Consider the following 72089-nt stretch of genomic DNA (forward strand, 5'->3'; position numbering starts at 1 on the left):
GCAAATATGTGTACACAACCAATAAACGTTGATTTGATTTAAAATGTTGGATTACAAAATTTAAAAAGTTTGACTGCAGAATGTATTATCCCGTATTGATGCAATAGTGCTGTCAGTCTGATCGAGGCGTGAGCAGGAGCTGCGTAGGCAGCAGAGTGGGCAGTAGCTACATAAAACAAATATAATAATAATACACCTTTTTTAAAAGTGAATGCGCAGAAATTATTTTTCCGACTAGCACGTGAACGCTGCAAAATGCCGCATTCAAAACAACTGGGAACTCGAAAATCTGCGACTTCCGACCTCAGTGTATTCATAACAACTGGGAACTCGGAAAAAAAACGAGTGCCGACTGGGGAAATTATATTTTAACGGTCATCCAACTCGGAATTCCAACTCGGGAACTCAGGCTTCTTTCTAGAGCTCCGACTTTTCGATTTGAAGATCACTGACGTCATGATTTGATCTCGTATTTTTCCGAGTTCCCAGTTGTTTTGAACGCGGCATTAGGCACGGCAAATGGGTTTCCAGTAAATCCGGAACCTGAAATAAATACGCCACGAGAAGGAGGCGTGAACGCATGGTCCAGTCCCGAAGACGCTACAGAGAAAGCTTCGTCAGGTAAGAACAACCCTGATCAATAGGTTATTTTTTAAACATTGGCATGATTAAAGTTTCATACCCGTTGATATTTTTGGTAGACAGTTGTAATTTAAGCACCTATTTGTCAAACTCTCATAGGATAATGCTGCTTGTACAGTAGCCTACCTCTTGTTGGGCGTGCGAGATCAAATGCCCCTATGCGTGGTCTCAATTAAATAGACTGTCGGCTATATGCATAGACTATATGGCAGAGAAGCACGGCGCAGTTGTCTTTAGCTTCCTATATGATAGGCTATGGAAATGAATATTGATAACATGTATTTTACTCTGCTTACAAATTGGCCTGCTCCTAAAAGTTATGCAAAATGTAGCTCAAGTAAGTGTCGACTCTATATTATGCCCCAACTGCACTTTCAAACTGTCAACCCTATTGGCTGATATCGCTCAATATTACTGATAGCCAATATAATGGGTCACGTGAGAATCTCTGGAATTCTTAGGCCATTTGTGTGCATTTTGATCTTAACTAGGGTGGCAAAATTGCTGGGAACGGGGTACCCCTTGCTCATGACGCTCAGTTCCATTACATTACACATACAGTGAGGGGAAAAAAGTATTTGATCCCCTGCTGATTTTGTACGTTTGCCCACTGACAAAGACATGATCAGTCTATTTTAATGGTAGGTTTATTTGAACAGTGAGAGACAGAATATCAACAAAAAAATCCAGAAAAACGCATGTCAAAAATGTTATAAATTGATTTGCATTTTAATGAGGGAAATAAGTATTTGACCCCTCTGCAAAACATGACTTAGTACTTGGTGGCAAAACCCTTGTTGGCAATCACAGAGGTCAGACGTTTCTTGTAGTTGGCCACCAGGTTTGCACACATCTCAGGAGGGATTTTGTCCCACTCCTCTTTGCAGATCTTCTCCAAGTCATTAAGGTTTCGAGCCTGACGTTTGGCAACTCGAACCTTCAGCTCCCGCCACAGATTTTCTATGGGATTAAGGTCTGGAGACTGGCTAGGCCACTCCAGGACCTTAATGTGCTTCTTCTTGAGCCACTCCTTTGTTGCCTTGGCCGTGTGTTTTGGGTCATTGTCATGCTGGAATACCCATCCTTTGTTGCCTTGGCCGTGTGTTTTGGGTCATTGTCATGCTGGAATACCCATCCACGACCCATTTTCAATGCCCTGGCTGAGGGAAGGAGGTTCTCACCCAAGATCTGACGGTACATGGCACCGTCCATCATCCCTTTGATACGGTGAAGTTGTCCTGTCCCCTTAGAAGAAAAACACCCCCAAAGCGTAATGTTTCCACCTCCATGTTTGACGGTGGGAATGGTGTTCTTGGGGTCATAGGCAGCATTCCTCCTCCTCCAAACACGGCGAGTTGAGTTGATGCCAAAGAGCTCGATTTTGGTCTCATCTGACCACAACACTTTCACCCAGTTCTCCTCTGAATCATTCAGATGTTCATTGGCAAACTTCAGACGGGCCTGTATATGTGCTTTCTTGAGCAGGGGGACCTTGCGGGTGCTGCGGGATTTCAGTCCTTCACGGCGTAGTGTGCCGCCTTGAGATCATTGACAAGATCCTCCCGTGTAGTTCTGGGCTGATTCCTCACCATTCTCATGATCATTGCAACTCCATGAGGTAAGATCTTACATGGAGCCCCAGGCCGAGGGAGATTGACAGGTCTTTTGTGTTTCTTCCATTTGCGAATAATCGCACCAACTGTTGTCACCTTCTCACCAAGCTGCTTGGCGATGGTCTTGTAGCCCATTCCAGCCTTGTGTAGGTCTACAATCTTGTCCCTGACATCCTTGGAGAGCTCTTTGGTCTTGGCCATGGTGGAGAGTTTGGAATCGGATTGATTGATTGCTTCTGTGGACAGGTGTCTTTTATACAGGTAACAAGCTGAGATTAGGAGCACTCCCTTTAAGAGTGTGCTCCTAATATCAGTTCGTTACCTGTATAAAAGACACCTGGGAGCCAGAAATCTTTGATTGAGAGGGGGTCAAATACTTATTTCCCTCATTAAAATGCAAATCAATTTATAACATTTTTGACATGCGTTTTTCTGGATTTTTAAAATTATTATTCTGTCTCTCACTGTTCAAATAAACCTACCATAAAAATTATAGACTGATAATTTCTTTGTCAGTGGGCAAATGTACAAAATCAGCAGGGGATCAAATACTTTTTTCCCTCACTGTAAGTCATTGGACGGCAGGTAGCTTAGTGGTTAAGAGCGTTGTGCCAGTAACCGAAAGGTCGCTGGTTCTAATCCCCGAGCCGACTAGGTGAAAAATCTGTCGATGTGCCCTTGAGCAAGGCACTTAACCCTAATTGCTCCTGTAAGTCGCTCTGGATAAGAGCGTCTGCTAAATGACTAAAATGTAAATGTGATTGGAAGAAGGCATCTTCTATGCAGGGGAGTTTTGTTAAGAGCCCTGATGCTCAAATCTGAACGCTGCTTGCAGTACGGTTTTGGAAGCATAAGGACCTCCTTAGCTTTCATATCAGCGAGAAATGATAATAAAAATAAAAAGATACACACCATGTTAGGGTTAATGTTCCCACATGGCCATATCTCAAAGTGCTAATTAGTTAACTAACATGCGCCGAACACCTGTGTGTAAGCTTTAAATCAGGAAGTGTAGCAGAAATGTAGTTTCGTAGGATGGAGCACCCATAGCTGTATGGATCTGTGCAACACTTACTGTAGCAGTTTCTTTCTTATTTGAATAATTATTTCTAGTTGATGAAAGATATGGGCCAAACGTTAACACATTGTTGAGATTGTAGTTCACATGAGGTAGTCGTGGGCAAAGCTAATGGCTGAAAACTGTAGGGAGAAGGTAGAATGCCGCGTAGAGTTTGAGAGTAGAACTGTGTTGTTATTGCAACTCCCTTGCTGTTAGCTATCTTTGAAAATAACTTGTGTGTGTGAAACATTTGTTGCATTTAAACTTTAGATCACTGGTTACTTTGCTGGACGGGAACATTATGTTTGCAATGAGAAGTAATAGTTGTACATTTCGATTGGGAAGTGCTTAGCCTAATGGTTGTGTTTTTGTAATATAATGTGTTTTTGTAATATAATGTGTTTTTGTAATATAATGATTTGGAACCTACTGGCTTATGTCCAGGTCAATAGGCTGCTTATCCTTTAACACCATGGTGTGTGTGTGACTGCTGACTTTCTATCGGCTCTATTCAGTTGGGTGCATTAAGGAATGCCATGTTTCTGTAATAACAGTATAGTCGTTTAGAACAGTTCCCAAGGCTTTTCCTGTCCCAGACTGTTTGTGCTATAGTGTTGGTGTAGAGGGGAAAGATGTAGCCTGTGACACAACCTGGCTGGTCCCACTGGTTCTTTAGCCTTGAATATCCTGAGCAGACCTCTGTAGTCTGCCATAGCCAATTAGTGGTCTACGAGGATCAGAGCCACAGGTGTGTGAGTGTGTGTGTGTTTGCAAATGTGTTGTGTGTCAGTTTGGGCAGGCAGAAGTCCTAGCAGGAAAGCATTCCCTGTTGATGCAGTGGGATGTCCAATCCAAATGGACACTTAGCCTTCTAGGCAGTGGAGAGGTGTGAGCAACACGGTATCAGTGCACCCCTCTTCCCTAAAGGTCTGAATGTTTCCTGCATGTACGGCATGGCCTGTTATCCACAGAGAAAGGTGTGTGCAGCCTTGTGTCAACTGATAAAAGCCATTTATGCTTGATCCGAAAATGTGGTCTGAGGCGCCGTATGGAGGGTGTGACGCAATTGCGTAGCCTCCGGAGGCATGCAGAGGCCAGATTGAGCTCCGTGCCTTACGGCGGCAAAATTTGGTAACAATGCGGAGGGCTCCGTATCGCTCCGCATTGACATGATTGGTTGACGGTGGGAGCGGGTGGTCCAGTATAAACACAAACTGACTTCCTTGGCAACTTCCTTCACAACAGCTCTGTCCTGCTCAGCGACGTGCAAGAAGTATAAATGCCCTGACTTCTGCAGAGGCCATATCGCAGTAATGCTGTATGGCCACTGCAGACGTCGGATTGACCATGCAGAGCCTTTGTGTCAGTCAGTCTGATAAGCTTTTGCAAAAAGATATGCATTAGGAGACGTGACGCATAAGTCAATACTTTGCATGCAATGCTAAAAGATAAGCGTCAAGGTATTGTCTGTCTGAGTCTTTCAACAATTTACCCATTGCAGCTTTATCACCACCTTTTTTGCTGGGTGTCCGTCCGTCCTGGGATGGAAAATGTCAGGGTCTTATTTTAGGAGGGCTGATAGTAGGGTGCTTGCTGAATGCTGCATTGTGTGTGAGGGGTCGGGGCACACTGCTATAGAAGGGTGGGGCAAGTGGAGAAGTATGTATGTTTGCCTGTTGGTTGGGAGCCAGGCGGCTACACGTGACACTGGAGTAGTTCATACAGTAGACATGCATGCGTGCACACCTCCCATCCCATTCAAAGAGTTAGAGCCGCATCAAGGGTAGGCACTTTGCTATAGATATAATGCTTTGAAATGTGATGTCTACTTTGACTTTTAAAATGTATTCTGCAGTGTCGCTGGCACAAAAAAGGCTTGCTGAATGTGTTTTTAGTGGCAAGATATAATTTGTCTAGATTTTTGCCAGATCTAGTCATATGTTGTAGAAATTAAAAGGTGCTCATAAAGGGTTCTTACTGCCAGTTATATGACAACTGTTCTGCACTATATGTTAATCTGACGTTGTCAGCTGTTGTAGATGCAAATCTGATCATATAACAACACTTTCTGATGTAAATGCACGATAAAGTCCATTCTGAAAAGCATCCATCAGTATTTTATATCTTCAGTGAGGAAGTACCCACTCATTCAAATGTGACATGCACATTTAGTCATTGCGCTATGACTGGACATGAGTGCACTATGACCACTCACAAGTCTCTGACAAAGGTTTGTTGACCAAAACCACTAAAATATTGTGGGGCATACAAGGACACCAGTGTGCTGTATTTTGTTTTTCACACTCACAAGTCTAAATTGTCCCAGGCTGGGCCAGTGAGTGAATTTTAACAGACCTAGAAACAAGCCCCCCCTCCTTGTCCACAACCCCACCTGAGGCCTCACACCACTACAAAATCCCCAAACGGTTCACCAGCCCTCCATATACATGCTCCAGTGTCAGCCGAGCCCTCCCCAGCAGCTCAGCTCTGGGGCCCGTACACTCCACCCCCTGCATCTCATGTTTCCTGGTCTTCCACATTGCCATTTTTGCCTGCCCTAACAGGTAATTTACTAGGCAGTCCCTTCACCTGTTGACTAAGCTTTACCTAGGCCCTCCAACATATAGGTCCAGAGTCAGCCCCAACCCTAGGCCTGTACACCACCCACCCAGGACAGAAAACAACCCTAACAGCCTAGAACAAGAAGAAAACAGATGCTGCACTCTCTTCCCAACAGGACAGACACCCCCACCACACAGTAGCTCTCTGAACAAGCCTGGTAGTGCAGCACAGACCCGCTCCACCACCTGCTGCAGCCGCTTCGTTGACTTTATGGAGGAAGCCTCCGCCATGTTGATGGCAGATTTCCACCCAGCCAATTCTTGCAGGTCACCCTACTTAGTGAACCCCACTCACAAGCCTGGCACGCAAGCTAGCAGAGATCAGTACAGGTCTGGATGAGTGGGTTGTGAAAGAGTGGCTCCTCCATTATCCATGCTCCTGCCTTTGAAACATCTCTGTGAACAGTCTTTTTCCACACCTCAAAGCACAGCGCGGTAGAACAATGTAATAGCTGACATATCGACCTGCTCCAGATCCAACAGGAGCAAGTGCCTGTTGTACCCAAGGTCCCCTGCTCTCCTCAGAACAGCCCAAACAGTGTCTCTCCAGCACACCACCTGCTGTACAGAAGTCTCTGTGCAGCTTGTGGACGGAAAGCTTTCACTCTGGACTCAGTGTCCACCAGCCCTTGGCCCCTCTCATGCAAAGGGAGGTATAACACTGCTGCACATATCCAGTGTTGGCCAGACCAAAATAAATCCACCAGTAACCTCTGCAGTGGCTTGACGAGACTGTCCAACACCATCAGCCTGTGCCAGAGCATTGACGCGGCCAAGTTGTTAGCGACCAGGACCCTTTTCCTGAAAGACATCAGTGGCAACAAGTATTTGAGTCTTCAGATCTCAGGCAAAGTTCCTCAAAGTGTATCCCCCTCGGCATAATAACCTGAAATATGAAATATTCAAAAGATTAACAATAGATGGCAAAGTCAAGGATATGCTGGTGGTTCCATCAGTGGCGATGTTGTCCCTAAATCAATGCTTATGACAAATCCAGCTCCAGAACCAAAAGGGCCAGCTGATCTTTTGAATATTTCTGGTTATTACCTGCCGAGGGGGATAACCTTTGAGGAACTTTGCCTGGTGATGGTGGCGGATGGAAGGCACGACAATGGGCCTCAGGATCTCATCCCGGTATCTCTGTGCATTAAAATTGCCATCGATAAAATGCAATTGTGTTCGTTGTCCGTAGCTTATGCCTGCCCATACCATAACCCCACCGCCACCATGGGGCACTCTGTTCACAACGTTGACACACTTCTCAGCGTGCCAGTGGCCATTGAAGGTGAGCATTTGCCCACTGAAGTCGGTTACGAAGCCAAACTGCAGTTAGATCAAGTCCCTGGTGAGGACGACGAGCACGCAGATGAACTTCCCTGAGGCACTTTTTGACAGTTTGTACAGAAATTCCTTGGTTGTGCAAACCCACAGGTTCATCAGCTGTCTGGGTGGCTGGTCTCAGACGATCTCGCAGGTGAAGAAGCCAGATGTGGAGGTCCTGGGCTAGCGTAGTTACACATGGTCTGCAGTTGGACGCACTGCCAAATTCTCTAAAACGATGTTGGAGGCGACTTATGGTAGAGAAATGAACATTCAATTCTCTGGCAACAGCTCTGGTGGACTTTCCTGCAGTCAGCATGACAATGGCACTCTCCCTCAACTTGAGACATCTGTGGCATTGTGTTGTGTGACCAAACTGCACATTTTAGTGTCCTTTTGTCCGCAGCACCAGGTGCATCTGTGAAATAATCATGCTGTTTAATTAGCTTCTTGATATGCCACACCTGTCAGGTGGATGGATTGTCTTGGCAAAGGAGAAATGCTCACTAACAGGGATGTAATCAAATTTGTGCACCAAATTTGAGAGTAATTAGCTTTTTGTGTGTATGGAAAATGTATGGGATCTTTTATTTCAGCTCATGAAACATGGGACCAACACTTTGCATGTTGCCTTTATATTTTTGTTCAGTGTATTTTGTAATGGACACAGTGCCACCTTTTGATAGGTAAGCTGCTTGCAAACTGCGGTACAGCAAAGTCAAGTCAGCCAATGCTAATGGTTCTCACAAGGATAGTGAAATGATAGGCTACAAATCAAATCACATTTTATTTGTCACATACACGTGTTTAGCAGATGTTATAGTGGGTGTAGCGAAATGCTTGTGCTTCTAGCTCCGACAGTGCAGTAATATCTTAACAAGTAATATCTAACAATTTCACAACATATACACACAACTAGTAAAGAATGGGATTTAAGAATGCATATATGGACAAGCAATGACAGAGCGGAATGGACTAAGATACAGTAGAATATTATAGAATGCAGTATATACATATGAGATGAGTAGTGCAAGATATGTAAACATTATTAAAGTGACTAGTGTTCCATTTCTTAAAGTGGACAGTGTTTCAATAGGCAGCAGCAGCCTCTAATGTACTAGTGATGGCAATTTAACAGTCTGATGGCCTTGAGATAGAAGCTGTTTTTCATTCTCTCGGTCCCAGCTTTGATGCACCTGTACTGACCTCGCCTTCTGGATGATAGCGGGGTGAACAGGCAGTGGCTCTGGTGGTTGATGTCTTTGATGATCTTTTTGGCCTTCCTGTGACATCGGGTGTTGTATGTGTCTTGGAGGGTGGGTAGTTTGCCCCCGGTAATGCGTTCGGCAGACTGCACCACCCTCTGGAGAGCCCTGCGGTTGTGGGCGGTGCAGTTGCCGTACCAGGCGGCGATACAGCCCGACAGGATGCTCTCAATTGTGCATCTGTAAAAGTTTGAGGGTTTTAGGTGCCAGGCCGAATTTCTCAGGAGGCTGAAGAGGTTCGGTTGCGCCTTCTTCACCACACTATCTGCGTGGGTGGACCATTTTAGTTTGTCGGTGATGTGTACGCCAAGGAACTTGAAGATTTCCTCCTTCTCCACTGCGGTCCCGTCGATGTGGATAGAGACCGCTGTTTCCTGATGTCCACGATCATCTCCTTTGTTTTGTTGATGTTGAGTGAGAGGTAATTTTCCTGGCACCACACTCCCAGAACAATGACTTTGCTCATGTGCTTGCACGCCGCAAATGACATGCAACTAAGTTCCTTGAATATTATTTTGTGGGTGCCTTTTCATTATCTGGATTGACACTTGTGTTTCTAGCTAACCTCATGGAGTATATGGGCGATATACAGTGAGGGGAAAAAAGTATTTGATCCCCTGCTGATTTTGTACGTTTGCCCACTGACAAAGACATGATCAGTCTATAAATTTAATGGTAGGTTTATTTGAACAGTGAGAGACAGAATAACAACAACAAAATCCAGAAAATCTCATGTCTATTTATTTTATTTTATTGATTTGCATTTTAATGAGGGAAATAAGTATTTGACCCCTCTGCAAAACATTACTTAGTACTTGGTGGCAAAACCCTTGTTGGCAATCACAGAGGTCAGATGTTTCTTGTAGTTGGCCACCAGGTTTGCACACATCTCAGGAGGGATTTTGTCCCACTCCTCTTTGCAGATCTTCTCCAAGTCATTAAGGTTTCGAGGCTGACGTTTGGCAACTCGAACCTTCAGCTCCCTCCACAGATTTTCTATGGGATTAAGGTCTGGAGACTGGCTAGGCCACTCCAGGACCTTAATGTGCTTCTTCTTGAGCCACTCCTTTGTTGCCTTGGCCGTGTGTTTTGGGTCATTGTCATGCTGGAATACCCCATCCACGACCCATTTTCAATGCCCTGGCTGAGGGAAAGAGGTTCTCACCCAAGATTTGACGGTACATGGCCCCGTCCATTGTCCCTTTGATGCGGTGAAGTTGTCCTGTCCCCTTAGCAGAAAACACCCCCAAAGCATAATGTTTCCACCTCCATGTTTGACGGTGGGGATGGTGTTCTTGGGGTCATAGGCAGCATTCCTCCTCCTCCAAATACGGCGAGTTGAGTTGATGCCAAAGAGCTCGATTTTGGTCTCATCTGACCACAACACTTTCACCCAGTTCTCCTCTGAATCATTCAGATGTTCATTGGCAAACTTCAGACAGGCCTGTATATAAGCTTTCTTGAGCAGGGGGACCTTGCGGGCGCTGCAGGATTTCAGTCCTTCACGACGTAGTGTGTTACCAATTGTTTTCTTGGTGACTATGGTTCCAGCTGCCTTGAGATCATTGACAAGATCCTCCCGTGTAGTTCTGGGCTGATTCCTCACCGTTCTCGTGATCATAGCAACTCCACGAGGTGAGATATTGCATGGAGCCCCAGGCTGAGGGAGATTGACAGTTCTTTTTTTTGACAGTTTCTTCCATTTGTGAATAATCGCACCAACTGTTGTCACCTTCTCACCAAGCTGCTTGGCGATGGTCTTGTAGCCCATTCCAGCCTTGTGTAGGTCTACAATCTTGTCCCTGACATCCTTGGAGAGCTCTTTGGTCTTGGCCATGGTGGAGAGTTTGGAATTGGATTGATTGATTGCTTCTGTGGACAGGTGTCTTTTATACAGGTAACAAACTTAGATTAGGAGCACTCCCTTTAAGAGTGTGTTCCTAATCTCAGCTCGTTACCTGTATAAAAGACACCTGGGAGCCAGATATCTTTCTGATTCAGAGGGGGTCAAATACTTATTTCCCTCATTAAAATGCAAATCAATTTATAACATTTTTGACATGCGTTTTTCTGGATTTTTTTGTTATTCTGTCTCTCACTGTTCAAATAAACCTACCATTAAAATTATAGACGGATCATTTCTTTCTCAGTGGGCAAACGTACAAAATCAGCAGGGGATCAAATACTTTTTTCCCTCACTGTATACAGTTGAAGTCTGAAGTTTACATACACCTTAGCCAAATACATTTAAACTCAGTTTTTCACAATTCCTGACATTTTAATCCTAGTATAAATTCACTGTCTTAGGTCAGTTAGGATCACCACTTTATTTTAAGAATGTGAAATGTCAATAATAGTAGAGTGATTTATTTAAGCTTTTATTTCTTTCATCACATTCCCAGTGGGTCAGAAGTTTACATACACTCAATTAGTATTTGGTAGCATTGCCTTTAAATTGTTTAACTTGGGTCAAATGTTTCGGGTAGCCTTCCACAAGCTTCCGACAATAAGTTGGGTGAATTTTGGCCCATTCCTCCTGACAGAGCTGGTGTAACTGTGTCAGGTTTGTATGCCTCCTTGCTCGCACACGCTTTTTCAGTTATGCCCACACATTTTCTATAGGATTGAGGTCAGGGCTTTGTGATGGCCATTCCAGTACCTTGACTTTGTTGTCCTTAAGCCATTTTGCCACAACTTTGGAAGTATGCTTGGGGTCATTGTCCATTAGGACGACCCATTTGCGACCAAGCTTTAACTTCCTGACTGATGTCTTGAGATGTTGATTCAATATATCCACATAATTTCCCTTCCTCATGATGCCATCTATATTGTGAAGTGCACCAGTCCCTCCTGCAGCAAAGCACCCCCACAGCATGATGCTGCCACCCCCGTGCTTCACGGTTGGGATGGTGTTCTTCGGCTTGCAAGCGTTCCCCTTTTTCCTCCAAACATAACAATGGTCATTATGGCCAAACAGTTCTATTTTTGTTTCATCAGACCAGAGGACATTTCTCCAAAATGTACGATCTTTGTCCCCATGTGCAGTTGCAAACCGTAGTCTGGCTTTTTTATGGCGGTTTTGGAGCAGTGGCTTCTTCCTTGCTGAGCGGCCTTTCAGGTTATGTCGATATAGGACTCGTTTTACTGTGGATATAGATACTTTTGTACCTGTTCCCTCAGCATCTTCAGAAGGTCCTTTGCTGTTGTTCTGGGATTGATTAGCGCTTTTCGCACCAAAGTACGTTCATCTCTAGGAGACAGAACGCGTCTCCTTCTTGAGCGGTATGACGGCTGCGTGTCCCATGGTGTTTATACTTGCATACTATTGTTTGCACAGATGAACGTGGTACCTTCAGGCGTTTGGAAATTGCTCCCAAGGATGAACCAGACTTGTGGAGGTCTACAATTGTTTTTCTGAGGTCTTGGCTATTTTCTTTTGATTTTCCCATGATGTCAAGCAAAGAGGCACTGAGTTTGAAGGTAGGCCTTGAAATACATCCACAGGTACACCTCCAATTGACTCAAATTATGTCAATTAGCCTATCAGAAGCTTCTAAAGCCATTACATCATTTTCTGGAATTGTCCAAGCTGTTTAAAGGCACAGTCAACTTAGTGTATGTAAACTTCTGACCCACTGGAATTATGATACAGTGAAATAATCTGTCTGTAAACATCTGTTGGAAAAATTACTTGTGTCATGCACAAAGTAGATGTCCTAACAGACTTGCCAAAACTATAGTTTGTTAACAAGAAATTAGTGGAGTGGTTGAAAAACTATTTTTAATGACTCCAACCTAAGTGTATGTAAACTTCCGACTTCAACTGTAGACACGGATGGATTGATTATATGGGCGATATTCTTACTTGAGATCTGAATTTTCACAGAAATGTCCCATTGACGTCAGTGAGTGATTGACTTGGAAGTCTGAGTTGCGCATCACATGCTCATTTCACCTCGGTATGAAGTGAGGTGCCCTTTTTTTGTTCTGTGGAGTATGCTACTGTGTGTGTGGGGGGTCTTTTCTGCAGGGTGTGAGCGCTGGAACAGGATGTTTCCTTGTGTTGATTTACTGTTGATTCTTCCTTGGTGCAGACAAACTGTCCCCTCTCAGAAGACATCACCTTATCCACATACACACACGTGCAATAGCAAACTCTCCTTTTATCATGCCGTGTGAGAGGAGAAGAGAGCAGAGGAGAAGCACCCCGAAAGCACTAACTCTGCAGACCTTCAAGGACATATCACTCTATGGACAAATATGGAGCCATGCACTAAGCCAATGGCCTTTCTTTTTATTAGTGTCATCTAAAAATAGGAACATGTATACGTAACTATTTAACTGAGGTTGTCATATTTGCAACACAAAATTGTTACCCCAAATGAATGCATGGGACCAGACTGCTACAATAAGACATTGAACCTTACAGAAAATCTTAAATTATCTTACCTAAAGGACAATATTTCTGAAATCCAGCTTAACAAGTGAATGATTGTGTAATTGGGTGATTCTCATGAAACCAGTTTTAAAATGTCTGCAAATTGAGTTACAAAACCATGATGCATCTGCAAAAATCAACTAGCATTCTGAGGACTGAGATGTCTAGTTTTTGGGAAAGTTATTTTAAAAATATTTTACATTTTCGCCTGAATTTTGTACATTTTCACCCTAAATTCTCATTACCGAAATGTGTCTGGATTATATTCTCAGGTCATTTTATACAATGTCTTTTTTTTTTCAACCTAATTTATTTGAATAAAACACAATGTTGCTGCTGTTAGTCCATAACTCATAAAAGTGGTATACTAGTTGAAGTTTACATTAAACTATAATATTTACTATGTACAAAAAGTGTCTGTGGACGTGTCTCATTATGTAACACCTTTTCAAGTTCCTGTAAAAACTCCAATCAGTTGAATGGTTTTATTCACCCATGATGCATCATCTAGAGGTGTAATCCTTAGATGAGCTCAAGTTAATTTATTTGCATACACTGTGTACAAAACATTAAGAACAGCTTCCTAATATTGAGTGTCTAACCCTGATGTGATCCTCTCTATTATTGCTGACTTAAGTACACATCAAATCAATCAGTGAAATGCTTACTTACGGGCCCTTCCCAACAATGCAGATAGAATGAAAATTGAGAAATAATAGAAAAGTAAAACATATAATCGATTTTCAATGATTTAAAGGTAACTTGGCTATATACAAGTCTGTAAAAGGTAATTGAGTTGCATTACCTTTAGAAATTATTCATACCCCTTATTCCACATTTTGTTGTTACAGCCTGTGGACGTTTCTCATTACCGTAACACCCATCTACACACACTACCCCATAATAATAAAGTGAAAACATGTTTTTATTTTATTTCCTTTGATCATCCTTGATGTCACTACAACTGGATTGGAATCCACCTGTGGCCAATTCAATTGTTTGGACATGATTTAGAAAGAAACACACCTGTCTATATAAGGTCCCACAGTTGACAGTTTATGTCAGCAGAATCTATACCTTGACTTTGTTGTCCTTAAGCCATTTTGCCACAACTTTGGAAGTATGCTTGGGGTCATTGTCCATTTGGAAGACCCATTTGCGACCAAGCTTTAACTTTCTGACTGATGTCTTGAGATGTTGCTTCAATATACAGTTGAAGTTTATATGCACTTAGGTTGGAGTCATTAAAACTCATTTTTCAACCACTCCACACATTTCTTGTTAACAAACTATAGTTTTGGCAAGTCGGTTAGGACATCTGCTTTGTGCATGACACAAGTAATTTTTCCAACAATTGTTTACAGACCAGATTATTTCACTTATAATTCACTGTATCACAATTCCAGTGGGTCAGAAGTTTACATACACTAAGTAGACTGTGCCTTTTAAACAGCTTGGAAAATTCCAGAAAATGATGTCATGGCTTTAGAAGCTTCTGATAGGCTAATTGATATAATTTCAGTCAATTGGAGGTGTACCTGTGGATGTATTTCAAGATCTACCTTCAAACTCAGTGCCTCTTTGCTTGATATCATGGGAAAATCAAAAGAAATCAGCCAAGACCTCAGGAAAAAGAATTGTAGACCTCCACAAGTCTAGTTCATCCTTGGGAGCAATTTCCAAACGCCTGAAGGTACCACGTTCATCTGTACAAACAATAGGACACAAGTATAAACACCATGGGACCACGCAGCCGTCATACCGCTCAGGAAGGAGACACATTCTGTCTCCTAGAGATGAACGTACTTTGGTGCGAAAAGTGCAAATCAATCCCAGAACAACAGCAAAGGACCTTGGGAAGATGCTGGAGGAAACGGGTACAAAAGTATCTACACTGCTCAAAAAAATAAAGGGAACACTTAAACAACACAATGTAACACCAAGTCAATCACACTTCTGTGAAATCAAACTGTCCACTTAGGAAGCAACACTGATTGACAATACATTTCACATGCTGTTGTGCAAATGGAATAGACAACAGGTGGAAATTATAGGAAATTAGCAAGACACCCCCAATAAAGGACTGGTTTTGCAGGTGGTGACCACAGACCACTTCTCAGTTCCTATGCTTCCTGGCTGATGTTTTGGTCACTTTTGAATGCTGGCGGTGCATTCACTCTAGTGGTAGCATGAGACGGAGTCTACAACCCACACATGTGGCTCAGGTAGTGCAGCTCATCCAGGATGGCACATCAGTGCGAGCTGTGGCAAGAAGGTTTGCTGTGTCTGTCAGCGTAGTGTCCAGAGCATGGAGGCGCTACCAGGAGACAGGCCAGTACATCAGGAGACGTGGAGGAGGCCGTAGGAGGGCAACAACCCAGCAGCAGGACTGCTACCTCCGCCTTCGTGCATGGAGGAGCATGAGGAGCACTGCCAGAGCCCTGCAAAATGACCTCCAGCAGGCCACAAATGTGCATGTGTCTGCTCAAACGGTCAGAAACAGAATCCATGAGGGCGGTATGAGGGCCCGACGTCCACAAGTGGGGGTTGTGCTTACAGCCCAACACCATGCAGGACGTTTGGCATTTGCCAGAGAACACCAAGATTGGCAAATTCGCCACTGGCGCCCTGTGCTCTTCACAGATGAACGCAGGTTCACACTGAGCACGTGACAGACGTGACAGAGTCTGGAGACGCCGTGGAGAACGTTCTGCTGCCTGCAACATCCTCCAGCATGACCGGTTTGGCGGTGGGTCAGTCATGGTGTGGGGTGGCATTTCTTTGGGGGGCCGCACAGCCCTCCATGTGCTCGCCAGAGGTAGCCTGACTGCCATTAGGTACCGAGATGAGATCCTCAGACCCCTTTTGAGACCATATGCTGGTGTGGTTGGCCCTGGGTTCCTCCTAATGCAAGACAATGCTAGACCTCATGTGGCTGGAGTGTGTCAGCAGTTCCTGCAAGAGGAAGGCATTGATGCTATGGACTTGCCCACCCGTTCCCCAGACCTGAATCCAATTGAGCACATCTGGGACATCATGTCTCGCTCCAGGATGCTTTAGTCCAGGTCTGGGAGGAGATCCCTCAGGAGACCATCCGCCACCTCATCAGGAGCATGCCCAGGCGTTGTAGGGAGGTCATACAGGCACGTGGAGGCCACACACACTACTGAGCCTCATTTTGACTTGTTTTAAGGACATTACATCAAAGTTGGATCAGCCTGTAGTGTGGTTTTCCACTTTAATTTTGAGGGTGACTCCAAATCCAGACCTCCATGGGTTGATGCATTTTGATTTCCATTGATAATTTTTGTGTGATTTTGTTGTCAGCACATTCAACTATGTAAAGAAAAAAGTTTTTATTAAGATTATTTCATTCATTCAGATCTACGATGTGTTATTTTAGTGTTCCCTTTATTTTTTTGAGCAGTGTATATCCACAGTAAAACGACTTCTATATCGACATATCTGAAATGCCGCTCAGCAAGGAAGAACCCACTGCTCCAAAACCGCCATAAAAATGCCAGACTACGGTTTGCAACTGCACATGTGGACAAAGATCGTACTTTTTAAAGAAATGTCCTCTGGTCTGATGAAACAAAAATAGAACCGTTTGGCCATAATGTCCATCGTTATGTTTGGAGGAAAAAGGGGGGGGGGGCTTGCAAGCCGAAGAACACCATCACAACCATGAAGAACAGGGGTGGCAGAATCATGCTGTGGGGGTGCTTTGCTGCAGGAGGAACTGGTGCACTTCACAAAATAGATGGCATCATGAGGAAGGGAAATGATGTGGATATATTGAAGCAACATCTCAAGACATCAGTCAGGAAGTTAAAGCTTGGTCGCAAATGGATCTTCCAAATGGACAATGACCCCAAGCATACTTCCAAAGTTGTGGCAAAATGGTTTAAGGACAACAAAGTCAAGGTATTGGAGTGGCCATCAGAAAGCCCTGACCTCAATCCTATAGAAAATTTGTGGGCAGAACTGAAAAAGCGTGTGCGAGCAAGGAGGCATACAAACCTGACTCAGTTACACCAGCTCTGTCAGGAGGAATGGGCCAAAATTCACCCAACTTATTGTGGGAAGCTTGTGGAAGTCTACCCAAAACGTTTGACCTAAGTTAAACAATTTAAAGGCAATGCTACCAAATACTAATTGAGTGTATGTAAACTTCTGACCCACTGACATTTCACATTCTTAAAATAAAGTGGTGATCCTAACTGACCTAAAACAGCTGCCACCCCCGTGCTTCACGGTTGGGATGGTGTTCTTCGGCTTGCAAGCCCCCCCTTTTCCTCCAATCATAACGATGGTCATTTCATCAGACCAGAGGACATTTCTCCAAAATGTACGATCTTTGTCCCCATGTGCAGTTGCGGTTTTGGAGCAGTGGCTTCTTCCTTGCTGAGCGGACTTTCAGATTATGTCGATATAGAAGTCGTTTTACTGTGGATATAGATACTTTTGTACCTGTTCCCTCAGCATCTTCACAAGGTCCTTTGCTGTTCTGGGATTGATTTGCACTTTTCGCACCAAAGTACGTTCATCTCTAGGAGACAGAACACGTCTCCTTCCTGAGCAGTATGACAGCTGCGTGGTCCCATGGTGTTTATACTTGCATACTATTGTTTGTACAGATGAACGTGGTGCCTTCAGGCATTTGGAAATTGCTCCCAAGGATTAACCAGACTTATGGAGGTCTACAATTTCTTTTGAGGTCTTGGCTGATTTCTTTTGATTGATGTCAAGCAAAGAGGCACTGAGTTTGAAGGTAGGCCTTGGAATACATCCATAGGTACACCTCCAATTGACTCAAATTATGTCAATTAGCCTATCAGAAGCTTCTAAAGCCATGACATCATTTTATGGAATTTTCCCAAGCTGTTTAAAGGCACAGTCAACTTAGTGTATGTAAACTTCTGACACACTGGAATTGTGATACAGTGAATTATAAGTGAAATAATCTGTCTGTAAACAATTGTTGGAAAAATTACTTGTCATGCACAAAGTAGATGTCCTAACCGACTTGCCAAAACTATAGTTTGTTAACAAGACATTTTGTGGAGTGGTTGAAAAACAAGTTTTAATGACTCCAACCTAAGTGTATGTAAACTTCCGACTTCAACTGTATATCTATTTTTAGTGTTGAAAGTTTCCAAGAACACAGTGGTTTCCATCAGTCTGAGATTGAAAAAATATGGAACTACCCAGACTCTGCCTAGAGTTGGCCGTCCGACCAAACTGAGCAACCGGGCAAGAAGGACCTTGGTCAGGGAGGTGACCAAGAACCCAATGACCACTCTGATAGAACTACAGAGTTCCTTGGCTGAGATGGGAGAACCTGCCAGAAGGAGAAGTCTCTACAGTGCTTCACCAATCTGGGCTTTACGGTAGAGTGACCAGAAAGAAGCCACTCCTGAGAAAAAGGCACATGACTGCACGCCTGGAATATGCAAAAAGACACGTGAAAGACTGATCATAAGGCAGTAGTGGTGGTCTGATGAGACAAAAATGTAACTCTTTGGCCTGAATGCAAAGCGCTATGGCTGGAGAAAACAAGGCACAGCTCATCACCCGTCTAACACCATCCCTACCGTGAAGCATGGTGGTGGCAGCATCATGCTATGGAGAATCATTTCAAAGGCAGGGACTGGGAGACTGGTAAGGATAGAGGGCACAATGAATGGAGCCAAATATGAGAACCTGCTTCAGAGTGCAAATGATCTTAGACTGGGGCAAAGATTTATGTTCCAACAGGACAATGACCCCAAGCAGCATACAGTTTAAGCTTATGGCTTTAGAACAATAATGTGAAAGTCCTTGAGTTGCCCAGCCAAAGCCCAGATTTGAATCTCATTGAAAATTTGAAAAGATTTGAAGATTGCTGTTCACTACCGCTCTCCATCTAATTTAACAGCAGTTGAGAAAATCTGAAAGGAAGAATGGAAGAAAATCCCCTAATCCAGATGTGCAAAGTTGATACAGACATACCCAAGATGACTCAAAGCTGTAATCCCCACCAAAGGTGCTTCTGCAAAGGTGTGAATACTTATGTAAATGAGATGTCTGTATTTCATGCAGTTGGATGCCAAGCAGATGCCATACCAAGCAGTGATGCAGCCAGTCAAAATGCTCTCAATGGTGCAGCTGTATAACCTTTTGAGGACCTGAGGGGCCCATGCCAAATCCCGTGCCCTCTTCACGACTGTTGGTGTTTTTGGACCATGATCGATCCTTAGTGATGTGGACACCGAGGAACTTGAAGCTCTCGACCTGCTCCACTACAGCCCCGTCGATGTGACTCGAGCCCCACAGTGGAGGTGTCATAATACCCATAAAACCTAGCGGTCAAACAGGAAATGGATCCAATCGTTTTTTTCCACCATTCATTTCTTCCCATAGGGGATTTTAGAAACACTTAAAATAAGGGCTGTGTTTTGTGTAGGCTTACCCTGGTGTGACGTTTTTGATTAATCATGTAAATCTCTCTCGGACAAGGTGACTTTTATCACTAATCAACATCAAAGTAGACATCATGCAAGACTACAAATCCCTTCAAGCTCCTGCACGTCATCTTTACCTGACACCTTTGCTAACAGGTATTGTGTAAATTTAAAACTTGCCCAAGACAGTTCACAGAATTGTCAATTTAAGGAAATTTTGCCAATTTATTAATTACTAAATGTAGTTTAACGTTAGATAGTTAATCCAGAGATTCTTACCTTTGCCTCGATTTGGCAGTCTCATCCAGAGCATCATGGCATTTGTAGTTCTGTATGATAGCTACATAAGCAGTTAATTGTATTTCAATTTTTGCGGTTAAATACAGGCAAATATATTGATAAAGTCACCTTGTCCGAGAGAGATTTACACGGATATCAAAACGTCACGCCAGGGTAAGCCTACACTAAACTAAGCCCTTATTTTGGGTTTCTAAAATCAAAAAATTAATGGTGGAAAAATGATTGGAACCATTTCCCTGTTTGACCGCTAGGTTTTAGGGTATTATGACTCATACTGTCGTACTCTATGGGGGGTGTGCTCGGCCCTCTGTTTCCTGTAGTCCAAGATCAGCTCCTTTGTCTTGCTGACGTTGAGGGAGAGTTTATTGTCCTGGCACCACACTGCCAGGTCTCTCTCCTCCCTATAGGCTGTCTCATTGGTGATCAGGCCTATCACCGTTGTTGTCGGCAAACTTAATGAGAGTGTTTGAGTCGTGAGCGGCCACACAGTCGTGGGTGAACCAGAGTACAAGAGGGGATAAGCACGCACACCTGAGGGACCCCCGTGTTGAGGGTCAGCGTGGTGGATGTGTTGCCTACACTCACTAGCTGGGGGGTGTCCCGTCAGGAAGTCCAGGATCCAGTTGCAGAGGGAGGTGTTCAGTCCCAGGGTCCTTAGCTTGGAGGGCACTATGGTGTTGAACGCTGAGCTGTAGTCAATGAACAGCATTCTCACGTAGGTGTTCCTTTTGTCCAAGTGGGAAAGGGCAGTGTGGAGTGCAATAGAGATTGCGTCATCTGTGGATCTGTTGGGGCTGGTATACGAATTGGAGAGGGTCCAGGGTGTCTGGGATGGTGTTGACGTGAGCTTTGACCAGACTTTCAAAGCATTTCATGGCTACAGATGAGTGCTACGGGGCGATGGTCATTTAGACATGTTACCTTGGCGTTGTTCTTGGGCACAGGGACTATGGTGGTCTACTTGAAACATAGATAATACAGACTGGGTCAGGGAGAGTTTGAAGATATCAGTGAAGACACTTGCCAGCTGGTCAGCACATACTCTGCGTATGTGTCCTGGTAATCCATCTGGCCTTGCAACCTTGTGAATTTAATATTTCCCTTTTGTAATCCGTGAGAATTTGCAAACCCTGCCACATTCTATGCACGTCAAAGCCAGTGTAGTAGGATTTCATCATAGTCCTGTATTGACGCTTTCCCTGTTTTGATGGTTCGTCGGAGGGTGTAGCGGGATTTCTTATAAGCGTCCGGGTTAGTGTCCCACTCCTTGAAAGCGCCAGCTCTAGCCTTCCGCTCAGTGCGAATGTTGCCTGTAATCCATGGCTTCTGGTTGTGATATGTAGGTACGGTCGCTGTGCGGAGACGACGTCCATTGATGCACTTATTAATGAAGCCAGTGACTGATGTGGTAAACCCCTCAAAGTTATCGGATGAGTCCCGGAACATATTCCAGTCGGCAAGCGAAACAGTCCTGTAGCTTAGCATCCGCTTCAACGGACCACTTCCGTATTGAGTACGTCACTGGTACTTCCTGTTTGAGTTTTTGCTTGTAAGTAGAAATCAGGAGGATAGAGTTATGGTCAGATTTGCCAAATGGAGGGCGAGGGAGAGCTTTGTATGCTTCTCTCTCTGTGTGTGTGTGTGTGTGTGGAGTAAAGGTGATCTATAGTTGTTTTTGTTTTTTTACCTCTAGTTGCACAGGTGACATGCTGGTAGAAATTAGATAAAACGGATTTCAGTTTTCCTGCATTAAAATCACTGGCCACTAGGAGCGCCGCCTCTGGATGAGCATTTTCTTGTTTGCTTGTGGCCCTATACAGCTCGTTGAGTGTGGTCTTAGTGCCAGCATTGGTTTGTCGTGGTAAATGGACAGCTATGAAAAATATAAATGAGAACTCTCTTGGTAAATAGTATGGTCTACAGCTTATCATGAGGTATTCTAACTCGGGCAGCAGAACCTCGAGACTTCCTTAATCGAGCACCAGCTATTAAGCGACGCACACCACCCGCTTTGAGCTTAACTGACACTGCCGTTCTGTCCTGCCGATGCATAGAAAAAAGCTGCTAGAATATTGGCCTTGTTCAGCCAAGTTTACGAGAAACATAGGATATTACAGTTCTTCAGGTCCTGTTGATAGAATAGTCTCGAACGGAGCTCGTCCAGTTTGTTCTCCAGTGATTCTACATTGGCCAATAGAAGAGCGGGTAGAGGCAGATTATTTACTCGCCACCGTAGTTTCATCAGGGTACCCGGATGTCGGCCTCTATATCGCAGTCTCTTTCTCTTCTGAGTGTCTGGGATTGGGGCCTGGTCCGGGGTGAGCAGTATGTCCTGTGCCGCCGACTCATTGAAGTAGAAATCTTCATCCAAATCAAGGTTAGTGATCACTGTCCAGAAGCTCTTTTCGGTCATAGGAAACGATGACGGAAACATTATATACAAAAAAAAGTTAAGATCAGCGCCAAAATAACACGCAATATAGCAGAATTGGTCAGGAGCCCGTAAAACGGCCGGTATATATTCCAGCGCCATTCTTTTAAAATCATTCCCTTGTCTCTTTTTCTCTCTCAGTTCTGACCCAAGTTGAGGGAATCTCCTAGCAGAGAGGATCATGGGAGGAGCCATGGTAGACGATGAGCCTAGTGATGTGAAGGCGCCAGACGGAGGGTGGGGCTGGGCCGTGCTGGCCGGAGGGTTCGTCATCACTGGGTTCTCCTACGCCTTCCCCAAGGCTGTCAGTGTGTTCTTCAAGGAGTTGATCAGGGAGTTCGGAGTGGGATACAGCGACTGTGCGTGGATTTCTTCTATACTGTTGGCCATGCTCTACGGCACAGGTACGGACACACACACACACACACACACACACACACACACACACCGGTATTTGTAAGTACAGTTGAAGTCGGAAGTTTACATACACTTAGGTTGGAGTCATTAAAACTCATTTTTCAACCACTCCACAAATGTCTTGTTAACAAACTATAGTTTTTGCAAGACGGTTAGGACATCTACTTTGTGCATGACACAAGTAATTTTTCCAACAATTGTTTACAGACAGATTATTTCACTTATAATTCACTGTATCACAATTCCAGTGGGTCAGAAGTTTACATACACTAAGTTGACTGTGCCTTTAAACAGCTTGGAAAATTCCAGAAAATGATGTCATGGCTTTAGAAGCTTCTGATGGGCTAATTGACATAATTTGAGTCAATTGGAGGTGTACCTATGGATGTATTTCAAGGCCTACCTTCAAACTCGGTGCCTCTATGCTTGACATCATGGGAAAATCAAAAGAAATCAGCCAAGACCTTAGAAAATAAATTGTAGACCTCTACAAGTCTGGTTCATCCTTGGGAGCAATTTCCAAATGCCTGAAGGTACCACGTTCATCTGTACAAACAATAGTACGCAAGTATAAACACAATGGGACCACGCAGCCGTCATACCGCTCAGGAAGGAGACGCGTTCTGTCTCCTAGAGATAACGTACTTTGGTGCGAAAAGTGCAAATCAATCCCAGAACAACAGCAAAGGACCTTGTGAAGATGCTGGAGGAAACAGGCACAAAAGTATCTATTTCCACAGTAAAACGAGTCCTATATCGACATAACCTGAAAGGCTGCTCAGCAAGGAAGAAGCCACTGCTCCAAAACCGCCATAAAAAAGCCAGACTATGGTTTGCAACTGCACATGGGGACAACGATCATACTTTTTGGAGAAATGTCATCTAGTCTGATGAAATAGAGCTGTTTGGCCATAATGACCATCGTTATGTTTGGAGGAAAAAGGGGGTGCTTGCAAGCCGAAGAAGACATCCCAACCGTGAAGCACAGTGGCAGCATCATGCTTTGGGGGTGCTTTGCTGCAGGAGGGACTGGTGCACTTCACAATATAGATGGCATCATGAGGAAGGGAAATGATGTGGATATATTGAAGCAACATCTCAAGACATCAGTCAGGAAGTTAAAGCTTGGTCGCAAATTGGTCTTCCAAATGGACAATGACCCCAAGCATACTTCCAAAGTTGTGGAAAAATGGCTTAAGGACAACACAGTCAAGGTATTGGAGTGGCCATCACAAAGCCCTGACCTCAATCCTATAGAAAATGTGTGGGCAGAACTGAAAATGTGTGTGTGTGTGTGAGCAAGGAGGCCTACAAACCTGACTCAGTTACACCAGCTCTGTCAGGAGGAATGGGCCAAAATTCACCCAATTTATTGTGGAAGGCTACCCAAAACGTTTGACCCAAGTTAAACAATTTAAAGGCAATGCTACCAAATACTAATTGAGTGTATGTACACTTCTGATCCACTGGGAATGTGATGAAATAAATAATCATTCTCTCTACTATTATTCTGACATTTCACATTCTTAAAATAAAGTGGTGATCCTAACTGACATAAGACAGGGAATCTTTACTAGGATTAAATGTCAGGAATTGTGAAAAACTGAGCTTAAATGTATTTGGCTAAGGTGTATGCAAACTTCCGACTTCAACTGTATATCCAACAGAAGTGTTTTCCCGATGGTGAGCCAGTACAAGAAAAAGTGCAGGATAGTACAGAAAGTGTCAGACCTGGGTGTTACTACACCAAACTCAGGCAGGATCTTTATTACTTTATTTTATCTTTTTTTTACCAGGTAAGTCTCATGGAGATTAAAAATATATTTTACAAGAGACAAAATAGCAGCACACAAAGTTTAAGACATATTTAAAGCACTAAAGCACACAATTTTCACATTGAGCAGATTCTTTTGAGGAGGTTAGGTGCGTCTAGGGGTCAAAACATTGATAGCCCCCCACTAACTGACCTAGCACACACCCCCGCAGCCATGAATTGTTTTATATACAGGAAATTAGCTTTAGAATTGATTAATTTTTTCTCAGCCTCAATCAGAAATGAGTAGGGTCAGCTATACCATAAGGACCCCTTCTTCATGTCGTTATTACCACTCATGGTCTGTAAAGTTCTCCTACCTTTAAAATATTTAAACAAACAGTATTGGAATCACCATAGTCACAAGCATAAACTGTCAACTCATCTGCCTGATAGATTAAGTTAAATATGTTACATTTAATTAGGTTTTAGAATCAGATAGCAACTGAGGAATTGCTATTGTGTATACCAATTGAATGAAGAAGTGTCATTTTTGACGTCAACTCCGTCAGTGCTGAAAGATCTGAGAATGGTCATTTTTATTGGGGATTTTCTGTTTTGAGGATCTGTCAACTCTGTCAGTGGCTTGTCAACTCAGTCACTGATGGCGAACCCCCTTAATATATATATATATATTTTTTTTTTTTCAGAATATTGACAAAATAAATATATCACTGTTCTGCAACATATGCTTAAACAAATTAAGTATTTTAAAACATTGTTTTATGTTCTAAATCTAAATAAACATGCCAAAATTATCCCAGGTCCATTTAATAGTGCTATAAAACAAAACAAAAATAAGTTTTGAAGATTTGTGTTTGACATATTTTAATAATCTGTTACACAAAAAAAAATGCTAAGTTAAAAACAACACAATTTGGGTAAATATTGGACAGAACAAATGTTGGGTTATTTTGACCCAGCCAGTTGGGTCACTTAAAGCCAATTTATGCTTGATCCGAAAATGTGGTCGAAGACTCCGTATGGAGGGTGTGACTCAATTGTGGAGCCTCCAGAGGCATGCAGAGGCCAAATTGAGCTCCGTACCGAATTGCCATGCGCCTCTTAAATTTTGTAACAATGTGGCTCTGCATTGCCATTATTGGTTGACAGTATGTGAGGGTGGGAGGTAATGTATAAACACAAACTCACTTCCTTGACAACTTCCTTCACAACAGCTCTGCACTGCTCTGTGAAGGGCAAGAAGTATGAATGAATGACTTTTGAGAAGAATGGCGCCGGAGGAGATGGCTGCCGTTTTACGGGCTCCTAACCAATTGTGCTATTGTGTGTTTTTTCACGGTATTTGTAACTTATTTTGTACATAATGTTTCTGCCACTGTCTCTTATGACCGAAAAGAGCTTCTGGATATCAGGACAGCGATTACTGGACGAAGATTTTTTCTTTAACGAGTCGGATGCGAAGGATTTACTTCCGACAAGGCTCAAATCCCCGTCATTCGCAGGAGAAAGAGACAGATATCGGGGACGTAGGTCGGGGTGCCTTGTAAGGATCCGACGGCGAGTGGGTAATCTGCCTCTACTATCAGTCCTATTAGCCAACATACAATCATTGGATAACATAATAGACGAGCTGCGATCTCGAATATCCTACCAACGGGACATTAAAAACGGTCATATCTTATGTTTCACAGAGTCGTGGCTGAACGACGACATGGATAACATACAGCTGGCGGGGTTTACGCTGCATCGGCAAGATAAGGGGTGGCGGTCTGTGTATATTTGTAAACAAAAGCTGGTGCACAAAATCTAATATTAAGGAGGGCTCAAGGATTTGCTCGCCTGAGGTAGAGTATCTCATGATAAGCTGTAGACCACACTATTTACCAAGAGAGTTTTCATCTATATTTTTCGTGGCTGTCTATTTACTACCACAAACCGATGCTGGCACTAAGACCGCACTCAATGAGCTGTAGAAGTCCATAAGCAAACAGGAAAGCGCTCATCCAGAGGCAGCGCTCCTAGTGGCCGGGGACTTTAATGCAGGGAAACTTAAATCCGTTTTACCTCATTTCTACCAGCATGTTAAATGTGCAACCAGAGGAAAAAAAACTCTAGACCACCTTTACTCCACACACAGAGACTCATACAAAGCTCTCCCTCGCCCTCCATTTGGCAAATCTGACCATAATTATATCCTCCTGATTCCTGCTTACAAGCAAAAACTAAAGCAGGAAGCACCAGTGACTCGGTCAATAAAGAAGTGGTCAGATGACGCAGATGCTAAGCTACAGGACAGTTTTGCTAGCACAGACTGGAATATGTTCCGGGATTCTTCCAATGGCATTGAGGAGTACACCACATCAGTCACTGGCTTCATCAATAAGTACATCGATGACGTCGTCCCCACAGTGACCGTACATACCCCAACCAGAAGCCATGGATTACAGGCAACATCCTCACTGAGCTAAAGGGTAGAGCTGCCACTTTCAAGGAGCGGGACTCTAACCCGGACGCTTATAAGAAATCCTGCTATTCCCTCCGACGAACCGTCAATACAGGACTAAGATTGAATAGTACTACATTGGCTCAGACGCTTGTCGGATGTGACGGGGCTTGCAAACTATTAGACTACAAAGGGAAGCACAGCCGCGAGCTGCCCAGTGACACGAGCCTACCAGACGAGCTAAATTATTTCTATGCTGCTTCGAGGCAAGCAACACTGAAGCATGCATGAGAGCATCAGCTGTTCCGGACGACTGTGTGATCACGCTCTCCATAGCCAACATGAGTAAGACCTTTTTAAACAGGTCAACATTCACAAGGCCGCAGGGCCAGATTGATTACCAGGACGTGTACTCCAAGCATGCGTTGACCAACTTGCAAGTGTCTTCACTGACATTTTCAACCTGTCCCTGACTGAGTCTGTAATACCAACATGTTTCAAGCAGACCAACATAGTCCCTTTGCCCAAGAACACTAAGGTAACCTGCCTAAATGACTACAGTCCTAGTACAAGTCTGTAGCCATGAAGTGCTTTAAAAAGGCTGGTCATGGCTCACATCAACACCATTATCCCAGAAACCCTAGACCCACTTCAATTTGCATACCGCCCCAACAGATCCACAGATGATGCAATCTCTTGCACTCCACACTGCCCTTTCCCACCTGGACAAAAGGAACACCTACGTGAGAATGCTATTCATTGACTACAGCTCAGCTTTCAACACCATAGTGCCCTCAAAGCTCATCACTAAGCTAAGGATCCTGGGACTAAAAACCTCCCTCTGCAACTGGATCCTGGACTTCCTGACGGGCCGCCCCCAGGTGGTAAGGGTAGGTAACAACACATCTGCCACGCTGATCCTCAACATGGGGACCCCTCAGGGGTGCATGCTCAGTCCCCTCCTGTACTCCCTTTTCACTCGTGACTGCATGGCCAGGCACGACTCCAACACCATCATTAAGTTTGCCGACGACACAACAGTGGTAGGCATGATCACCGATAACGATGAGACAGCCTATAGGGAGGAGGTCAGAGACCTGGCCATGTGGTGCCAGGATAACAACCTCTCCCTCAACGTGATCAAGACAAATGATTGTGGACTACAGGAAAAGGAGGACTGAGCACACCCCCATTCTCATCGACGGTGCTGTAGTGGAACAGGTTGAGAGCTTCAAGTTCCTTGGTGTCCACATCACCAACAAACTATCATGGTCCAAACACACCAAGACAGTCGTGAAGAGGGCACGACCATGCCTATTCCCCTCAGGAGACTGAAAAGATTTGGCATGGGTTCCCAGATCCTCATAGTTCTACAGCTGCACCATTGAGAGCATCCTGACTAATTGCATCACCGCCTGGTATGGCAACTGCTCGGCCTCCAACCGCAAGGCATTACAGAGGGTAGTGCGTACGGCCCAGTACATCACTGGGGCCAAGCATCTTGCCATCCAGGACCTCTATTCCAGGCGGTGTCAGAGGAAGGCCCTAGTCATAGACTGTTCTCTCTGCTATGGCAAGCGGTACCGGAGTGCCAAGTCTAGGTCCAAAAGGCTTCTTAACAGCTTCTACCCCCAAGCCATAAGATTCATGAACAGCTAATCAAATGGCTACCCGGACTATTTGCATTGTTAAGGGTTTGTAAGTAAGCATTTCACTGTAAGGTCTACACCTGTTGTATTCGGCGCATGTGACAAATAAACATTGATTTAATTTGAAACTTCTGCAGAGGCTGTATCACTGTAAATGCTGCATGGCCAATGCAGATATCAGATTAGCCATGTAGCGCCTTTCAGTTGGGTTATTAATGCTGGGTTATTGAGCTATGACTCACCGGGTCAGATCAGAAGACAGAAAGCGTGGCTTAGTTGAGGCTTTCAAATAGTTATTTTTGGCCACCTGTGAGTAAATGTAATTCCAGTGCTGTTGTGTTGTCATCACATGTTAAGGTTGAGCACTGACAATTTTGTAACTTTTATGGCGGCAGGTAGCTTAGTGGGTAAGAGCGTTGTGCCAGTAACCGAAAGGTCGCTGGTTCTAATCCCCGAGCCGACTAGGTAAAAAATCTGTCGATGTGCCCTTAAGCAAGGCACTTAACCCTAATTGCTCCTGTAAGTCACTCTGGATAAGAGCGTCTGCTAAATGACTAAAATGTAAAATGTATGAGGCTTACACAAGATTGAGTTCCTCAAGTGCATATGCATATCCCAATGTTGGGAGAGTTATTATATATACAGCACCAGTCAAACGTTTGGACACCTACTCATTCAAGGGTTTTTCTTTATTTTTTACTATTTTCTACATTGTAGAATAATAGTGAAGACATCGAAACTATGAAATAACACATATGGAATCATGTAGTAACCAAAAAAGTGTTAAACAAATCTTAGATTTTTAGATTTTTGTTTCTAACCGCTGTGTCTTTGTGAGGCGCAGTGTAGGTGATCGGATGATCTCCGCATGTAGGGGTGCTTTGCTGGTGACACTGTCTGTGATTTCTTCAGAATTCAAGGCACACTTAACCAGCATGGCTACCACAGCATTCTGCAGCGATACGCCATCCCATCTGGATTGCGCTTAGTCCCACTATCATTTGTTTTTCAACAGGACTATGACACAACACACCTCCAGGCTGTGTAAGGGCTATTTGACCATAAAGGAGAATGATGGAGTGCTGCATCAGATGACCTGGCCTCCACAATCACCCGACCTCAACCCAATTGAGATGGTTTGGGATGAGTTGGACAGCAGAGTGAAGGAAAAGCAGCCAACAAGTGCTCAGCATATTTGGGAACTCCATCAAGACTGTTAGAAAAGCATTCCAGGTGAAGCTGGTTTAGAGAATGCCAAGAGTGTGCAAAGCTGTCATCAAGGCAAAGGGTGGGTACTTTGAAGAATCTCAAATATATACACTGCTCAAAAAAATAAAGGGAACACTTAAACAACACAATGTAACACCAAGTCAATCACACTTCTGTGAAATCAAACTGTCCACTTAGGAAGCAACACTGATTTACAATACATTTCACATGCTGTTGTGCAAATGGAATAGACAACAGGTGGAAATTATAGGCAATTAGCAAGACACCCCCAATAAAGGACTGGTTTTGCAGGTGGTGACCACAGACCACTTCTCAGTTCCCATGCTTCCTGGCTGATGTTTTGGTCACTTTTGAATGCTGGTGGTGCTTTCACTCTAGTGGTAGCATGAGACGGAGTCTACAACCCACACAAGTGGCTCAGGTAGTGCAGCTCATCCAGGATGGCACATCAATGCGAGCTGTGGCAAGAAGGTTTGCTGTGTCTGTCAGCGTAGTGTCCAGAGCATGGAGGCGCTACCAGGAGACAGGCCAGTACATCAGGAGACGTGGAGGAGGCTGTAGGAGGGCAACAACCCAGCAGCAGGACTGCTACCTCCGCCTTTGTGCAAGGAGGAGCAGGAGGAGCACTGCCAGAGCCCTGTAAAATGACCTCCAGCAGGCCACAAATGTGCATGTGTCTGCTCAAACAGAAACAGACTCCATGAGGGTGGTATGAGGGCCCGATGTCCACAGGTGGGGGTTGTGCTTACAGCCCAACACCATGCAGGACGTTTGACATTTGCCAGCGAACACCAAGATTGGCAAATTCGCCACTGTCGCCCTGTGCTCTTCACAGATGAAAGCAGGTTCACACTGAGCACATGTGACAGACGTGACAGAGTCTGGGGACGCCGTGGAGAACTTTCTGCTGCCTGCAACATCCTCCTTCTTGCCAGCATGACCGGTTTGGCGGTGGGTCAGTCATGGTGTGGGGTGGCATTTCTTTGGGGGGCCGCACAGCCCTCCATGTGCTTGCCAGAGGTAGCCTGACTGCCATTGGGTACCGAGATGAGATCCTCAGACCCCTTGTGAGACCATATGCTGGTGCGGTTGGCCCTGGGTTCCTCCTAATGCAAGACAATGCCAAACCTCATGTGGCTGGAGTGTGTCAGCAGTTCCTGCAAGAGGAAGGCATTGATGCTATGGACTGGCCCGCCCGTTCCCCAGACCTGAATCCAATTGAGCACATCTGGGACATCATGTCTCGCTCCATCCACCAACGCCACGTTGCACCACAGACTGTTCAGGAGTTGGCGGATGCTTTAGTCCAGGTCTGGGAGGAGATCCCTCAGGAGACCATCCGCCACCTCATCAGGAGCATGCCCAGGTGTTGTAGGGAGGTCATACAGGCACGTGGAGGCCACACACACTACTGAGCCTCATTTTGACTTGTTTTAAGGACATTACATCAAAGTTGGATCAGCCTGTAGTGTGGTTTTCCACTTTAATTTTGAGGGTGACTCCAAATCCAGACCTCCATGGGTTGATAAATTTGATTTCCATTGATCATTTTTGTGTGATTTTGTTGTCAGCACATTCAACTATGTAAAGAAAAAAGTATTTAATACGATTATTTCATTCATTCAGATCTAGGATGTTATTTTAGTGTTCCCTTTATTTTTTTGAGCAGTGTATTTTTATTGTTAAACACTTTTTTGGTTACTACATGATTCCATATGTGTTATTTCACCACCTCAAGCTCAACCTCGACAAAACTGAGCTGCTCTTCCTCCCAGGGAAGGCCTGCCCGCTCCAAGACCTCCATCACGGTTGACAACTACCACTGTCCCCCTCCCAGAGTGCAAATAACCTTGGCATGACCCTGGACAACACCCTGTTGTTCTCTGCAAACATCACAGCAGTGACTCTCTCCTGCAGGTTCATGCTCTGTAACATCTGTAGAGTTCGACTCTACCTTACATAGGAAGCGGCGCAGGTCATAATCCAGGCATTTGTCATCTCCCGTCTGGACTACTACAACTCTCTGTTGGCTGGGCTCCCCACTTGTGCCGTCAATCCCCTGCAGCTTATCGAGAACGCAGCAAGCTGCCTAGTGTTCAACCTTCCCATGTCACCCCGCTCCTCTGTACACTCCACTGGGCCCCTTAGTTCCAGTGAAGGGAAATCTTAACATTCTAGATGATTCTGTGCTTCCAACTTTGTGGCAACAGATTAGGGAAGGCCCTTTCCAGTTTCAGCATTACAATGCCCCCGTGCACAAAGCGAGGTCCATACAGAAATAGTTTGTCGAGATCGGTGTGGAAGAACTTGACTGGCCTGCACAGAGACTGGCCTGCACTCCCCCCCCCTTACTTTCAGTCTATGCTCAAACACTACACCCCAACCCGAGTACTCCGCTATGACACCTATGGTCTCTTGACAATCCCACCCTTACGGAAGGGCAGCTCCCGCTCAGCCCAGTCAAAGCTCTTCTCTGTCCTGGCACCCCAATGGTGGAACCATCTTCCCCCTGAAGCAGAGTCCCTGCCATTCTTCTGAAAACATTGAAACCCTACCTCTTCAAACAGTATCTTAAATAATCCTACAGCACCCCCGTCCCCTCTACTAAGTGACCCAACTGGCTGGGTCAAAAAAAACCTATGTGTGTTCTGTCCACTATTTACCCAGCGCTGGGTTGTTTTAACCCAGCATTTTTTTAGTGTAGAATTGAACAACCGAATGAAATGCCTTTTTATGGTGTCTGACTGAGTTGAGATAAACCCAGTTAGTCTTTTTCAAGCATCGCTGAGCTATAAAACGGCACATTTTTCGCTCTGCACCATGGCACAAAAAAACTATCCTAAATCCTGGTGGGGGGACCTTGCTTGGACCTTGCGTGGGGCCCCACGAAACTGCGCTACGCCACTGCCATTGTCCGCCATAGATTGTATATTTAAACTCATTCAAAGAGACGAGCTCCTGTAATTTCATGTCCTGTTGTAGATCGTTCCAAGTGGAGGGGGCAGAGAACTGGAATGCTTTTTTTTTATACCCTGCTTGTACTGGCCCTAGGCACAGTTAGTTCTGACTGTGTGTGTGTGTGTAGGTCCACTGTGCAGTGTGCTGGTGAACAAGTTTGGGTGTCGGCCAGTGATGATGGTGGGAGGGCTCTTTGCCTCCTTGGGAATGATCCTGGCCTCCTTGGCCACCAGTATCATCCACATCTACATCTGTACTGGAGTTATAACAGGTTAGTAAATAAATACACACATCTACCGCTACTGGAGTTTTTACTGGTGGGTACACACACACACACACACACACACACACACACACACACACACACACACACACACTTTAAAAACAGTTTGCCCCCTGTCTACAAGGTCTGGGGCTGGCGCTGAACTTCCAGCCGTCTCTGATCATGCTGAATCGTTACTTTAGTGAGAGGAGGCCTCTAGCTAACGGACTGTCTGCTGCCGGGAGCCCTGTGGCCCTCTGCTGCCTCTCTCCTCTGGGACAGGTACTACACCTCTTCAGTCTCGCTCTCTGCAGTTGTAGATCAGTATGGATCATCGTTAATGTTTTTCTTCATATTTCTCCCCAAAGGTGCTGCAGTACCACTATGGCTGGAGAGGCGGCTTCCTCATCTTGGGGGGCCTGCTGCTCAACTGCTGCGCCTGTGGGGCCCTGATGAGGCCCCTGGTGGGCCCCAAGAAGCCCCAGGACAAGGAGTTGCAGGCTGTGGGCGAAGCAGAAAAAAAGCCCCAACTTAAGAAAAAGCTCCTGGACTTTAGCGTATTTAAAGACCGAGGTTTCCTCATCTATGCCATAGCTGCGTCCATCATGGTACTGGGTCTTTTTGTGCCACCCGTGTTTGTGGTGAGCTATGCCAAGGAGATGGGGAATGAAGACACCAAGTCTGCCCTCCTCCTTACCATCTTGGGGTTCGTTGATATCTTTGCCCGTCCCACATGTGGGCTGATTGCAGGGATGAAGTGGGTCCGGCCCAGATGTGTATATCTGTTCAGCTTCGCCATACTCTTTAATGGCATCACCGACGTGATCAGCTCACAGGTAAGTCTGGAACTTGTTTTTATTGATATTATTTGTGTGGTATTTCTATGGGATGTAAACAATACATAAACAATATGTAATCTGTGTATTGTATCGTTATTACATTTCTGTATTGACACACACTACATTACCATTCCAAAATCATGGTCCCCCTTTGCTGCTATAACAGTCTCCACTCTTCTGTGAATGCTTTCTACTAGATGTTGGAACATTGCTGCAGGGACTTCCTTCCATTCAGCCATGAGCATTAGTGAGGTCAGGCACTGATGTTGGGCAATTTGGCCTGGCTCGCAGTCGTCGTTCAAATTCATCCCAAAGGCGTTCGATGGGGTTGAAGTCAGGGCTCTGTGCAGGCCAGTCAAGGTCTTCCACACCGATCTCGACAAACTATTTCTGTATGGACCTCGCTTTGTGCACAGGGGCATTGTAATGCTGAAACTGGAAAGGGCCTTCCCCAAACTGTTGCCACAAAGTTGGAAGCACAGAATCATCTAGAATGTTAAGATTTCCCTTCACTGGAACTAAGGGGCCTAGCCCGAACCATGAAAAACAGCCCCAGACCATTATTCCTGCTCCACCAAACTTTATAGTTGGCACTATGCATTGGTGCAGGTAGCGTTCTCCTGGCATCCGCCAAACCCAGATTTGTCTGTCGGACTGCCAGATGGTGAAGCGTGATTCATCACTCCAAAGAACGTGTTTCCACTGCTCCAGAGTCCAATGGTGGCGAGCTTTACACCACTCCAGCAGACACTTGGCATTGCTTGCGCATGGTGATCTTAGGCTTGTGTGCAGCTGCTCGGCCATGGAAACCCATTTCATTAAGCTCCTGACGAACAGTTCTTGTTCTGATGTTGCTTCCAGAGGCAGTTTGATACTCAGTAGTGAGTGTTGCAACTGAGGACAGACTATTTTTACGCGCTTCAGCACTCGGCGGTCCCGTTCTGTGAGCTTGTGTGGCCTACCACTTTGCGGCTGAGCCGTTGTTGCTCCTAGACGTTTCCACTTCACAATAACAGCACTTACAGTTGACCAGGAAAGCTCTAGCGGGGCAGAAATTGGACAAAATGACTTGTGGGAAAGGTGGCATCCTATGATGGTGCCACATTGAAAGTCACTGAGCTCTTCAGTAAGGCCATTCTACTGCCAATGTTTGTCAATGGAGATTGCATGTCTGTGTGCTCGATTTTATACACCTGTCAGCAACGGGTGTGGCTGAAATAGCCTAATCCACTAATTTGAAGTGGTGTCCACATACATTTGTGTGTGTATATATAGTGTATAATTGTGGACACTGCGGCCTTCGAGACCCGACGCTATTGTATCCATAGAATTTAAATGATTAATCAGTAATGGTCATTATATTTCTATGGTCGTATCATGTTGTTGTGAATTATATAACCAAGGGTGTTGCTTCTCTTTTGGCAGGCGACAGACTACCCTGGTCTGGTGGTGTTCTGTATCTTCTTCGGGCTCTCTTACGGGATGGTGGGGGCGCTGCAGTTCGAGGTTCTCATGGCCATTGTGGGCACCAAGAAGTTCTCCAGTGCTTTAGGACTGGTGTTGCTCATGGAGGCTATTGCTGTGCTGGTGGGACCGCCTGGAGCAGGTCAGTACACACAGAAGGGTTAGGTGAGGATTAGGTTAGAGTTAGGATTAGGGTTATGGCTAGTGTTAGGGTTCAACCAGGCTGCGGACATGAAGCTATGGTTAGGGTTGAGCCAGGGTGTGGCCATGATGCTAGGGTTATGGTTAAGGTTGAGCTGGGGTGTTGACATTAGGCTAGGGTTAGGGTTATGGCTAAGGTTAGGGTTGAGCCGGGGTGTGGACATGAAGCTATGGGTTAGGGTTGAGGGTTCTGGTTGAGCCGGGGTGTGGACATGGAGTTAGGGTTATGGATAAGGTTATGCTTACTACAAGATCTACGCAGACTCAAGATTCGGAGTGTTGCAATGTCGTTTTTCGTAACAAAAGGCCTTGTAATACACATACTTCGACATACTTTTTTTACTACCTGAAAATTGAGACGTGCCGTATCATTCCTTCCGCAGCCATGGGGGCAGTGTTGTCACTTGCTTCCTTGATCTGATCTATAGGCTATTTATCAAAGTAGCCTATTTTGCATTGATAACAAAATATAATCTCAGCGACTGTTCAAACAGTAAACCAAACAACAAGAATCTACCCAAAAAGGTATTTTGTTTAGTAGTAAGAATAATAATAGTGATTACAGGATATTGTGAAATGGTAGAACCTGCTGTAGCCAACTAGCTACCCATGTGCTTTTGTCTGCCTGACCAAAACATGATGACGTTCTATTTTTTGCTGATTATGGGACTGAATACACAAGCAGCATATCAAACTGGGATAATGTTTTAGGTTAGACCAGCAAGTATAAGAATATTTGCCAGGGCATAATTGTTAATTATAAATCTGATTATTTCACATGGAGATGTGGGAAGCTAAAAAGGCTAGGTAGCTTGCTATAGTTTTTGCCTGGCTAAAGCCAGCCATGCTGCCAGCTAGCTACTACTAGCAAGGGAAGGTGACTCTTTCTTGCTTTCACAAAATGAAAAGACAAAAATAAACGTTGCTATCGCCCTCTTGTGAATGAGAGTGGGGCCAGCGAGGATCTCATTTTACCAAAAGGTTTTCGCTACTCCAAAAATCCATGAGGACTTGGGGGATTTAGGGTTATGGATACACTTCCGAAAAAAGATTGCAGTTAGAGTGCAGTATAATTGCAGTATGCTGCAATTACTGCATCCAAAATACCACAGTCGACTGCAGTTTCAAAACGACAATCTTTTTTTGTAATGGTAAGGTTAGGGCTGAGCCGAGGTGTGGACATGGAGTTAGGGTTAGAACGAAGTCGTCAAATAATCAGAAGCCAGTATAGACAGGAATGACAACATAACATTTTAGCTAGTAATAAACTGCTTATGTCTTGAATGGATAGGACGTAATAAACTCTCCTCCTATAACCTCTCTCCTCTCCCGTAGGTCGTCTGCTGGACGCCACCCATAACTACATGTATGTGTTTCTGCTGGCTGGCTGTGAGGTCATTCTGGCCTCCATCGTCATCTGCATGGGCAACTTCCTGTGCATCAAGAAGAAGCCAGATGAGCCTGAGGCCAATTTAGAGAATGGAGCCCCCGCAGAGATGGAGAAGCTCAACAGTCTGCTGGAGACGGATGGAGGAGACCATGAGAGAGCGCAGCCGGCGGGGGTGAGTGGCGGCTCCGTAGAGGCAAAAGAGGGAGCGGAGAAGAATGGAGGGTTGGGGAACCCAGAGACAGCTCTGTGAGAGAGAGCAAACGAGAGGGGATATTTGTTAATTGATTACAAGAGAGAGACTGACAATCTTTATAAAACACTGCCAATAGGGATGGACATAAAAGTACACACGCTGGCGGAGGGAGGGATGAAGAGAGGGATGGATTGCGGTGTGCTGTACATGTGTGTTGTATGCTTTAATATACACAGCAAATTGGCCAGTGTTACCTAGTGTTGATTTTTCAGTGTAATTAGTTTTGTGTTGATTCAGGATTAACGTTAAATCTGTAAGTGTTAAATTGACACTGAGTGGTGTAATATAACCCCAGTGTCTGTTAATAACCAATGTTGAACCAAAACCAGGCCCATCATATTTCCCAGCATGCTCAATTGCAGGTTAATTTTTCGAAAAAAAATATGTAATTCTATGTTTTTGCATGTACGTTGATTGATTGATTTAATGTTGTGCTACTCAAATATAAATAACATACATTTTTCTAAACTAATCCAATATGTTACTTGGACTTATTGCACCCATTACTGAAATGGTTGTCCAGTTTAGATGCTTTAGGTACTCTCATATCTTAGTCTTCCCAACCCTTGCAGTCATTCTGAATAAAGGTTGGGTGAATACACATTCCTAATGTTGGATATTCCCACTGGCTGAATTCCAATTGGAATTACACATTACTTTGCAAGCCAGCATAAATGTGACTTGCAGGCTTGATGTGGCCTGTAAACCATGAGTTTCAGGCCACTGTATTGGGGTAAAACTAGGTTATTGTATGATTGATGGTGTGACATACTATTTTATTAAAGGTCCAATGCAGCCATTTATCTCTATCAAATTTCTGGGTAACAATTAAGTACCTCACTGTGATTGTGTTCAATTAAAATGGTCCAAAATATATTTTACTCTACGAACTGCTGAGTTAAACATATTTATACAAGTTTCTTAAGCCTCATAATTGTATTACATGTATTTCACTGTTTGTCTTCCAATGTAAGGACTTTGTTACAGCTGAGATGTTTGTCTGGTAAACCACGTTGAAATGGACAGTTCTAATACTGAGGGCATCAACATGTCACGTCGCTGCTAGAATGCTGTTTGTTTCAAATACCAAGTGTTTATGTAAAACATTTTTTAAAGGATATTTCAAGCATCTGTTTGTTTATGCTGAGAATTGGAGTAAGAATGTTGGCAGTCTACAAAGATGCTGTTTTGTAATGTTGGTGTAACCAAACAACAAAACCCTGCACAACTGTCAGTATCTCTTTAGATCTGAAAAGGGGGATCCCTTAACATGTGACAGGATGTGATATTATATCTAAGCATCATAGCTAAACCCCAGCCCAGACCAACCCACTGATGTAATATGGAGGAAAATGTATTTTATACACTGAGTATACAAAACATTAAGAACACCTGCTCATTCCATGACAGACTGACCAGGTGAAAGATCCCTTATTGATGTCACTTGTTAAATTCACTTCAATCAGTGTAGCTGAAGGGGAGGAGACTGGTTAAAGAAGGACTTTTAAGCCTTGAGACATGGATTGTGTATGTATGCTATTCAGAGGGTGAATGGGCAAGACAAAATATTTAAGTGCCTTTGAACTGAGTATTTTAGTAGGTGCCAGGCGCACCGGTTTGAGTGTGTCAAGAACTGCAACGCTGCTGGGTTTTTCATGCTCAACAGTTTCCTGTGTGTATCAAGAATAGTCCACCAGCCAAAGGTCATCCAGCCAACTTGACACAACTGTGGGAAGCATTGGGGTCAACATGGGCCAATATCCCTGTGGAACGCTTTCGACACCATGTAGGGTCCATGCCCCGACGAATTGAGGCTGTTCTGAGTGCAAAAGGGGGTGGGGTGCAACTCAATATTAGGAAGGTGATCTTCATGTTTGGTATACTCAGTGTATAGTAGTTATTTTAACCTGACACATTGGCATCTGAGGATGCTGTGAAATTGAATATGGCCATATAAAAAGCAGATTACCCAATAATAGAATAGATGGTATTTTTATATATTTTTCCACTGTTGAATTCTCTATTACAATGATGTCACCTGATGACAAGTTTACCACTTATCGCAGCCAAACACACAATGAAGGACTTTGCTCTGTTCTACAAAGGTTCACTTTGCACTTGTAAAACTGTGTGTAGTCAGTATTGTCCTATCCTCTGTGTTTGTATATTGTTCTGCCTATCTTGTCTGTGAACTCTTTATGAATTCTAGATATACAGACACAACACCACAAATACACAATTGTCCACGATCACTCTGCTAGGTATTTGTTGAATGTAAAACTTTCATGTGGATTTATTCAATACCTATTTTTCTGAGATACTGTTTTAGCTAGCTTCCTGATGTGTTGCTATGCCAACCTAATAAATATATATTCTTTGAAGAAAGTGCTTGAATGGTGGCTCACTCTTCAGATGCTCTATGGGGAATGAATGTATGTATACAGTTGACGTTTACATACACTTAGGTTGGAGTCATTAAACCTTGTTTTTCAACCACTCCACAAATTTCTTTTTAACAAACTATAGTTTTGGCAAGTCTGTTAGGACATCTACTTTGCATGACACAAGTAATTTTTCCAACAATTGTTTACAGACAGATTATTTCACTTATACAGTGGGGGAAAAAAGTATTTAGTCAGCCACCAATTGTGCAAGTTCTCCCACTTAAAAAGATGAGGCCTGTAATTTTCATCATAGGTACATGTCAACTATGACAGACAGAATGAGGGAAAAAAATCCAGAAAATCACATTTGTAGGATTTTTAATGAATTTATTTGCAAATTATGGTGGAAAATAAGTATTTTGTCAATAACAAAAGTTTCTCAATACTTTGTTATATACCCTTTGTTGGCAATGACACAGGTCAAAGTTTTCTGTAAGTCTTCACAAGGTTTTCACACACTGTTGCTGGTATTTTGGCCCATTCCTCCATGCAGATCTCCTCTAGAGCAGTGATGTTTTGGGGCTGTCGCTGGGCAACACGGACTTTCAACTCCCTCCAAAGATTTTCTATGGGGTTGAGATCTGGAGACTGGCAAGGCCACTCCAGGACCTTAATGCTTCTTACGAAGCCACTCCTTCGTTGCCCGGGCGGTGTGTTTGGGATCATTGTCATGCTGAAAGACCCAGCCACGTTTCATCTTCAATGACCTTGCTGATGGAAGGAGGTTTTCACTCAAAATCTCACGATACATGGCCCCATTCATTCTTTCCTTTACACTGATCAGTCGTCCTGGTCCCTTTGCAGAAAAACAGCCCCAAAGCATGATGTTTCCACCCCCATGCTTCACAGTAGGTATGGTGTTCTTTGGATGCAACTCAGCATTCTTTGTCCTCCAAACACAACGAAAAAAACACAACAAAATGTTCTATTTTGGTTTCATCTGACCATATGACATTCTCCCAATCCTCTTCTGGATCATCCAAATGCACTCTAGCAAACTTCAGACGGGCCTGGACATGTACTGTCTTAAGCAGGGGGACACGTCTGGCACTGCAGGATTTGAGTCCCTGGCGGTGTAGTGTGTTACTGATGGTAGGCTTTGTTACTTTGGTCCCAGCTCTCTGCAGGTCATTCACTAGGTCCCCCTGTGTGGTTCTGGGATTTTTGCTCACCGTTCTTGTGATCATTTTGAACCCCGGGGTGAGATCTTGCGTGGAGCCCCAGATCGAGGGAGATTATCAGTGGTCTTGTATGTCTTCCATTTCCTAATAATTGCTCCCACAGTTGATTTCTTCAAACCAAGCTGCTTACCTATTGCAGATTCAGTCTTCCCAGCCTGGTGCAGGTCTACAATTTTGTTTCTGGTGTCCTTTGACAGCTCTTTGGTCTTGGCCATAGTGGAGTTTGGAGTGTGACTGTTTGAGGTTGTGGACAGGTGTCTTTTATACTGATAACAAGTTCAAACAGGTGCCATTAATACAGGTAACGAGTGGAGGACAGAGGAGCCTCTTAAAAGAAGTTGTTACAGGTCTGTGAGAGCCAGAAATATTGCTTGTTTGTAGGTGACCAAATACTTATTTTCCACCATAATTTGCAAATAAATTCATTAAAAATACAATGTGATTTTCTGGATTTTTTTTCTCTCAATTTGTCTGTCATAGTTGACGTGTATCTATGATGAAAATTACAGGCCTCTCTCATCTTTTTTAAGTGGGAGAACTTGCACAATTGGTGGCTGTCTAAATACTTTTTCCCCCCACTAATTCACTGTATCACAATTCCAGTGGGTCAGAAGTTTACATAAACTAAGTTGACTGTGCCTTCATACAGCTTGGAAAATTCCAGAAAATGATGTCATGGCTTTAGAAGCTTCTGATAGGCTAATTGACATCATTTGAGTCAATTGGAGGTGTACCTGTGGATGTATTTCAAGATCTACCTTCAAACTCAGTGCCTCTTTGCTTGACATCATGGGAAAATCAAAAGAAATCAACCAAGACCTCAGAAAAAAAATTATAGACCTCCACAAGTCTAGTTCATCCTTGGGAGCAATTTACAAACCCCTGAAGGTACCACATTCATCTGTACAAACAATAGTATGCAAGTATAAACACCATGGGACCACGCAGCCGTCATACCACTCAGGAAGGAGACGCGTTCTGTCTCATAGAGATGAACGTACTTTGGTGCGAAAAGTGTAAATCAATCCCAGATCAATAACAAAGGACATTGTGAAGATGCTGGAGGAAACAGGTACAAAAGTATCTATATAGACAGTAAAACAAGTCCTATATCGACATAACCTGAAAGGCCACTCAGCAAGGAAGAAGCCACTGCTCCAAAACCGCCATAAAAAAACAGACTACGGTTTGCAACTGCACATGGGGACAGAGATTGTACTTTTTGGAGAAATGTGCTCTGGTCTGATGAAACAAAAATAGAACTGTTTGGCCATAATGACCATCGTTATGTTTGGAGGAAAAAGGGGGGCGCTTGCAAGCCGAAGAACACCATCCCAACCTTGAAGCACGGAGGTGGCAGCATCATGCTGTGGGGGTGCTTTGCTGCAGGAGGAACTGGTGCACTTCACAAAATAGATGGCATCATGAGGAAGGAAAATTGTGGATATATTGACATCAGTCAGGAAGTTAAAGCTTGGTCGCAAATGGGTCATCCAAATGGGCAATGACCCCAAGCATACTTCCAAAGTTGTGGCAAAATGGCTTAAGGACAACAAAGTCAAGGTATTGGAGTGCCCATCACAAAGCCCTGACCTCAATCCTATAGACAATTTGTGGGCAGAACTGAAAAAGCGTGTGCAAGCAAGGAGGCCTACAAATCTGACACCAGCTCTGTCAGGAGGTATGGGCCAAAATTCAACCAACTTATTGTTGAAAGCTTGTGGAAGGCTAACCAAAACATTTGACCCAAGTTAAACAATTTAAAGGCAATGCTACCAAATACTAATTGAGTGTATGTAAACTTCTGACCCATTGGGAATGTGATGAAAGAAATAAAAGCTGAAATAAATCATTCTCTCTACTATCATTCTGACATATATATATATATATATATATATATATATATATATATATATATATATATATATATATATATATATATATATATATATATATATATACACACACAGTGGGGAGAACAAGTATTTGATACACTGCCAAATTTGCAGGTTTTCCTACTTACAAAGCATGTAGAGGTCTGTAATTTTTATCATAGGTACACTTCAACTGTGAGAGACGGAATCTAAAACAAAAATCCAGAAAATCACATTGTATGATTTTTAAGTAATTAATTTGCATTTTATTGCATGACATAAGTATTTGATCACCTACCAACCAGTAAGAATTCCGGCTCTCACAGACCTGTTAGTTTTTTCTTTAAGAAGCCCCCTTGTTCTCCACTCATTACCTGTATTAGCTGCACCTGTTTGAACTTACCTGTATAAAAGACACCTCTCCACACACTCAATCAAACGGACTCCAACCTCTCCACAATGGCCAAGACCAGAGAGCTGTGTAAGGACATCAGGGATAAAATTGTAGACCTGCACAAGGCTGGGATGGACTACAGGACAATAGGCAAGCAGCTTGGTGAGAAGGCAACAACTGTTGGCGCAATTATTAGAAAATGGAAGAAGTTCAAGATGACGGTCAATCACCCTCGGTCTGGGGCTCCATGCAAGATCTCACCTCGTGGGGCATCAATGATCATGAGGAAGGTGAGGGATCAGCCCAGAACTACACGGCAGGACCTGGTCAATGACCTGAAGAGAGCTGGGACCACAGTCTCAAAGAAAACCATTAGTAACGCACTACGCTGTCATGGATTAAAATCCTGCAGCGCACGCAAAGTCCCCCCTGTTCAAGCCAGCGCATGTCCAGGCCCGTCTGAAGTTTGCCAATGATCATCTGGATGATCCAGAGGAGGAATGGGAGAAAGTCTTGTGGTCTGAATAGACAAAAATAGAGCTTTTTGGTATAAACTCCACTCGCCGTGTTTGGAGGAAGAAGAAGGATGAGTACAACCCCAAGAACACCATCCCAACTGTGAAACATGGAGGTGGAAACATCATTCTTTGGGGATGCTTTTCTGCAAAGGGGACAGGACGACTACACCGTATTGAGGGGAGGATGGATGGGGCCATGTATCGCGAGATCTTGGCCAACAACCTCCTTCCCTCAGTAAAAGCATTGAAGATGGGTCGTGGCTGGGTCTTCCAGCATGACAACGACCCGAAACACACAGCCAGGGCAACTAAGGAGTGGCTCCGTAAGAAGCATCTCAAGGTCCTGGAGTGGCCTAGCCAGTCTCCAGACCTGAACCCAATAGAAAATCTTTGGAGGGAGCTGAATGTCCGTATTGCCCAGCGACAGCCCCGAAACCTGAAGGATCTGGAGAAGGTCTGTATGGAGGAGTGGGCCAAAATCCCTACTGCAGTGTGTGCAAACCTGGTCAAGACCTACAGGAAACATGATCTCTGTAATTGCAAACAAAGGTTTCTGTACCAAATATTAAGTTCTGCTTTTCTGATGTATCAAATACTTATGTCATGCAATAAAATGCAAATTAATTACTTAAAAATCATACAATGTGATTTTCTGGATTTTTGTTTTAGATTCCGTCTCTCACAGTTGAAGTAAACCTATGATAAAAAGTACAGACCTCTACATGCTTTGTAAGTAGGAAAACCTGCAAAATCGGCAGTGTATCAAATACTTGTTCTCCCCACTGTATGTGTATATATATATATATATATACACATACAGTGGGGAGAACAAGTATTTGATACACTGCCGATTTTGCAGGTTTTCCTACTTACAAAGCATGTAGAGGTCTGTACTTTTTATCATAGGTTTACTTCAACTGTGAGAGACGGAATCTAGAACAAAAATCCAGAAAATCACATTGTATGATTTTTAAGTAATTAATTTGCATTTTATTGCATGACATAAGTATTTGATACATCAGAAAAGCAGAACTTAATATTTGTCAAATGTTTCGGGTAGCCTTCCACAAGCTTCCCACAATAAGTTGGGTGAATTTTGGCCCATTCCTCCTGACAGAGCTGGTGTAACTGAGTCAGGTTTGTAGGCCTCCTTGCTCGCACATGCTTTTTCAGTTCTGCCCACACATTTTCTATAGGATTGAGGTCAGGGCTTTATGATGGCCACTCCAATACCTTACTTTGTTGTCCTTAAGCCATTTTGCCACAACTTTGAAAGTATGCTTGGGGTCATTGTCCATTTGGAAGACCCATTTGCGACCAAGCTTTAACTTTCTGACTGATGTCTTGAGATGTTGCTTCAATATATCCACATAATTTTCCTTCCTCATGATGCCATCTATTTTGTGAAGTGCACCAGTCCCTGTTGCAGCAAAGCATGATGCTGTCACCCCCGTGCTTCACGGTTGGGATGGTGTTCTTCGGCTTGCAAGCATCCCCCTTTTTCCTCCAAACATAACGATGGTCATTATGGCCAAACAGTTCTATTTTTGTTTCATCAGACCAGAGCACATTTCTCCAAAAAGTACAATCTCTGTCCCCATGTGCAGTTGCAAACCGTAGTCTGGCTTTTTTATGGCGGTTTTGGAGCAGTGGCTTTTTCCTTGATGAGCTGTCTCTAGGAGACAGACCGCTCAGGAAAGAGACGCGTTATGACGGCTGCGTGGTCCCATGGTGTTCATACTTGCGTACTATTGTTTGTACAGATGAACGTGGTACCTTCAGGCGTTTGGTTCATCCTTGGGAGCAATTTCCAGACTTGTGGAGGTCTACAATTTATTTTCTGAGGTCTTAGCTGATTTCTTTTGATTTTCCCATGATGTCAAGCAAAGAGGCACTGAGTTTGAAGGTAGGCCTTGAAATACATCCACAGGTACACCTCCAATAGGCTAATTGACATCATTTGAGTCAATCAGAAGCTTCTAAAGCCATAACATTTTCTGGAATTTTCCAAGCTGTTTGAAGGCACAGTCAACTTAGTGTATATAAGCTTCAGACCCACTGGAATTGTGATACAGGGAATTACAAGTGAAATAATCTGTCTGTAAACAATTGTTGGAAAAATTACTTGTGTCATGCACAAAGTGTATGTCCTAACCGACTTGCCAAAACTATAGTTTGTTAACAAGAAATGTGTAGAGTGGTTGAAAAACGAGTTTTAATTACTCCATCCTAAGTGTATGTAAACTTCCGACTTCAACTGTGTGTGTGTGTGTGTGTGTGTCATTTATTTATTTATTTATATATATTAGTACCAGTACCAGTCAAAGGTTACACACCTACTCATTCAAGGGTTTTCTTAATTTTTTTTACATTGTAGAATAATAGTGAAGACATCAAAACTATGAAATAACACATGGAATCATGTAGTAACCAAAAAAGTGTTCATGAGGACCGCCACAGGAAAGGAAGACCCAGAGTTACCTCTGCTGCAGAGGATAAGTTCATTAGAGTTAATTGCACCTCAGAAATTGCAGCCCAAATAAATTCTTCACAGAGTTCAAGTAACAGACACAGAGGAGACTGTGTGAATCAGGCCTTCATGGTCGAATTGCTGCAAAGAAATCACTACTAAAGGACACCAATAATAAGAAGAGACTTGCTTGGGCCAAGAAACACGAGCAATGGACATTAGACCGGTGGAAATCTGTCCTTTGGTCTGATGAGTCCAAATTTGAGATTTTTGGTTACTACGTGATTCCATATGTGTTATTTTATAGTTTTGATGTCTTCACTATTATTCTACAATGTAGAAAATAGTAACAAATAAAGAAAAACCCTTGAATGAGTAGGTGTGTCCAAACTTTTGACTGGTACTGTTTATTAGTTAGGCCTACTCTCCAATCCTCTTAGGCAGGATTTGTGTTGTATAGTACCCTAGCTGGGGGTAGTCTATTGGTGGTAGCACTGTGCCAAATAAACAACAATGTCCCTTTAATCATTTCAGATGGAATTGAGAACCATTATAAACAGACTAGGTTGTGTAGTTCAGTCAGCTGAATCATCTTTTTGCTGAGGTAGTCCCTGTAGCTCAGTTGTAGAGCATGGCGCTTGCAACGCCAGGGTTGTGGGTTCGTTTTCCCATGGGGGGCCAGTATGAAAAATGTATGCACTCACTAACTGTAAATCGCTCTAGATAAGAGCGTCTGCTAAATGACAAAAAAAAAAGTAAAGCACCTGAGGGGTGTACTACAAAACAGGATCAAGGTGGTAGCCAGCTAACTTGCCTGAATATTCGGAAATACATTTTGCATTTTTAGAAAGATAAGCTTGAAATGGGCATGGTCTAATTGACTCAACAACCAAACACATTTATGTTTAGCTTTCTTAATGAAGCAGAAAATCAACTGTTATTTCTGGTTGTTTATCAAAGTTAACTGGCTAACTCATTGATCTTGGTTTGTAGTCTCTCCCTCAGGAGAGCGTTCAAGGCTGTCCAATATCCCCATCTATGGGTCAAATCAAATCAAATCAAATCAAATTTTATTGGTCACATGCGCCGAATACAACAGGTGCAGACATTGCAGTGAAATGCTTACTTACAGCCCTTAACCAACAGTGCATTTATTTTAAACAAAAAAAGTAAGAATAAAACAACAACAACAAAAAAGTGTTGAGAAAAAAGAGCAGAAGTAAAATAAAGTGACAGTAAGGAGGCTATATATACAGTAAAATAAAGTGACAGTAGGGAGGCTATATATACAGGGGGTACCGTTGCAGAGTCAATGTGCGGGGGCACCGGCTAGTTGAGGTAGTTGAGGTAATATGTACATGTGGGTAGAGTTAAAGTGACTATGCATAAATACTTAACAGAGTAGCAGCAGCGTAAAAGGATGGGGTGGGGGGGCAGTGCAAATAGTCCGGGTAGCCATGATTAGCTGTTCAGGAGTCTTATGGCTTGGGGGTAGAAGCTGTTGAGAAGTCTTTTGGACCTAGACTTGGCACTCCGGTACCGCTTGCCGTGCGGTAGCAGAGAGAACAGTCTATGACTAGGGTGGCTGGAGTCTTTGACAATTTTGAGGGCCTTCCTCTGACACCGCCTGGTATAGAGGTCCTGGATGGCAGGGAGCTTTGCCCCAGTGATGTACTGGGCCGTACGCACTACCCTCTGTAGTGCCTTGCGGTCAGAGGCCAAGCAGTTGCCATACCAGGCGGTGATGCAACCAGTCAGGATGCTCTCGATGGTGCAGCTGTAGAATTTTTTGAGGATCTGAGGACCCATGCCAAATCTTTTTAGTCTCCTGAGGGGGAATAGGCTTTGTCGTGCCCTCTTCACGACTGTCTTGGTGTGTTTGGACCATGATAGTTCGTTGGTGATGTGGACACCAAGGAACTTGAAGCTCTCAACCTGTTCCACTACAGCCCCGTCGATGAGAATGGGGGCGTGCTCAGTCCTCTTTTTTTTCCTGTAGTCCACAATCATCTCCTTTGTCTTGGTCACGTTGAGGGAGAGGTTGTTGTCCTGGCACCACACGGCCAGATCTCTGACCTCCTCCCTATAGGCTGTCTCATCGTTGTCGGTGATCAGGCCTACCACTGTTGTGTCGTCGGCAAACTTAATGATGGTGTTGGAGTCGTGCCTGGCCATGCAGTCATGGGTGAACAGAGAGTACAGGAGGGGGACTGAGCACGCACCCCTGAGGGGCCCCCGTGTTGAGGATCAGTGTGGCAGATGTGTTGTTACCTACCCTTACCACCTGGGGGCGGCCCGTCAGGAAGTCCAGGATCCAGTTGCAGAGGGAGGTGTTTAGTCCCAGGATCCTTAGCTTAGTGATGAGCTTAGAGGGCACTATGGTGTTGAATGCTGAGCTGTAGTCAATGAATAGCATTCTCACGTAGGTGTTCCTCTTGTCCAGGTGGGAAAGGGCAGTGTGGAGTGCGATAGAGATTGCATCATCTGTGGATCTGTTGGGGCGGTATGCAAATTGGAGTGGGTCTAGGGTTTCTGGGATTATGCTGTTGATGTGAGCCATGACCAGTCTTTCAAAGCACTTCATGGCTACAGACGTCAGTGCTACGGGTCGGTAGTCATTTAGGCAGGTTATCTTAGAGTTCTTGGGCACGGGGACTATGGGTGTAAATTCATAGGGTGTAAACACAAACCTTTCTCACACTCTTGGCCAACACAGAGGAGTGGTTTGTATTTCAATTTTTATTTGTCACATACACGTGTTTAGCAGATGTTATTGCGGGTGTAGCGAAATGCTTGTGCTTCTAGCTCCGACAATGCAGTAATATCTAACAAGTAATATCTAACAATTTCACAACATATACCCAATACACACAAATCTAGTAAGGAATGGAATTTAAGAATATATACATATATGGACAAGCAATGACAGAGCGGCATGGACTAAGATACAGTAGAATATTATAGAATACAGTATATACATATAAGATGAGTAGTGCAAGATATGTAAACATTATTAAAGTGACTAGTGTTCCATTTCTTAAAGTGGCCAGTGATTTCAATAGGCAGCAGCAGCCTCTAATGTGCTAGTGATGGCTATTTAACAGTCTGATGGCCTTAAGATAGAAGCTGTTTTTCATTCTCTCGGTCCCAGCTTTGATGCACCTGTACTGACCTCGCCTTCTGGATGATAGCGGGGTGAACAGGCAGTGGCTCTGGTGGTTGATGTCCTTGATGATCTTTTTGGCCTTCCTGTGACATAGGGTGCTGTAGGTGTCTTGGAGGACGGGTAGTTTGCCCTCGGTAATGCGTTCGGCAGACCGCACCACCCTCTGGAGAGCCCTGCGGTTGCGGGCGGTGCAGTTGCCGTACCAGGCGGTGATACAGCCCGACAGGATGCTCTCAATTGTGCATCTGTAAAAGTTTGAGGGTTTTAGGTGCCAAGCCAAATTTCTTCAGCCTCCTGAGGTTGAAGAGGCTCTGTTGCGCCTTCTTCACCACACTGTCTGCGTGGGTGGACCATTTCAGTTCGTCAGTGATGTGTACGCCAAGGAACTTGAAGCTTTCCACCTTCTCCACTGCGGTCCCGTCGATGTGAATATTGGGGGTGCACCCTCTGCTGTTTCCTGAAGTCCACGATCATCTCCTTTGTTTTGTTGACGTTGAGAGGTTATTTTCCTGGCACCACACTCCCAGAGTCCTCACCTCCTCCCTGTAGGCGGTCTCGTCATTGTTGGTAATCAAGTCTACCACTGTTGTGTCGTCTGCAAACAATTTTTTAAAATTTTATTTTATTAAAATTTTCGGGGGGGATGGATCAGCTTAATATTGCAGATAGATTGTATCTTCTATCAATGTAATTATCTGCATCACTTCCAATCCCCCATGTTTTTTTATATATATATATATATATATATATATATATATATATATATATATATATATATATATACTCCCCTTTATTACTTTTCAACCCCACCAACCTTTCCCTACTTGGAGTAAATTAGTGAACAACAATGCCCAGGCCTCTACTTCCGGTCTATACTTACTATCTACACCTTATGGACAGAGTTAATTTTACAATAATTCTATTATATATATATATATATATATATTTTTTTTTTTATTTGCTCCTGAACTTCTTCTACTCTCAACCTCTCCGATCATTTTCATGATGTCCATCCGGTTTGCTTCTATATGCCATATATTTCTAACTGTGCTCTTTCCCAAAAGCTCCCAACATACAACCTACATACTTATTATGGACACAGTATGCTTACATTATTAGCTATCTTTGTTATTATTTGTTGTTATTTGTTATTAGTCCCACCCTTCAACTCTATTCAATACCTCCCATCTATCTCTTAACACCATCCATATAGGATTTCTATTTGCCATATATATTTCAACCGTACTGTGATGTTTTACAAAAGTTCTGAACCTTTCTATTCTCATTGCTTCTACAGATTGTGAATTAAAAATAAACATTTTTGCTAAAAGTATTATTATATTATTGATTGATTGACTATGACTTTTCAGATCACCCATTAATGCTATCTGCAAGGTTAGCTCCAGGTAAATATTGCAATCCTTTAGCCATTCAAGCTACAAATGGACAGAACCAAAACAAATGATCTAATGATTCTGTCTCTTCACAGCAAAATCTGCAGAGCTGGGAAGATTGTATCCCCCATATAAATAACATTCTATTGGTAGCAAGAATTTTATATAATAATTTAAATTGAAAGATTCTAATTTTTGAATCCGGTGTCGTTTTGCGTGTCAGTTCATAAACACTATGCCATGGGATCGGTACGTCAAAGATCTCTTCCCAACTATTTTGCAATCTATATGGGACGGCTGTCAATCCTTTGGTCCTTAAGTGAAACTGATATACTTTTTTATTTATCACAGTTTTCCTTAACCAATTATGTTCTTTAATGCAAGGCCGACAGACAAGTTCATTACTTTCTACCCCTTCCACTTTCCTCTTCCACTTTTGCGGTAAGGCTGCAATTATTTGGTTGTAATTTTGGGTAGAGCAGACATTTCCATATGTTTTTGTTAGCTGCATGTGCGACATAACTCCACCAGTCCTACCGATGATATCATTTACGAAGATTATACCTTTTTTAAACATTCTGTCAAAAAATAAAGGTTTTTTGTCAATTAGTATATTTGAATTTAACCACAATATTTGTTGCATTATTTGTTCTGTCGTTTCTGGAGGATTAAATTGAAATTGCAACCAACTTTCTATGGCTTGTTTTAGAAGTAGTGATATTTGGGAGATTATTTCCTTTTCAAATAACTGAAAGTGAGAGGTTGTAATCTGAACAAAGGGAAAAAGGCCTTTCTTGAACATTGGGTGAGACAATCTTACTAATTTGCTTGAGAACCAGTTCAGATTTAAGTATAACTTTTGTATGACTGAAGCTTTTAGTGATAGTTCTAATGCTTTAATATTTAATAATTTCTGTCCTCCGAATTCATATTCATTATATAAATATGCCCTTTTAATTTTGTCTGGCTTGCCGTTCCAAATAAAATTGAATATTTTTTTCTCATATAATTTAAAAAACTGTTCGCTAGGCGTAGGCAAGACCATAAGCAAATAGGTAAACTGGGATAATACTAAAGAGTTAATCAGGGTGATTTTTCCACAAATTGACAGGTATTTTCCTTTCCATGGTGTCACGATCGCTGGAGGAAGTGGACCAATGCGCAGCGTGATGAGTGAACATACTTATTTATTAGAGAACAAAACGATAACGTGACGTCCTTGGTTACAAACACTAACCATACACGGAACAAGATCCCACAAACACTGTGGCCAAACAGGCTGCCTAAGTATTTTCCCCAATCAGAGACAACAAGCAACAGCTGATTCACGTTGCCTCTGATTGAGAACCACACCGGCCAACCTAGAAACAAATAACTAGATAAAGAACCTAGAAACAAAACACATAGAAACAACACACCCTGGCTCAACATAACAGAGTCCCAGAGCCAGGGCGTGACAGAACCCCCCCCCAAAGGCGCGGACTGCGACCGCGCCAAACATAAACCGAACAGGGAAGGGCCGGGTGGGCATTCCTCCTCGGAGGCGGTTCTGGCTCCGGGCTTGACCACCACCCTCCGTAGCTCCCCTGGTCCGGTCTGGCCCCGCTGGCTGGAGCTGGACTGGACATAGGTGGAGCGGATTGCTTAGGCTCCGATGTGGAGCAGCTGACCGGTACCTGACCAGGCACCGGTGAACCAGGCACGGGCTGTGCCGGACTGACGACGCGCACCACAGGCTTGGTGCGGGGAGCAGCAACGGGCCGGACCGGGCAAGACGACGCGCACCACAGGCTTGGTGCGGGGAACAGGGACGGGCCGAACCGGGCTGACGAAGCGCACCACAGGCTTGGTGCGGGGAGCAGGGACGGGCCGAACCGGGCTGACGAAGCGCACCACAGGCTTGGAGCGGGGAGCAGGAACGGGCCGGACTGGGCTGACGAAGCGCACCACAGGCTTGGTGCGGGGAGCAGGAACGGGCCGGACCGGGCTGGCGACGCGCACCACAGGCTTGGTGCGAGGGGCAGGAACAGGCCGGACCGGGCTGGCGACGCGCACCACAGGCTTGGTGCGAGGGGCAGGAACAGGCCGGACCGGGCTGGCGACGCGCACCACAGGCTTGGTGCGAGGGGCAGGAACAGGCCGGACCGGGCTGGCGACGCGCACCACAGGCTTGGTGCGAGGGGCAGGAACATGCCGGACCGGGCTGGCGACGCGCACCACAGGCTCGGTGCGAGGGACAGGAACAAGCCGGACCGTACTGGGGACACACACACCACTGGCCCTACGCGGGGATCAGGAACGGGCCGGACCGGACTGGCAACACACCCCAGTACTTCTCGCCGTGCCTCTACATTCTCCTTCCCCCTGGTGACCAGTGACTCCCGTAACCTGGCGGCCTCCTTTGCCAACCCGCTGAACCACTCTATCCCGGCCTCCTGCTGCCCCGTCGTCCACGGCGTGAGCCCCCCCCTAAAAATGTTCTGGGCGTCTCTCCTCCCTGTGGGCCAGGCCTCCATGGCTCTCGCCAGACTCTCGCTCCTCACGCTGCTTGACCCAGTCGAGGTTGATATTCATTAGAGTCCTCTCTGGCGTTGGCTCCTGGACACGCTGCTTGGTCCAGTTATGGTGGGATCTTCTGTCACGATCGCTGGAGGAAGTGGACCAATGCACAGCGTGATGAGTGAACATACTTATTTATTAGAGAACAAAACGATAACGTGACGTCCTTGGTTACAAACACTAACCATACACGGAACAAGATCCCACAAACACTGTGGCCAAACAGGCTGCCTAAGTATGGTCCCCAATCAGAGACAACAAGCAACAGCTGATTCACGTTGCCTCTGATTGAGAACCACACCGGCCAACCTAGAAACAAATAACTAGATAAAGAACCTAGAAACAAAACACATAGAAACAACACACCCTGGCTCAACATAACAGAGTCCCAGAGCCAGGGCGTGACACATGGTAGTAAGATCTTATCTATTTTTGCTAAATTTCTATTAAAATGTATTGAAGTGAGATCATTTATTTCCTTTGGGATATGTATTCCGAGTATATCCACATCACCATCAGACCATTTTATTGGTAAACTACATGGTAATGTAAAAATTGTATTTTTTAGTGATCCAATACGTAATATAGTACATTTGTCATAATTTGGTTGTAATCCAGAGAGGTTAGAAAATGTATCTAGATCCTCTATGAGGCTGTGGAGGGATTCTAGTTGTGGATTTAAAAGAAAACATGAATCATCAGCGTACAATGACACCTTTGTTTTTAAGCCCTGTATTTCTAATCCTCTGATATTATTATTGGATCTGATTTTAATGTTCGCTGCTCTGGCACCCCAATGGTGGAACAAGCTCCCTCACGACGCCAGGACAGCGGAGTCACTCACCACCTTCCGGAGACATTTGAAACCCCACCTCTTTAAGGAATACCTGGGATAGGATGAAGTAATCCGTCTAGCCCCCCCCAAAAAAATAAATAAAAAATAAAATAAAATAAATAAACAAACAAAAAATTGTTGTCAAGTGGTTAACCCACTGGCTATAGGGTGAATGCACCCATTTGTAAGTCGCTCTGGATAAGAGCGTCTGCTAAATGACTTAAATGTAAATGTAAATAGCTAACATCTCGATGGCCACAATAAATAGATATGCCGATAGTGGACAACCTTGTTTCACTCCTCTTGACAGTTTAAAACTTTCTGAGAAATAGGCATTATTTACTATTTTACACCTAGGGTTACTATACATGATTTTGACCCATTTTATAAGAGATTCTCCCAAATTGAAATGCTCCAGGCATTTATATATAAACCCCAGTCGAACTTTATCAAATGCCTTTTCGAAGTCTGCTATGAATAGCAGGCCTGGTTTCCCATATTTTCCATAGTGTTCTATTGTTTCCAATACTTGCCTTATATTATCTCCAATGTATCTTCCATGTAAAACAACCTGTCTGATTAGAATGAATAATATCCGACAATACCTTTTTAATTCTATGCGCTATACATTTTGCTAGGATTTTTGCATCACAACACTGAAGTGTAAGGAGCCTCCAATTTTGTAAATGGACTGGATCTTTATATTTTCCACTTGTATCCTGTTTCAGTAATAATGAGATCAGACCTTCTTCTTGAGTGTCAGATAATCTACCAGTTACATAGGAGTGGTTAAAACATGCTAATAACGTTCCTCTTAGTATATCAAAAAAGGTTTGGTATACCTCGACTGGTATGCCATCCAACCCTGGAGTTTTCCTGGACTTAAAGTCTTTAATTGCATCCAGAAGTTCCTCCTCTGTAATTTCACCTTCACATGAGTCTTTCTGTGTGGCTGTTAATTTGACATTATCAATAGAAAAAAAATCTCTACAATTAGCTTCAGTTAGAGGAGATGGAGGCGGCTGAAAAGAAAACATATGCTTAAAGTACTTTGTTTCTTCCTTCAAAATATCATTTGGTGAATTATGGGTGACTCCGTCAATTGTAACCAGTTTCATTAAGTTCTTTTTGGTAGCATTCCTATGTTGAAGATAAAAAAATAATTTTGTGCATTTTTCCCCATATTCCATCCAGTTTGCTTTATTTTTATAATATATTACACTTGATCTTTCTTGAATAAGTTTCTCCATTTCTTTTTGTTTTTCCTCTAATTTATTCTGAGCCTCTATGTTACAGTTTTTATTGCCATCTATCTGTTCTGTTAGACTTTCTATTTCCTTTCTTAGTATAAACTCTTTTGACCTAAATTGCTTTTGTTTTCGAGATGAGTACTGAATTGCATGGCCTCTAAAGGCACATTTAAAGGTGTCCCATACAATAAGGGGATTCGCTGTACCTATGTTATGTTGGAAAAAAGTCAGTTATAAATTCCTTTGTTCTAATTATAAATAAATTATCATCCAATAGGCTTTGATTACATTTCCAATATCCTCGCCCACGTGGAAATTCAGTAAGAGTAATGTATATGCCTATTATATGATGGTCCGACCGCATTCTGTCCCCTATCAACACTTTTTTTTACTTTTGGTGCCAACGAGAATGAGATAAGAAAGAAGTCAAGACGACTAGCTTGATTCAGTCTCCGCCATGTATATCTCACTAGATCAGTATATTTAAGCCTCCATATATCTACTAGTTCTAATGTATCCATGACATTCACGATTTCCTTAAGAGCATGTGGGTGATTGTTTGTGGTGTGATTTCCTTTACGGTCCATTGAGCTATTTAAAACAGTATTATAATCCCCCAACATAATAATATTGTCTTGAATTGCTTGCAGGCTTGATAATTTATTATATATTGTCAAAGAATTGTGGATCATCATTATTTGGTCCGTAAAGGTTAATGAGCCATATCTGTTTATGGTCCAATAACATATTTAAAATAATCCATCTACCATGCGTATCTATTTGGACAATTTGCACATTCGGATCGAAATTACTATTAATTAATATCATCACCCCCTTTTGAATTTCTTTGCCCATGGGAGAAGTATATTCCCCCCCATTCTTTTTCCACGCTACTTCATCTCGAATTGTTGAATGAGTTTCCTGTATACAATAGATATTATATTCCTTCTCTTTGAGCCATGTAAATATTGTTCTTCTTTTGTTATTATCAGCTAAGCCATTACAATTATAACTGGCTATACTTATTTCACCATACACCATAATGAGATACAAGTTTCAAGTCTATTTATCATTATATATGTTTGTAAATTTACCAATAAAAAATAGCGTAATGATTGAGTGTCCATATAGCTGTACCGTGATATTTGCATTGCTACGGGGTAACCCTTCAATTGTTCTCCACTAATTCCCCCGCTAAAGCCCCTCCCCATCCCAAGTTGAGCCGTCATCCCAGTGATCAGCATCCCACCCACGTCCCTCCGGATCCCTAAGGTCCCGAGAGGCCAGGACCCATCCATCGAAAACAGCACACAGTGCCACGCACAAAATAGAAGCAGATTAACCGCCAAAAGCATTTCCAATGCTTTCACCTCTATATATATATATATATATATATATATATATATATATATCTATATAACTATTTTTTTTTAAATTATGCATATCCTATTTTCCATCATTATCAATGAATATGCGTAATAATGTTGGCAGTTCACGCGTAGGATTCTAACATATAACCCGGATTGCCATTGTATTACATTTAATTCATTGACAAGCAATTATTATCCTAGCAAATAATTCCCGTGGTCCATCCCATACCATACCCCCCCCCCCCAACATCCCCACCCCCCCACAACAGATGCCAGACAAGCACACACGCACATACTCACATACTCCAACACACTCAACCCCCCTCCTCCACAATCCACCATAAATACCTCACCTGATACACAAACACTCTGATCCCCTGTTGTAACCATTTTCCCAAGCATCGCCATGCGGTCAGACCTTTGATTATTTTGTGCCACCTGGGCCACAATGATAAACCCCCTCTCTGATTGTCCGAGTGTGACCCCCTCCCCATGGGTTACTGCAGCCAGTGTTGCCAGCACTGCCACTACCTGGGTGGGCGTACCCCACCGGAATCCCCACCGGCTAGGTAAACGGTCGTCAAGGTTCTCATTAGCAGCTTTGAGAATTTCCTTGTATATTATGCTCTCCCATCAGGGGGCTCTGGCTTTGTAGGACCAACCCTGCCAGGCATGCTCAGAATCTTGAGGGGGCGGTGCTGCTCAAGTAGGTCTCTGACCACATTTATTTTTCTGTTTAGGCTGCATATTCACAGCAGGTCCATAAAAGAGATGGGAACTTCTCTTTGGTGTATGGGTCGCTCAGGTGGGTGTCCAGGTTATAGGGTTAGGGATCTTTCCATCATGATAGGAAAATGAACAATTAGATTAGATGTATACTATATTTAAAAATGTATATCCCTCATCTACACAAAATTGAAAGCTCGCTCTCACTACCCCTGCTCATAGACCCCCGGTCGGCTCTGGGATATGCAACCATTTCCCGTCTCACTCACTTAACGCCGCACCTTTTCAAACACAAAAATGCACACCACATGGTTGACTGCGGAAGAAATGGGCCGAGCGTGCAAACGCACCCGCATCCACCGCAAGGGGGAAAGGACGCCAGAGAGAACACAGGACCAACCACAACAACCATCTGCCAAAAAAGCCATGTTCTAATTATTTGCATTTAAAGATGTATTATTCTGCTTGTTATATCGTTTTATCCTTTTATAAAATACTATACTTACTATAAATGTTATTTAATATTACAATCCCTATCATTGCTAGTATCAGGTGCTCCAATATTTGACTCCTCTATTACAACTTTTAGAATAGCCATGGAGTAGTCTTTGTGTCTCTGAACATTTGGTTGTCAATATACAGTTTATCGACAACAAGTGCAACACGTTTCCCTTTTAATCTATTTTCCTTGAAGATTGGATACAGAACTTTGCGCCTTTCTACAATCTCCCTCGGGAACTGATCATTCATGCCTATTTTCGTGCCAGCAAGTCTTTTTCCTAGGCTTTTCACCGTAGCTTTATCCTTAAAAAAAGCAAATTTGGCAACGATTGGGCGCTCATATTTCTGTCCTCTTTTTCCGAAACGATGTACACGTTCGAGTTGGATTTTATCGACAGCCTCGAGTGGGATTTGTAGCGCTGTATGCAGAAGTCCTTCATAATATTCTCTGTTATTTCTCCCTCCTTTTCCTGAATACCCGTAAGTACTAGATTTTCCCTCATCGATCTAGTTTGGATGTCTAGTAAGGCTTCTCTCAGAAGGTTGTTCTCCTTTTTTAGTTCCCTAACGTCCGTTTCCATTTTAGAGACTGTCACTTTTAATTATTTGGTTTCTTTCTCCATTACCAAAGCTTTTTCGTCACTCATTTGAAGACTCGCTTTCAACTCTTTTACGTCTTTACTGACCAATTCTAGTATGCCCAATTTGTCATTTATCGACTTCAACAGGTCGCTTTACAGACTTACCATACCCAGTGGTGAAAAGCATATATCATCTGTATCAGTCGATGAGTCGCGTTTCCTTTTGGGGATCGGCTCTCCACGCTTGTCTTCAGTCATGTTTGGGTGTTGCGTGTTGTTGTAATATTTGTCGATATATTTCTCTAGCCTTTTGATCTGTTTTGTGTTATTATCCAGATTGAATTATATTAACTGCGAATATATTTGAATATTATGTTTTTATCTTGAGGTGTTTTGTACCGATTTCTATTCAATACGCCATCTTGTCTACGCAAACTATTTTAGTATGATAATGAAATCTAGGGAACTCAAAGCCAATTCCACTGTTTTTTTTTTTTCATTCTTCCCCTCTAATCAGGGACTCATTTAGACCTAAGACCCAAGGTGGGTGCAATTAATTATCAGGTAGAACAGAACCAGCAGTACTCCGGACCTCATAGGGTAAGATTTGAATACCCCTGATCTTCATCGCATTATCTATGTCCTTTCTCTTCCACTCAGGTGTCCAGCATAGGGCAATCGCAGTGTGCGCGTCTAGTGGTAGTCTGCACACAGGTGAGACATTAAATATATAAATATTAAAATTAATTTCACTACGCTCATTCAAACCTTTTCTTAACCACGTTTGAAAATGAAAACACACGGAGTACAAGTACTTCATTTATTTACCGTTTTTAAAGTACACAACTACAGTAGTAAATACAAATGAGCAATAAAGTAATATTCTTTCAGAGCTGGTAGCTTTGTTAATTACACATAGAAGGGTGAGTCAGTGATTGTCCAAACTGCCAATGGGTCAAACCATAGGATAAAAAGACTAGTCAGGAATCAGGGCTGCATTAAAAGGGTTCTATAGGGGTGAACCATGGTAACGATTCAGCTGTGCAGCCCCTTAGAAGACTCATCTTGCTGACTGAGGTTGAGTTGAATATACCAAACTCTTGCTCCACACTTTTTGCTTAAGACCAGTAAAGAGATTGGGCACGTTACTCTGCTCAGGAGTTGCTGACGCATGCCAGCTCTTACAAGATAAGTGTCATTCGGTTCATTTATCAGGGGATAGACAAAGTAAGCACAGATGATGTTTAGTTAAGTGCACGTGCCTCTGCTTGTAGCCACATCAGTGCAAAACCATTTTATTTCTCAAAACATGTACAAATAACACCAGTGTTCACATCATGGAGCCAGTAAGAAAATATAAAAATGTTAGTTCACACTCAATAAAACAAATCATAGTTTAAAATGGCCATTTAACAGACACTGTTAAGTCTCTGTGTGAGTGCGCTCAATTTGTGTATTTTGGACTGTGTGGACAGACAAGGAAAAAGCCTGGGCACGGACAATGATTATGACAGCCCAAAACTGGACCGAACCAGACCGATTATAGGACCGTGATGTCACACTTTTGAGCAGACCCAATATAAGAAACCCAACCCAAATTCACCCCAAAGGAAACATCTATATTACAGGTATTTCACAGCTTAGAAATATTACAAATAACAGGAAATTAGCATGTAGATCTGTACAGCAGTCCATGAGAGACTGTCTTGGAAACCTTTACAGGGGCCCTACTATACATATACAACTTGAGCGACTTTGACCATAAAACCCCGTCTAGACACACAGATTGAGGAGAATTTCAGAGGTGATTTAGAGTTGAAACCCTACACATCAGCAGGTCAAAGGGAGGCCCAGTGTTAAAACATGCAAATAGTATGTATTACAAATGGCTTTAGAGGTACAGACCAGAGATGTGAAAACAATAGAAAACTCAAAACCAGCTGGTGGTCAGTGAAAACAGAGATCTGTAAATAATTACAAATGAAAAGCAGTACACCCAAAACTACCCATTTAAAACAGAGCCGCAATCTTCGATCAGCTCTTTTCATATCAGATTTATTATGTAGCAATGTACAGTAGGAGTAGAAATGAGTCTTTATTGACAGTGCCATGGATGAGGAGTAGTAACCATGGCAATAACGGTGGAAGTTGTTGTCGTTCCGTTTGTCGTTTCAGTCTTAAAATAACTCAGATCGCCATCGCAGCGAAGACCACTGTCTCTGCACAGGCATGGAAAATGTCTCCGGGAAAAGAGGTCGCAGATGTGGTCCTTATTTCCAAATTTCTTTATCGAAACTATTGTAAGTGTTCGGGAGAGCGTACAGAGAAAGAGAGCATAGAGGGGGTGAGAGAGACCGAGTGGGCAAGGAACGAGATAACTAGTGTGAAAGAGAGGAACAACCAGACACTGCCAGGTCAGGAGAGAGGTGGTCTTCTGATGGTTTCTGTAGTAGTTAGTGAGCTGGCTGCGGATTGGTTGAGCCAGGCTTGGTGCAGTCCTCTGCTGCAGCAGGTGGATTGTGGGTCGTCTCATCGAGGCGCTGCAGAGTGGAGGCCACCAGGAATCATGCCAGACACCAACTGAGGGGAGAAGAGAGAGGGGGTCAACTTTTACTCGCATACCTTTACAGCAGGCGGGGATCTCTACTCTTGCTTCTCTGCATGCAATCTCCATCTTATCATGAAATATACTAAACTATACTTAAATTCTTACACTCAATTTCGTCTACACTGTACTTAAATTTAAATAAAAATACCAGACGTGAAATATCAGAATATTCTTCAAGTTTCAAAACCATATCATGCATGAAGGCATGACAATAGATGAATAGTCACATTGCTCAGCAGAAACAGCAGTATTTCCATGTAGTGCAGCAGATATGCTGAGGGTGATACATAGGGTGAGAGATGAAGGCAAGCAGCGATGGGCCACATGGCCTTAGTCTGGTGTGTCATTCACACATCAGAACAAGAAAACAAAATGCAGTATATGCCAGAGTTTACGCCATGCTTTCAGCCATAGCAAATCTAAACTGTAGCTTGGTGATAATTTCCAGAGACCTATGAAAAACCATGCAGCATTGAGCAGTGGTAAAAGCCAAGGGAGACGAGGGTTTGAAGGACACACACAGCCACCCCTCTATAGGTAAGACTGGGGAGTTAGGATCAGACCCAATGCAGTCACATGCTGGAGAATGTCAGACAGGCATTACCACAGTCCAACTACTGCAAGAAGCCACAAGCACTGAACTGAGGATAGGTCACAGAGCTACGTGGGGTGACAGCCAGGAATAGGGGAAACACTGGTTCCACACGTGGGTTTGTTATCACAAGGCTGAAATGCACCGCTCCAGTTCTCAAGGGATACAGTGTCAGATGCATCAGAATGACTGAGGCATCTGGTCCAAGAGGACCTGGCAAGTCAGGCTCATTGAATGATCAATACGCTATGAAAGGGAGTAGGCTGGCCAGCTGAATAAACAAAAAGTAGCTCCTTTTGTCATCAGCTGCTACCATTGAAGCTACTTGTCTCCAGTGGTCTCAACTCCCTTTCATAGCGTATATCAGAGAGGAACGAGAGCCTGCAGACAGACAGTACTTCCCATTAGGACTGGAGGCGTGCATCCCTTGAGCTTTAGGATCCAGCGCCAGCCTCAGCGGGACTCACCCAGTGTGGCCATCGGGCGATCACACGAGGACATGGCGAGCGTCTAGTTGCCGTGATGGTCGAAGGGAATGCTATTCTGAGGTTGGGGGAGGAAGGGAGAGAGAAGGCCGTAGGTCAAGTCAGACAACTGGATCTGAGTCTGTAGTATGGCATGCTTACTATCACACCCCAATGTGTGGGGAATAAAAACTACAACTCCCATGACCACCTGGTGGAAATGTAAAGAGATCACTAAGGAGAATAGGGTGATGTTATCCAAGGAGAGTGGGGATATTTCGTTTCAGGGTTTTCTTTAGTACCCTCAATCCTGGGGTGGATTTCCTTCCCTGCCTCTTTTCCTTTAGTGTTGCTTTGGCAGGCTAAAGCCAGGTCCCTATACTTAGCTAGTTGAAGTTCCTCCCTCCAATAAACATCTTCATGTTTATTCATGTCTTGAAAGATTAAGTCTTGCAGCTACTCCTTATTGAGATCCAAAGTCAAGAGACATCCCTGGTTCAGGTTGACTATAGACAACTTTATTGGTTCTGTTCTGTGTATTCCTCTGGAGGGGTGGGTCATGATGGGCGGTGGTCGTATGAGGTCAGGGGTCATCTGGTGAGGGCCGAGGGGGTGCGGCTGGAGACGGGACGAGCTTGTACCTGTGAGGTGGACATGCGGGAGGTGTCCTGGTGTCCCGTCAGGTCGGACGAGGAGACGTTAACGGGAGCTCCCCGGTGAAGCCGCATGCTCACTTTCCTCTCCCGTTCCATACCGGACGCCGGTCGTGGAGACATGTTGGCTAGAGGAGAGAGAAAGAGACAGGAGAAATAAATACTCCACTTCCTGACCATGACAAGAGACAATCACATTGCACATTGTTAAGTAAAGCATACATCAAAGTCATCTAGGTGTGTGTGTGAGTGAGAGAGACACTAACCTGTGTGTGAGGTGGGTGTGAGGGGGGTAGGCGGCGCCCCGTCCTGTGTTCCTCGGGGTCGTCCTGAGGCGGCAGGGAGTCCCCTGGCCCCGGGGTTCCTGCCGTGTCTCAGCCTATCCTCTCTGTCCCTCCGCTCCCGCTCCGCCTCCTCCGCTGCACGGTTGGCCCCCTTGGAATTAGGGGCAGTCAGAGGGATAGAAATGGAGACTAAATCAGGAAACTGCCGCTGAGGTACCATTTGCTAATGGTTAAGAGGATTATTAACATGTGTGATAAAAACAGTATATTTGTTTAATAGCTGGTTAATTAACAATTAATAGAGGCAGTACTCACAAACTTGAGCATGTTCCAGTCAAAGACGTAGTCGTAGGAGAAGCCCTGTCTGTGGAACAGGTTTCTGAACAGCTGTCTCAGGTACGAGTAGTCCGGCTTGTCATCGAACCGCAGAGAGCGACAGAAGTTCAGGTAGGTGGAGAACTCCGCTGTGAGGAGGGAGAAAAGTGTGAGAATTCTTTATCATCCTAGATATCCATACCTAAGCACAGAGTAAGAGTGTCTTTGTCCAAATCAATTATGCTAAAATCAGGATGGAGTAAAAATTATAAATCAGACTACTTACAGGGGTATCCCTTGCAGAGCACCTCGATAGGGGTGGACATCTTCTTCTCGCTGATGCGTTCGTACTTTTGCCTCTTGGTGGCAGCCTTGAGGCCCTGCCAGGGCAGAGAGCCCAGGTTGAAGTACATCAGGACGTAACCCAGAGACTCCAGGTCATCACGACGAGACTGCTCTGTAGAGAGAGGGAGGGAGGAGAAAGTCACACACTGGCCCTGTTTGAATAGTGTGTGTGTGTGTGAGATCAATGTGCAGGGTGTGTGTGTGTAACCTACCTATCCCCAGGTGTGTGTTGATGGATGCATAGCGTGCCGTGCCAGTCAGGTTCTTGTTCTCGCGGTAGGGGATGTGCTGGTGTGTGCGGGCGTCACGATACTTCTTGGCCAGGCCAAAGTCGATGATGTACACCAGGTTGCCCTTCTTGCCCAGGCCCATCAGAAAGTTGTCAGGCTTCACATCTCTGTGGATGAAGTTCTTAGAGTGGATGTACTCAATACGACTGATCTGGAAAAGAAGAGGGTTATTTTCACATACATAAGAGCAGGAGTGGACACTACTCCTCCTGGAGAGCTTTACTTTGCGCTTCTAATTTGCTAACAAATAATAGCTAGCGAATATGCAAGCAAATTACATAGCATATAGTGGCCATAACTTCAGAAGATACAAGTGGCCCTAATAGCCAGCCTAAGAGCTGAGTATTTAATGCTGTTGGTGAACACCAGCTCCATCAGTTGTGTCTCACCATCTGATCAGCCAGCAGCAGGACAGTCTTGAGGCTGAACTTGCGGGAGCAGAAGTTGAACAGGTCCTCCAGACTGGGACCTAGCAGCTCCATCACCATCACGTTGTAGTCTCCCTCTGCTCCACACCACTTTATGGTAGGGATGCCCACTGTAAGGGAAAAACACACATGGGAGGTTAGAAGTGGGAAATCAACTGATGACTTCAACTTAATCATGGTCAGTTAATTTGTTTTTAAACCCATCTCTAGTTCACTTAAATCCCATTCTCTATGGGGTTTAACGTGATTTACTGTGCGATGCTTAGCCCACGCGAGTGCTGTTTCTCTGGCTCTGTGATCTGATGACAGGTTCCACTGAGTCTATTCTCTCAGGCTGCTGGCTGGCATGACTGACTCATGTGGATGACTGCCTGCCTGCTTGTCCAGCGATGTGAAAACCACATGAACATGGGGAAGAGCGCGCGAGAGCGATGGAGGGGGTAGATAGAAAGAAGGGGGAGATGAGAGGAAGAGAATAGAGGAGATGAGTGGGGGGAGAGAGAGAGAGAGCAGGACTGATACCCCACAGTAAGGCCTGGCCCTGTATAATGGTTTTAGACCCATGTCTCACCTCCTCCCTGCATCATCTTGTAGATCTTGCTCTCGATGTGGAGCTGTGGGTGCTTGGTCTTCACACATTCCAGCTTGATGGCCACCTCCTCTCCCACTGAGATGTCTGTGCCTGGGGACAAATATAGGGAAGGGAAGACAACTGTCGATACAAATGTATGGAGATGGATAGAGAGTAGTCAATTATTGCTTTTGGTTCACAGAGTATGATTTAGGCCTAGAAATGACTATGGCCTGGATGGTTTTCCTGACCATGAAGGGAGGGGAAACTCTGGGCCCTCGTGATGTGCATGTCCCTGCTGACTGAGCATTGCAGCACAGAAGGGGCATACAGTGCATTCGGAAAGTATTCAGACCCCTTGACTTTTTCCACATCCTCACAATACCCCATAATGACAAAGCGAAAATAGGTTTTTAGAAATGTTTGCAAATTTATGAAAAAATCAGAAATACCTTATTTACATAAGTATTCAGACCCTTTGCTATGAGACTTGAAACTGCGCTCAGGTGCATCCTGTTTCCATTGATCATCCTCGAGATGTTTCTACAACTATATATATATTTTTTGTATATACATTTTCCTTTTATTTTCCCCTAACCCTACCATCCCTTCCCTAATTGGAGTAAAGTAATAGACAACAACTCTTAGGCTTATACTTACAGCTTATACATACTATATACATTTTACAGACACAGTATAGTTTACAATAGTTAACTTTTGTTTGTTTATAGTCCCATCCTTCAGCTCCACTCAACCCCTCACATCTATCTCTGAACACCATCAAGATTTCTGGCTCTCACAGACCTGTAACTTCTTCTTTAAGAGGCTTCTCTGTCCTCCACTCGTTACCTGTATTAATGGCACCTGTTTGAACTTGTTATCAGTATAAAAGACACCTGTCCACAACCTCAAACAGTCACACTCCAAACTCCACTATGGCCAAGACCAAAGAGCTGTCAAAGGACACCAGAAACAAAATTGTAGACCTGCACCAGGCTGGGAAGACTGAATCTGCAATAGGTAAGCAGCTTGGTTTGAAGAAATCAACTGTGGGAGCAATTATTAGGAAATGGAAGACATACAAGACCACTGATAATCTCCCTCGATCTGGGGCTCCACGCAAGATCTCACCCCGTGGGGTCAAAATGATCAAAAGAACGGTGAGCAAAAAATCCCAGAACCACACGGGGGGACCTAGTGAATGACCTGCAGAGAGCTGGGACCAAAGTAACAAAGCCTACCATCAGTAACACACTACGCCGCCAGGGACTCAAATCCTGCAGTGCCAGACGTGTCCCCCTGCTTAAGCCAGTACATGTCCAGGCCCGTCTGAAGTTTGCTAGAGTGCATTTGGATGATCCAGAAGAGGATTGGGAGAATGTCATATGGTCAGATGAAACCAAAATAGAACTTTTTGGTAAAAACTCAACTCGATCGTGTTTGGAGGACAAAGAATGCTGAGTTGCATCCAAAGAACACCATACCTACTGTGAAGCATGGGGGTGGAAACATCATGCTTTGGGGCTGTTTTTCTGCAAAGGGACCAGGACGACTGATCCGTGTAAAGGAAAGAATGAATGGGGCCATGTATCGTGAGATTTTGAGTGAAAACCTCCTTCCATCAGCAAGGGCATTGAAGATGAAACGTGGCTGGGTCTTTCAGCATGACAATGATCCCAAACACACCGCCCGGGCAACAAAGGACTGGCTTCGTAAGAAGCATTTCAAGGTCCTGGAGTGGCCTAGCCAGTCTCCAGATCTCAACCCCATAGAAAATCTTTGGAGGGAGTTGAAAGTCTGTGTTGCCCAGCGACAGCCCCAAAACATCACTGCTCTAGAGGAGATCTGCATGGAGGAATGGGCCAAAATACCAGCAACAGTGTGTGAAAACCTTGTGAAGACTTACAGAAAACGTTTGACCTGTGTCATTGCCAACAAAGGGTATATCACAAAGTATTGAGAAACTTTTGTTATTGACCAAATACTTATTTTCCACCATAATTTGCAAATAAATTCATTAAAAATCCTACAAATGTGATTTTCAGGATTTTTTTTCTCATTTTGTCTGTCATAGTTGACGTGTACCTATGATGAAAATTACAGGCCTCTCTCATCTTTTTAAGTGGGAGAACTTGCACAATTGGTGGCTGACTAAATACTTTTTTTCCCCACTGTATTTTTCAACTGTGCTGTTTCACAAAAGTTTTGAACCTTTCTATTCTTTGCTAAGAGTATTATTAATCGATTGACTATGGCTTTTTTTTTTTTATCACCCAGCAGTGCTATTTGCAGAGTTAGCTCCAGGTAACTGTTTCAATTCTTCAGCCATTCCTGAACTTGCGACCAAAAACAAGCTACATATGGACAGTACCAAAACAAATGATCTAATGATTCGTCTCTTCGCAGTAAAATCTGCAGAGCTGGGATGGTTGTATCCCCATATATATATATATATATATATATAAAACATTATATTGGTTGCAAGAATTTTGTATAATAATTTAAATTGAAAAACTAAGTTTTGAATCCAGCGTTGTTTTGTGTATCAGTTCATAAACCATGTGCCATGGTTTACAAAGATTATACCTTTTTTAAACACTCTTTCCAAAAATATTGGTTTTATATCAATTAGTATCTTTGAATTTAACCATAATATTTGTTGTTATATTTGTTCTGTCTTTTCTGGTGGATTAAACTGAAATTGCAACCAACTTTCTATGGCTTGTTTTAAAAATAGCTATATTTTGGAGAGCATTTCATTTTCAAATAACCGAAAGTGAGAGGTTGTAATCTGAATAAAGGGGAAAAGGCCATTCTTGAACATGGGGTGAGACAACCTTTGAATGACTGAAGCCTTTAGTGAGAGGTCTAATGCTTTAATATTTAATCATTTCTGCCCTCCGAATTCATATTCATTATATAAATAGGCCCATTAAATTTTGCCTGGCTTGCCGTTCCAAATCAAATGTCTTATTTTTTGCTCATATAATTTAAAAAACAAGTTGCTAGGTGTAGGCAAGGCCATAAGCAAATAGGTAAACTGGGATATGACTAAAAATAGTTAATCAGGGTGATTTTTTCACAAATAGACAGGCATTTTCCTTTCCATGGTAGCAAGATCTTATCTATTTTTGCTAAGAGTATGTCCACTTCTCCGTCAGACCATTTTACTGGTAAACTACACTGTAATGTAAAAGTTGTATTTGTTAATGATTCAATACGTAATATAGTACACGTATCATAATTTGGTTGTAATCCAGAGGTTAGAAAAAGTATCCAGATCATCTATGAGGCTGTGGAGGGATCCAAATTGAGGATTTAAAAGAAACATGAATCATCAGCGTACAATGACACCATTGTTTTTAAGCCCTGGATTTCTAGGCCCTTGATATTATTGTTGGATCTGATTTTAATAACTAACATTTCGATGGCCATAATAAATAGATATGCCGATAGTGGACAACCTTGTTTTACTCCTCTTGACAGTTTAATACTTTCTGAAAAGTAGCCATTATTTACACCAAAGGTTACTATATATAACTTTAACCCATTGTATAAGAGATTCTCCAAAATTGAAATATTCCAAGCATTTATATATACATTCCAGTCGTACTTTATCAAAAGCCTTTTCGAAATCAGCTATAAATACCAGGCCTGGTTTCCCAGATTTTCCATAGTGTTCTATTGTTTCCAGTACTTGCCTTATATAATCTCCAATGTATCGTCCATGTAAAAAACCTGTCTGATTAGGATGAATAATATCCGACAATACCTTTTTAATTCTAAGCGCTATGTACATTGCTAGAATTTTTGCATCACAACACTGAAGTGTAAGGGGCATCCAATTTTATAAACGGACTGGATCTTTATATTTACTACTTGGGTCCTGTTTCAGTAATAATGAAATCAGACCTTCTTGTTGAGTATCTGATAATCTACCATTTTTATAGGAGTGGTTAAAACATTCTAATAACGGTCCTCTGAGTACATCAAAAAAAGTTTGGTATACCTCAACTGGTATGCCATCCAACCCTGGAGTTTTCCCGGACTTAAAGGCTTTAATGGCATCAATAAGTTCCTCCTCTGTAATTTGGCCTTCACATGAGTCTTTCTGTACAGCTGTTAATTTTACATTATTCATAAGGGGGAAAAAACGTACAATTAACTTCGGTTAGTGGAGATGGAGGAGACTGAAATGAAAATATATGCTTAAAGTACTTTGCTTCCTCTTTCAAAATATAGTTTGGTGAATCATGGGTGACTCCGTCATTTGTAACAAGTTTCAGTAAATTGTTTTTGGTAGCATTTCTATGTTGAAGATGTAAAAAAAATTTGGTTGAATTTTTCCCCATATTCCATCCAGTTTGCTTTATTTTGATAATATATTACACTTGATCTTTCTTGAATAAGTTCCACCATTTATTTTTCCTCTAACGTATGCTGTGCCTCTATGGTCCTGTTTTTATTGCTATCTATCTGTACTGTTAGTCCCTCTATTACCTTTCTTAACATGGATTATTTTGACTTAAATTGCTTTTGTTGAGTATTGAATTGCATGGCCTCTAAAGGCACATTTAAAAGTGTCCCATACAATAAGGGGATCTGCTGTACATATGTTATGTACGAAAAAGTAAGTTATAAATTCTTCTGTCCTGGTTAAAAACAAGTAATCCAATAGGCTTTGATTAGATTTTAAATATCCTCGCCCACATGGAAATAACTGCATGTCTCCCTGGCTCCCTGTTGCTGTGCACACCACTGTTGAAATGCCTGCAGTTAGATGACCTGGTGAAACTATACTTTAGAATTGGCTTTAGTAAAAAGGAAATCCTTTCTCTTTACCACATAATAACCAAATAGGCCTATTAGGACCTGGAAGGAGGAACCACACGGGCTCTGATTAGGTATTTTATCTAAGTATGTGTGGTTACATACAGTGCCTTGCAAAAGTATTCATACCCCTTGGCGTTTTTCCTATTTTGTTGCATTACAACCTGTAATTTAAATTGATTTTTATTTGGATTTCATGTAATGGACATACAGTGGGGGAAAAAAGTATTTAGTCAGCCACCAATTGTGCAAGTTCTCCCACTTAAAAAGATGAGAGAGGCCTGTAATTCTCCTCATAGGTACACGTCAACTATGACAGACAAAATGAAAAAACAAAATCCTGAAAATCACATTGTAGGATTTTTTATGAATTTATTTGCAAATTATGGTGGAAAATAAGTATTTGGTCAATAACAAAAGTTTCTCAATACTTTGTTATATACCCTTTGTTGGCAATGACACAGGTCAAATGTTTTCTGTAAGTCTTCACAAGGTTTTCACACACTGTTGCTGGTATTTTGGCTCATTCCTCCATGCAGATCTCCTCTAGAGCAGTGATGTTTTGGGGCTGTCGCTGGGCAACACAGACTTTCAACTCCCTCCAAAGATTTTCTATGGGGTTGAGATCTGGAGACTGGCTAGGCCACTTCAGGACCTTGAAATGCTTCTTACGAAGCCACTCCTTCGTTGCCCGGGCGGTGTGTTTGGGATCATTGTCATGCTGAAAGACCCAGCCACGTTTCATCTTCAATGCCCTTGCTGATGGAAGGAGGTTTTCACTCAAAATCTCACGATACATGGCCCCATTCATTCTTTCCTTTACACGGATCAGTCGTCCTGGTCCCTTTGCAGAAAAACAGCCCCAAAGCATGATGTTTCCACCCCCATGCTTCACAGTAGGTATGGTGTTCTTTGGATGCAACTCATCATTCTTTGTCCTCCAAACACGACGAGTTGAGTTTTTACCTAAAAGTTCTATTTAGGTTTCATCTGACCATATGACATTCTCCCAATACTCTTCTGGATCATCCAAATGCACTCTAGCAAACTTCAGACGGGCCTGGACATGTACTGGCTTAAGCAGGGGGACACGTCTGGCACTGCAGGATTTGAGTCCCTGGCGGCGTAGTGTGTTACTGATGGTAGGCTTTGTTACTTTGGTCCCAGCTCTCTGCAGGTCATTCACTAGGTCCCCCCGTGTGGTTCTGGGATTTTTGCTCACCGTTATTGTGATCATTTTGACCCCACGGGTGAGATCTTGCGTGGAGCCCCAGATCGAGGGAGATTATCAGTGGTCTTGTATGTCTTCCATTTCCTAATAATTGCTCCCATAGTTGATTTCTTAAAACCAAGTTGCTTACCTATTGCAGATTCAGTCTTCCCAGCCTGGTGCAGGTCTACAATTTTGTTTCTGGTGTCCTTTGACAGCTCTTTGGTCTTGGCCATAGTGGAGTTTGGAGTGTGACTGTTTGAGGTTGTGGACAGGTGTCTTTTATACTGATAACATATTCAAACAGGTGCCATTAATACAGGTAACGAGTGGAGGACAGAGGAGCCTCTTAAAGAAGAAGTTACAGGTCTGTGAGAGCCAGAAATATTGCTTGTTTGTAGGTGACCAAATACTTATTTTCCACCATATTTTGCAAATAAATTCATTAAAAATCCTACAATGTGATTTTCTGGATTTTTTTCTCTCAATTTGTCTGTCATAGTTGACGTGTACCTATGATGAAAATTACAAGCCTCGCTCATCTTTTTAAGTGGGAGAACTTGCACAATTGGTGGCTGACTAAATAATTTTTTCCCCCACTGTATATGCCAATTATGTGACGGTCCGACTGCATTCTGTCCCCTATCAACACTTTTTAAACTTTTGGTGGCAGTGAGAATGACAAAGTAGTCAAGACGACTAGCTTGATTGAGCCTCCGCCATGTATATCTCACTAGGTCAGGATATTTAAGCCTCCATATATACACACTAGTTCCATTATATCCATGATATTCGTGATTTCCTTAAGTGCATAAGGGTGATAGTGTTATTACCTTTATGGTCCATTGAGGTATTTAAAAATCATCTGGCATGATGAAACCAAGATTGAACTCTTTGGCCTGAATGCCAAGTGTCACGTCTGGAGGAAACCTGGCACCATCCCTATGGTGAAGCATGGTGGTGGCAGCATCATGCTGTGGAGATGTTTTTCAGCAGCAGGGACTGGGAGACTAGTCAGGATCGAGGGAAAGATTAACAGAGCAAAGTACAGAGAGATCCTTGATGAAAACCTTCTCCAGAGCACTCAGGACCTCAGACTGGGGTGAAGGTTCACCTTCCAACAGGACAACGACCCTAAGCACACAGCCAAGACAACAAAGGAGTGGTTTGGGATAAGTCTCTGAATGTCCTTGAGTGGCCCAGCCAGAGCCCGGACT

General features: G+C 43.4%; 2 protein-coding genes across 6 annotated transcripts in view; one reads left to right on the forward strand and one right to left on the reverse strand.

Moving 5' to 3' along the window:
• Positions 1-499: 499 nt before the first annotated feature.
• Positions 500-37468, forward strand: LOC121547563 (monocarboxylate transporter 4-like). Of its 2 annotated transcripts, none has more exons than XM_041858899.2 (7): positions 500-621; positions 22278-22540; positions 32738-32881; positions 33018-33154; positions 33241-33708; positions 35137-35317; positions 36712-37468. In XM_041858899.2, the coding sequence occupies exons 2-7, from the start codon at positions 22318-22320 to the stop codon at positions 37014-37016; spliced, it is 1458 nt and encodes a 485-aa protein (XP_041714833.1). In that variant the 5' UTR covers positions 500-621; positions 22278-22317; the 3' UTR covers positions 37017-37468. The 2 variants fall into 2 exon arrangements, with proteins under 2 accessions (XP_041714833.1, XP_041714834.1); XM_041858900.2 differs by lacking the exon at positions 500-621 and adding an exon at positions 21660-22082.
• Positions 37469-59088: 21620 nt separating this feature from the next.
• LOC121547564 (casein kinase I) overlaps positions 59089-72089 on the reverse strand; it is a 17718-nt gene continuing 4717 nt past the window's right edge. The window contains exons 2-10 of one of the 4 annotated variants that reach the window (XM_041858904.1): positions 64833-64943; positions 64223-64371; positions 63756-63984; positions 63485-63655; positions 63199-63347; positions 62866-63034; positions 62588-62727; positions 61950-62025; positions 59089-60862 (exon numbers count right to left, since the gene is read on the reverse strand). In XM_041858904.1, the coding sequence (XP_041714838.1) occupies positions 61993-62025; positions 62588-62727; positions 62866-63034; positions 63199-63347; positions 63485-63655; positions 63756-63984; positions 64223-64371; positions 64833-64943 (1151 nt within the window). In that variant the 3' untranslated portion in view covers positions 59089-60862; positions 61950-61992. Of the gene's footprint in view, positions 60863-61949; positions 62026-62587; positions 62728-62865; positions 63053-63198; positions 63348-63484; positions 63656-63755; positions 63985-64222; positions 64372-64832; positions 64944-72089 lie in introns of all 4 variants that reach the window. The other 3 variants (XM_041858903.1, XM_041858902.1, XM_041858901.1) reach the window with 3 other exon arrangements.

The sequence above is a fragment of the Coregonus clupeaformis genome, chromosome 31 (genome assembly GCF_020615455.1).
Source record: "Coregonus clupeaformis isolate EN_2021a chromosome 31, ASM2061545v1, whole genome shotgun sequence".
Taxonomy (NCBI): Eukaryota; Metazoa; Chordata; class Actinopteri; order Salmoniformes; family Salmonidae; genus Coregonus; species Coregonus clupeaformis.

Bases quoted from the DNA above. Each gene is read 5' to 3' on its own strand.
- LOC121547563 (XM_041858899.2), top strand. From the start codon at position 22,318: ATGGGAGGAGCCATGGTAGACGATGAGCCTAGTGATGTGAAGGCGCCA. The intron at 33,709-35,136 runs GTAAGTCTGGAA...CTCTTTTGGCAG, and splicing joins CCGACGTGATCAGCTCACAG to GCGACAGACTACCCTGGTCT. The intron at 35,318-36,711 runs GTCAGTACACAC...CCTCTCCCGTAG, and splicing joins GGTGGGACCGCCTGGAGCAG to GTCGTCTGCTGGACGCCACC.